At 35.3% G+C, this 72,089-nt stretch overlaps 3 protein-coding genes and 1 non-coding gene across 4 annotated transcripts; all 4 read left to right on the forward strand.

Moving 5' to 3' along the window:
• The first annotated feature begins 16,479 nt into the window (after window positions 1-16,479).
• On the forward strand, window positions 16,480-17,961 carry LOC114279544 (uncharacterized). Its single transcript, XM_082918817.1, has one exon. The coding sequence runs from the start codon at window positions 16,480-16,482 to the stop codon at window positions 17,959-17,961; it is 1,482 nt and encodes a 493-aa protein (XP_082774943.1).
• A 75-nt stretch (window positions 17,962-18,036) lies between these two features.
• On the forward strand, window positions 18,037-28,210 carry LOC145822211 (uncharacterized). The gene is made up of 2 exons (XM_082918818.1): window positions 18,037-18,195; window positions 27,971-28,210. Exons 1-2 carry the CDS (start codon window positions 18,037-18,039, stop codon window positions 28,208-28,210), a joined length of 399 nt encoding a protein of 132 aa, XP_082774944.1.
• A 2,705-nt stretch (window positions 28,211-30,915) lies between these two features.
• Window positions 30,916-34,602, forward strand: LOC114305645 (uncharacterized). Its single transcript, XM_082917769.1, has 3 exons — window positions 30,916-31,342; window positions 32,837-33,175; window positions 34,047-34,602. Exons 1-3 carry the CDS (start codon window positions 31,040-31,042, stop codon window positions 34,551-34,553), a joined length of 1,149 nt encoding a protein of 382 aa, XP_082773895.1. The 5' UTR covers window positions 30,916-31,039; the 3' UTR covers window positions 34,554-34,602.
• A 29,886-nt stretch (window positions 34,603-64,488) lies between these two features.
• On the forward strand, window positions 64,489-64,572 carry LOC114305665 (small nucleolar RNA R16). Its single transcript, XR_003644439.1, has one exon. It is a non-coding gene; the product is annotated as a small nucleolar RNA R16 (small nucleolar RNA).
• Window positions 64,573-72,089: the final 7,517 nt, after the last annotated feature.

Here is a 72,089-nt window from a genome sequence, read left to right on the forward strand (position 1 = left end):
TAGAACCTAAGAGACAGTTGTGGGAACATATTTTATGAATGACAGCACGTGGCCAATGTGATGCCAAAGTGTCAGCCGAGATGCCACGTGGCCTGGTCATGCACTGAGATGATCTTGGCTAGGCTGAGGTTATCTGCGGAGATATCCGAATCCCAGATGAGTGAATAAGCGATAAGAGTCCTAGAACAAGGGAGGATCTCAGTCTGGAAAAAGATAAAGCTCTTAGGCAGTTTATCTCTATTTAGCTGAGAGTCCAGGATGAGTATTAAGCCTTAGTCCACTGAAGTGAGACTTCTACAAGGATCAAGTCAGTGTTGACTATAAAAGCAGAGTACCCCCATGGGTCTGAGATATGTGTGATATACGGTGAGCAGTAAGTGCTTTAGTGTGAGTTTAAGCACAATTTGCTATTTTTGAGAGATATTTGATTACTGACTTGATTGTCGGAGTGTCCTCGGGTGGACAAACCACCGCTAGATTCTTATCTTTCTTTGACAAGTTGTACGGGCTCAATCTATTCTACCAATACTCTCCAGTTGAGTTCCCCGTTTGGTTATATGGTCAAAAGTCAATAACCACACCTACATAGAAATTAATGGCTAAAATATTATTAAAAAAAAATCAATTTAACTTAACAAAAATAGATAAATAATTTAAATTTAAAATACATTAAAATATTAGAGTTTAAATTGATAAAATTAAATACGATTTATTTTATTATAAGAGTCAAATCTTAAATTTTTTCTGAAATTTCTCCAAATTTTTTATACTGAACCATTCGTAAGTGACAATTTTGATATTAAAAATTATTATTATTATTATTATTTTGCTTTTATATCATTATCCCAAGTATAGCTACATAACAGAAGACAGCTAGTTTGGATCCGGAGCTCTGGAGAGTAGGAATGGCAACGGGGCGGGGCGGGGCCGGGGATCACACTCCCCGTCCCCGATCCCCGATGGTAGGAATTTCCCCGTCCCCGGCCCCGATCCCCGACGGGGAGCCTATTACCACCCCCGCCCCCGTCCCCCAACGGAGATCGGGTTTCCCCGACCCCGATAATTCCCCGGCTAAAATTTAAAAAAAAAAAAAAAAAACAACTTCATAAGCACACACACTCATCAACATGTTGACAACAACAAGAACTTCATCAACAGATCTGCATAAAAAATAAAAATAAAAAATCTGCCTTTTTTTTATTTATTTTTGGATGAAAGGCAGATCTGATCTGAGCTATGTAAAAAATAAAAATAAAAAATAAAATACATAACAAATCATTTTCTTCATCTTGATCTTCATCAGATCCGAGCTCTGATGGATGAGGCGGTAGAAGGGAAGCCACGGAATGGAGGGCGATCTGATGGAGGCAGAGAGTTGGTGTGAGGCAGATCGGAGGGAAGGAGAGAGATCGGCATGAGATCGGAGGAAGGGAGAGAGATCGGGGCGTGGAGCAGTGAGGTTGGAAGGAGGGAGGTCGGCGTGGGAGGGAGGGAGGGAGATCGGCGTCGGACGGAGGTCGTCGTGGGAGGGAGGGAGATCAGCGCGGGACGGGGAAGCTGTGGCCAACACCATCGGTGAGATCGGAGGGAACACCATTGATCTTCAATCTACACAGGAGAGAGAGAGAGATGGAGAGAGTCTGAGAGTGTGATTTGAGTGAGAGAGCACCTAAACAAGTAATATAATACATATATATATATATATATCTATATAATATAGGAAGAAGGTTTTTGAATTTATCCAAGAGATAATTGTCCTACTAGGACATTTTAACGGTCATGATTCATTTCTATTTGAAGATGGACGGTAGAGATGAAACTCTCTCTCTCTCATTCATCCTCAACTTCCCGCCCAAGAACCACGCTTTAAACTCACCCACGTATGTCTCACCGACCCCCTATCCACACACCCACTTTCTGTAGAAGAGAGACCCACTCTCTTCAAATTCTCTCTATAAACGCGCTCTCTCTCTCTCTCTCTCTCTCAGCCTTACTTCCCATCCACGCTCATCGAATTTCTCTTTTCGACAACTCTCTCGCGACCCAGCCATGTGTTGCTCATCACTTCCTCCAATCATCACCAACGCACAACGCCACTTTCTCCGGTCATCTCCACCGCTGCTGCTCATCGCCATTGCCACCGCTCATCATCGCCGTCGCCATGGATGGATTGACATACTGTTGTTGCTTATTTGATCTAAAAGAGGAGAGAGACCAATGTTTCTGGAGAGACGAGAGACGAGAGAGAGTAGGGCAGATGTATCTCATAGGGCACCCCTGTTGCTCATCACCGCTGCCACCGCTCATCAGCGTCGTTGCCATGGATGGATCGACATACCGCTGCTGCTTATCTAATCTAAGAGAGGATGAGAAGAGAGAAAGAGAGAGAGAGGGTTGGGCAGATGATGTGTATAGGTTTTTTTTTTTTTTTTTTTTTTTGGTGTTTTGTTTGTGCAAATGTATCAGAGATGAGTGTTTGTTTTTCCAATATATTTAAAGACATGCGTAGTATCCAATAAAAAAGAAAGTGAGACTGAGAGACCAAGGTTGGTTATTTGATCTCTTAGATAGAGACCAACGTTTCTGGAGAGAGGAGAAATGAGACACAGAGAGTAAGGATAGATAGAGAGAATTAGTGGTGGAAGATGGAGGGGAGAGAGAATGAGTTTCAGTTTTTTTTTTTTCTTTTTTTTTGTGTGTTTTGTTTGTACTGGAGTACTGGCAGCGAAGGAGACTTTGGTATACATTGATCTGTGAGAGAGAGAGAGAGAGAGAGAGAGAGAGATGTGGAAACATGATTTTTTTATTTTTGGCTGTATATGGTTTTTCTTGACAGGGCTTTATGAGGGTAAAGAGAGCAATGCAAGCATGCAATAGAATCGGAGACTTTCAAAGATAGACCAAAAAAAAAAAAAAAAAAGGAAAAATTAGTAATTATCACCTTTAAATTAAAATAATATTATCTGGAGTATTTCTTTTATATATTTTTTTTATTTTTTATCTAGAGTAATTATCACCTTCAATTTTATTTTTTGTTGGTGAAATAAAATATAGGACTTTTCTTTCTTTTTTTTTTTTGTTTTTTGGCAAACATTATAAATTTTGTATGTTTATATATCAAGGCTAAGGAGAGTTATATAAATAAAATTATTAAAAATTCTTTAAGAAAAATAATATTTTTTTAGGGTTTTTATTAAAAAAATACACACTTTACTTTCTTTTCAATATGATATATAGAAATTAAGATTATATTTTAATCTCAATATTATTTATACCATACTGGTACCTTTCTTTTTGTGAGTTCTGTTTCGAAGAGAAAGTTTTGCAAAATCCCTTCCTATTCTAATCTCAAACTTGAACAACAATGATGAAATTTGAGAGACGGACAGAGAGGCATGGGAGGGGAAATCTCTTCCCAAGAAAAACAAATAAAAAGGAAAAGGAAAGAGAAGATTGATGAGATAAGGGAAAAAGTAAGAGGCAACTCTACGTGAATTTGCTTCTTAAGAGGCTGTTGGTATTTGGTTAAAATTTAAAAATCAATTTTTTAATTTATTTTGAGTGATATTATCTTTTTATTTTTTTTATATGTTTTTTCAATAAAGTCAAACAAAGTTAAAAGTCAATATTTAATCAATTTCTCAAAACCACTCAAAGTATATTGTAATATCACTCTAAAATTATAAATATTAAAATCATATAATATGTTTTCATTACAAATATATATTTTGTTGGGTGGTAACTCTCTCATAATAACAATAAATAACTCTCTCATAATAATAATATTAGGTAATTAAGAATAATTTAAAAGGAATGAAATAACTCTCTCATAATAACAATAAATAACTCTCTCATATATATTTTGTTTGGTGGTAACTCTCTCATAATAACATTAAATAACTCTCTCAATTGAGTTTAAAAGGAATGAAATTTAATAATTTAATCAATTGAATTTAATAACAATTGAATTTAAGAATGGAATATAATTTAATTAATTGAGATTAAACTACATAATATTTTAGATAGATTTAAGATAATCATTCTCACTTACATAATTATAAACGATGAAACAGTTAAGTAAATTTTAGATTGACTTAAGATAGTCATCCCCACTTACATAATTATAAATGATGAAGAAATCTAAATTAAATTAAAAATTGAAGAAATAAATTCTGCCCTCCTTTCCTTGGGATAGCAAAGTGTGTTTTGAAGAGAGAGAGAGAGAGAGAGTTTTGAAATTTAAAATTTGAAAAAGTGAGGTGGGTGGAGAAAGGACGGTGGGTGGGCTGGTAGGTTGCAGAGATTTAGGTTTATTTATTTATTTATTTTTAATTTTATGTGTGCGTGGCTCTTAGGTGCAAAATGTGTTTTTGTTAATTGACATCTCACTCTCTTGCCGGCAAAATGTATTATTCAAGATTGGTTTAGCATAAATTATAAAAGTTAAAAAATTATTTAAAAAGTCAAAAAATTTATACTAATTGAAAAAAGTTTGTTGGAAAAGCCTAGACAATAAAATTATTATTTTACTCTTTGAATTCAACAATTCAAAAATCAAGTTAAAAAGTCAAAAGGGCAGAATGGTCATTTTTCTTTTACTACAATATTTTATTACACATCTTTTCGTAAAAAATTAAAAAATTATCCTAAGCATACATATTTTTTTCTCTACTTTTTTAGAGAAAAAGTCAAAAAGTGTACTTATATAGCACACCTTAAACAACCACTTACACAATTTTATTTTAAAATTGTAAATATTATTTTTAAAATTTTAAGTGTAAATTTTATAGCATTACTCTAAATTTTATAATTCTTAAGTGTATTCAGATTGAATAGATCTGCAAAATAAAAAATGCTTATTAAAATATTTAAAAATTTACTAAAAAATAATAAAATACAAATTTAAAATTTAAAAAATTCTTTTCGAAAACTCTAAAACTAAATAAGTTTTGAATTTCAAATTTATAAAAATTATTTTTAAAATATACAACCAAATTCTAATTATAAAACTCATTTGACCTCAATTTTATTTTATTTTTATAACAAATTAGATAAATTATATTTCTATATAATCAAAATAATATTTCTTTATATTTTTTTAATATTTGTATCAAAAAATATTAAAGACTCCATAAATTTTAACATTATACATATAAATTGCAATTATATTTTAATCTCAACAATATTTATACCGTGCCTTTAGGCACGGGCATATACTAGTTATAATATATATAGTAACCCTAAACAAATAATATAATATATATATATATATATTACAATTACTCAGCGGGACAGACGGGGATTAGTCGGGCCGGGGCCGGGGCCGGGTCCGGGGTTGGGGAATTGATCCCCGTCCCCGGCCCGAATCTATTCGGGGATTAAGTTTTAAATACCATCCCCGTCCCCGTGGGGATATTTTTCAGAAAAAACCCACTTAAATCGGGGTCGGGATCGGAGATCCCCGTCGGGCCGGTTTCAAATTGCCATCCCTACTGGAGAGTTTGTAAAGGACGCAGTTGAGCTGATCCAAAGTAGCGCTCTATAAAAATTGTCCCCACACACACAGAGGTCAAAGAATCCAAAGTAGCGCTCTATAAAAATTGTCCCCACACACACAGAGGTCAAAGACAGTATTTGATTGGAAGAATAGAGCGCTCAGCCAACCCATCTTTGGGGAAGCAAACAAATGTGCGAATTTGCTAATCAACCTATGAGCGGAGCTAGAGGAGGAAGACGTTTTAATGACTAAGGACTCACCTGAAGCTGTCATATCCATCTTTACCGATAGATATCTGACATTGGTTTGTTGGTGTTTTAAATGATAAATGTTGGGATTATGAAAAAAATTTTATGAAAATTATCATAAAAAATTTGTGATTCTTATATTATCTTAATTAGTGTGAAGTGCTTTATTGTAAGTGTAATTTAAAGGTCACAAATTTTTCATGATGATTTTCATGAAAGACTTTTCATGATACCTAGTATTGGTAGTTTTAAATTAGGGAAAAAATTTATTAGAATACATTCATGAGTAGTGTTACTCAAATTCAAAAATTAAATTTATTTTTTAAGTTCAATGATCAATCCATATCTCATGTGCTATTTATGACCTTTTTGTTATTTAATTATCAATCAATCATCTCACTTATATATATTATTGAGTTTAAAAAATATGTTTAAAAAGTGAATTTATATATTATTTTTGGGCAAATTACATATACACCCCTCGAGGTTTGGCTAAATTACAGAAACCCCCCTGAGGTTTCGAAAATTACATCCCGCCCCCTGAGGTTTGTATTTTCATAACAATTTGCCCCCTGAGGTTTATATTTCATAACAAATTACCCCCTAATTTCTTATGCAAATATAGCATTCAGGGGGGAATTCGTAATTTCTCAAACCTCAGGGAGGCATCTGTAATTTAGCCAAACCTCGAGGGGTGTATATGTAATTTGCCCATTATTTTTCTATACTTATTTATTTTTGGTAAGTAATCGAAAGATAAAAAAAAAAATACTATAGTTGATTTCTCATTAAAGTAATCATATAAACAATATCATGTGGTATTTCTAAACTATCTAATAATTTTCTTTTCTAATAGTTATTAGCATAATACCCGTGCTATACAGGGGTTAAACTATCTAATAATTTTCTTTTCTAATAGTTACTAGCATAATACCCGTGCTATTCACGGGTTAAAATTAATAATTAAAAATTACTTTTCAAATTAAATTATAACAAAAACTTTGCTTATAATATAAAAGAAAATTTATTTAACAGTAATTAGTTCCCATATAATAATTATATTTACGATAAAATATAAATATATTTTGTCTTAATGAATTTCGGAATTTTAATTTTCCAATTTACCAATTATATCATATCTATTATGTAAAATTAATTACCTTGTTTATTTTGTAGAATTCAATCAATCAAAGTAGAAGGATAAATAAATAAATAGAAGAAAAAAAAAATAGAGTAACAATGACCCCAATCTTTAACTCACTCCTTAAATAAGACTTCGATGACTTTGATCCTTCTAGGCCGCTAGGTATAATCTCTAAAACAATCTAATTAAATATCAGTTAATTATATTTATTAATTTTTTAGAGGCTAGACCAATTGAACATTTTGCAAACCCTAAAGCCATTTTCTTAATTCGAGCATATTTAATTTTTTATTTTTTATATTTTGTAATTGTTTTATATTAAAAAAATTTAGAACTAATATACTAAACAAATAAATTAAACTGAATATGTATATAAAACAACTTAATTTTAGCTCATAGACCTAAGTTTTTCATTGTGTATTTAATTAAAAATGTGTTAGACCATTTTAATGACTAGTACCTAAACCTCCATGTTTATGCAGTGGGTAGCTTAAGTCAGAATAACTACTTGCCCTATAGTTATTGGTTCAAATAAAATGTAATGTATATACTATATATGAATTAAGAAAGTTTTATCTCAAATTATAGGTGAAGCTCAATCTGTCTTCATAGGTGGTAGGAACATTTTGGATGGGGTGTTGATATCAAATGAGATAATTGATTGGTGGAAGAAAAAAAGAAGAAGGGGATAATTCTTAAACTGGATTTCGAAAAGGGTTATGACACTGTTAATTGGGGCTGTCTTTTGGATTTAATGTCGAAGTTCGGCTTCCAAGATAAGTGGACTAGATGGATGAAGGAGTGCCTATCCTCAGCAAGGGTTTCAATTCTTGTCAATTGTTCTCCTACGGTAGAGTTTAGTCCAGAGAAGGGTCTTAGACAAGGGGACCCCTAGTCACCTTTCCTCTTCAACATTATGGCGGAAGGCCTGAATATGCTCTTCCAAAGAGCCAGATCTTTGGGTTTCATAAAAGGAGCTGCAATTGGACATAGGGAAATCAATGTTACTCACCTTCAATTTGCGGATGATACAATAGTTTTTTGCGAAGCAGATGAGCATGAGATTCAAACTATAAAAAGGATTTTGAGGTGCTTTGAAGTGATATCGGGGTTGAAGATTAACTTTCATAAAAGTCATGTGTGCGGGGTTGGGGTCAATGAGGATGTTGGGGAACTTTTTGCGAAACAACTGAATTGTTTGTGCCAAAAACTACCTTTTATGTATCTTGGGTTGCCATTGGGCGCAAGTCCAAGGAGGAGAAGTACTTGGTTGCCTGTAATTAACAAATTCAAGGCTAAATTAGCTTCTTGGAAAAGGAAGCTTCTATCCTTTGGAGGCAGATTAACACTTGTTAAAGCAGTGTTGTCATCTCTACCCATCTTTTATCTTTCAGTTTTTAAAATGCCTAAGAGTGTCGTAAGACTACTTGACAGGATCCAGGCCAGATTCTTGTCGGGTGGCTCAGAGGTAAAAAAGAAGTTGCATTTGGTCAAATGAGAGGAGGTTTCAAAGAGCAAAGACACTGGGGGTTTGGGCATTAGGAAGTTATGGATGGTAAATGAATGTTTGTTAGCTAAATGGTGGTGGAGATATGGTTCTGAAGATAGGTCATTGTGGAAGTCTATCTTAATTAGCAAATATGGCAGCGCTAGTGGAAAATGGCTTCCATTCACTGAGGATGGTCAACAGAGATCGAAAATTTGGGGTGATATTCTCCATATGGCTGTTAGTAACACTCAACTCTACAGTTTCTATGTGGCAAACTGTGAAATTCAAGTGGGGAATGGAACTAGAATCAGATTTTGGGAAAACCATTGGATTGGTGAAAAATGTTTCAAGGAGGAACATTTAAGGCTATTTGAGCTGTCGTTGGAGAAAGAGGTCCCTCTGTCTCATCTAGTTGAAAGGAAAAGAATCACATCAAGATGGGACCTGAAGTTTAGGAGGAGATTGAGGGTTTGGGAGGAACTTGAAGTTGTAAGACTCATGGATAAGTTAAATAGCAATACCCCATGTTTGACTGAGAAAGCTGATGCTTTGGTTTGGAAGGCTTCATCAAATGGTATGTTTAGCACTGCTGCTGCTTACAATAAACTTACATCTGGGCAGGTTTTACCAGCCACTAAGTTTATTTGGAAGAACGTGTCGCCACCAAAGGTTAAATTTTTTTGCTGGTTTGTTTGGAAAGGTAAAATCAAATCAAGAGCATATCTTCAAAGCTTAGGGCTGCTGGATCAAAATACCAGGTCTGATTGTGTTTTTTGTAATGAGGAATTAGAATCTTTGAACCATGATATGCTATTGTGTCCTGTTGTTTGGCAAGTATGGTCAAATCTGCTAAAGTGGTGGGGGATGCAATGGGTTTCTCCTCAAAATGTTATAGGTTTGCTAGATTGGTGGAGAGTGTTTAAATGGAGGAAGGTTGAAGGCATAATCTGGAAGGTCATCTCAATGACCACTCTATGGTCTATTTGGAAGATGAGGAATGAGTGTGTTTTTAATGGGAAACAACCTTTGATAGTGGAGCTGTTGGAACTAATTAAGACAAGAGTCATCTTATGGTTTAAGGCTGATTCAAGCGATTGTTTCTACTCAGTGCAGGAGCTGGTGTCAAATTTGCAGCATGTTAGGAAGATTCTATGCTAGAAGGTTGGCTTGAGTGCCAGGTGGTGACCTGGTGTACTGGGTCTGCTGTCTTGATCACTTGTGGATTGGTTGGCAGTGGTGGAGTTGTGTTGTAAGTCCTTTGTTAGCATCGGAGTCTTGTGTGCTTGGCTTGGGTGTCCTATTACTGATATGCTATGCTTGGTTGATGGTCTGTTTTTAGCTAGAGTTTTGCTACTCTGCTCTGTGCTTTGCTGCTCTGTCCCTTAGTAGAATGATCAGTTATCTGTGGTGTATCATTGGGGCCATTTATAGAAACAATCCTATATATATAGCATGCTACCTCCACTGGCTACTTAGCTGTGTTATCTGTCCTTGAGTCATATATATACAACATGCAATCTCCACTAGTTACTTAGCAAACTAGAGAGGTGTATCATTGGGGCTGTGTACTACTAATGCTGTTGCTGTAAGCTAATTTGGTGTTATGCTAATTTGGTATTCCTGCTGCTGTATAATAATTTGAGGCTGTATGCTAGAGAGGTGTTCCTGCTGCTGTAAGCTGATTTGAGGCTACCTCTAGATATAGTGCTATGCTAATTTGGTGTGCCTGCTACTATATGATAATTTGATGTTTGCTGATTAGGAGTGCAGGTTGAGGCTATATACTACTAATGCTTAAGGCTGTATGCAACTGATAGTGTTGCTGTTGTTGTTGCTAGAGGAAGAACAGCCGAAGTTTTCTGTCATGGTCTAATCTGCAAGGATCTAGTGAGTAGCAGCTGCAGGGAGTTCAAGTAACATCACAAACTAGGTGGGAGGTCTGCATCTGGGTTGGAAGAACTCACTTTGGGCTGCACAGCAAATGTTGCTGATATATGCTACTGTCCTAAGGCATACAATAGCTGTTGTATGACTCTAGTGTTGCTAGGAGTTTGCAGCTATTCTTGGTTATAAATTGCTTGTTAGAGTGCATAGCTACATTGGAGTTCTGGTGTGGATATTCTGTTGTTGGTTGCATAATGTCTGGTTGATGCTTTTGGAGAGTATCTGTTTGCTTGTTCCCTCTCTGTAGGCTGTGTGGTTGGGTGGTGTTTAGAATGCTACTGATGATGTCTGCTGCTGGCGTAAGGGTCCATTTTATGTTGCTCTTCTGATAGAGTGCATAGGGGAATCTCTGGGTGCTAGCAGACGTGGCTACCTTGGAGTAGGAGTTGGAGGAGGTGTTGGCAGATTAGGAAGGCTGTGTGGTTGGGTGGTTTTATTTCTGCTTTCGTTTTTTTTCGTTGTTTTGGATTGGTTTCTCGACAATTTGTGGGCTTTATGCTAGCAGATGATTGTACTTCCTTCTTGGTACCAACCTAGTTAGGATTGGGGAGTGTTAGCTATGATACTTTTTGCACTTCCCTCCTTTATTGATATATTTTGTCGCTTGTTATGCTCATCTCATCAATGAAATTTCCCTTTTTAGCTGATCAAAACAAAAAAACAAAATATATATATATATATATATATGAATTTATAAAAAAAATTCTCATTTGTTAATAGATTTATGCATAATCCACATTTCAAATAAGAATTTTATAAAATTTTAAGAGTCAATCACAAACTTTAAAAAAGAAAGGATAAATTACACTGACACCCCCTGATATTTTTGTTTAATACAAATCCCCCTCACATTTGAAAAATTACACTTACCCCCTGTCAGATAAAAATGACATATTTGCCCCTTAACCTTTATACATATGAAATAATAAAATAATGTTGATATTTTGTTCATTCCGTTTCAAGGGAAATAACAATCATCTTTTTTGGTTTAACTCACACAAAAAATTGAGTTTTTTTTTTAATTTTTTGTGTTTTTTTATTTTTACTAAATTTTTTTAATATTTAAAGCAATTTTTTTTATTTCTTATATACATCTAATCTAGACAAAATTAAGAAGTATAATATTTTGCGATTTTTTTTTTAAATTCACCAAATACAAAAAATATAAAAATTCAGTAATAGATTAATAAATGTGAATGACGGTATTTGGTAATACTATAATAAGGCCAAGTTTGGCATGTGCCCAAAAAGTCAAAAAGTTGAAAAGTTACTTAAAAAGTTAAAAAATTATCACTATTCACCAAAAGTCAAAAAGTACGGCTGCACAACTCTCAATCCTAATTTTTCCATACACACTAATTTATACAATTTTTTAATACACATTTTTTCATAAAAAGTCAAAAAGTTAACCCAAACAACCATATTTTTTTCCTCAAATTTTTAGTCCAAAAAGTCAAAAAATGCACTTGTTTAGGACATCCCAAACAACTCCTAAATGTTGGTGATAAACAAGAAAGAAAAATGATAGTAGAAATAAAAATGAAAAATTATATTCATATATAAAAATTTATACAAAAAATACCATAAAAATGTTGTGATAGTGATATTATTGTAAATATAAATCGTATTTATAGTGTGTTTTGTTTTAAAGTGAAAGGTCACCATTAAACTATATCATTGTTTTTAAAAATTTTATATAAAATTTATGTTTGTATATCATCCGTCAATAAGAATATGCTCAGGTAAAATTTAATGATAGAAAGTTGTAGAATGTAATCAAGATGATAGGAACAAGAAATTGTAGGAAAAATGACAAAATGGTCATTTAGAAAATTTTAGGGCAATCTAAGGGGCAATTTGTAATGAGATTACAAACTTCAAGGAGAAAAATATAATTTTTCAAACGTGGGGGAGGAATCTGTATTAAACAAAAATATCAGAGGTGTCAATGTAATTTACCAAAAAAAAATGGACATGATACAATATGTATGAAATGACCTTATTAATAAACTATTTTTATTAATAAATTCTATACTTAATCATATAGTTCTTCTATCATTTGAAAATTTAATATTTATGAATAAATTTAATATTTTTAACTACTCTTAACATTTTTCACATTTAATATTTATGAATTTATGTAATTTAAAATTTGTATACTTTATTAAAACTTTTAGCATTACAAAATCAATAATTAAGTTTTATCAAATATGCTTTAAATCTAATCATCAACCTATTTTTTAAGCAAAATTCTCTCATTCAGAATTTTGGCAAATATTTATTTAAAAAAACTATTCACATGATAATGCACCATATTCATGGTCATTATTTTCAAATACTCTTAACCTAAATGCACCTTGTATTTATTAAACTTTGTTTAATATTTGGCAAGACCCATATAATGGTTATAAATTGAAAGTAAAATTTTAAAATATTAACTTAAAATAAGTTATAAATTTATTTTGTGCAATATACCTTTTGATGATCTATATAACGTTTTTATTGTGTAAATATTCATAATGCCTCAAAAATTATTACTAAGATGAAAGATATGAGACTTTTATGTTCATATGTATTCAAGGGTTTCTAAAATTTTATATTTTTTTTTAGATGTTACAAATTGTAGTTTAAAAAACCTCTATTTTTTAGCCAAATAAACTATAAAAATATCAAATAAATTATAATTTAAAATTACAACCAAATAAACTTAGTCACACAATAAAATAAAACATAGTATAATATAAAAATATAATAAGTATAACATTATTCAAAAAAAAATGCACCAACTATAAAATCTAAAAATTAAAAGTAAACCATAAAGAAATTTTGAAATATGAAATCACGAAAATTACAAAACATAAATGCATAAGTAATATTATAACCATATGGATCCTCTAGAAGAAGAAGCTTACAATAATAAAATTTTGTTACTGGCTATATTGTGAATAAATATGCATATTTTCTCAATAACCTCTGTCGTCCATATTTATACACTTGATAAGGATCCTCCAGAAGAAGAAGCTTACAATAATAAAAATTTGTTATTGGCTATATTGTGAATAAATATGCACATTTTCTCAATAACCTCTGTCGTCCATATTTTATACACTTGATAAATATAGGTTTTAAACCATTGAACTGTGACCGAAGTGATTGGAGATTTATTTTATAAAAATACACTTAGATTAAATAAGCATGCGATAAATTTTTAGAAATTAACATAATTGTTAGTTGCATAATAGAAATAAGGATGCGAGAGACTAAAGATTATAAATTGATCTTTATAAAATAAAATAAAAAGACATAAACTTACAGTGAAAAAATTTATCAATTGAATTTTTCACAATTACTCCCATCACCAACAGTTACAACACTTGATGAGTACCGACTCTAATTTGACTTGAATCCAATGAGTGCAAGAGAGAACATTTATAGGAGATGTGAATTGCTTCTCATGATTTGTGATACACAATTTTAAAATTGATTTAGTGTTCTTTCCTTTTAAAAGTCATAAATTATGAGAAAATTAGATTTTTTTTTTTTTTTTAATGGTTTGATGGCATACTTTTGAATTTTGAAATGAGTTAGTATACTTTCCTTTTAAATTTCATAAATCATTAGATAGTTTTATTTTTATTGTTGAAAAACTGTTACCCATGAGAAATTTTTTTTAAATTTCTATTAATAAATAAAAATTAATCAAGAAATTTAGTATGTGGAATTGAAAATAAACAAAAATAAAAATAATTTTGATTTTTTTTAAATGTAATTTTGAAAGCTTACTATATTGATTTTTGAAAGGTACATTATTATAAATTTTGAAAAAGATTTCTATATTAGTTGTAGCATAAATAACGTGACCATTTGAAAGATTTTTTTTATAAATTTTAGATTCTATTGAATTGTTTATCATATTTAATGACACATAATTTTAATCTTGAAATGGGAAAACGTATATATATATATAAATCATAAATTATGGAATAATTAAAGTTTTTTATGATTATAATTAGATTTTAGTAAATTGCTTCCATATTAGTGGCACACAAATTTAAATTTTGAAAAAATGAGCATACTTTCCTTTTAGAAGTTGTAATTTATGGAATAATTAGAGTTTAGTTGTTATAGTTAAATTAGAGCTAACCAATAGATTTTAAAAAAAAAATAAAAAATAAATAGAATTTAGTGAATTGCTTCCAGATATTGGGTAGCTGTTAAACAAAAAAGATAACTCTTCCCGAGGTCCCTGTCGATGTCTCTGGACCCCCTAACGTTGCTGTCAGCCGCCACATCCTGATTCAAGAATTTTAACTCGATTCCCTTTCGAAGTGCGTGTTGAATGCGCTCTCTGTCGGGCTTCCCCCGACTTTTAGGATTGACTAACCAATGCACAAGTGTCGTTTATATGGAACCTTTCCCCTCTTCGGCCTTCAAAGTTCTCATTTGAATATTTGCTACAACCACCAAGATTCGCAACAACGGCCGCTCCGCCCAAGCTTGTGCCCAAGGTTTTGCAGCACACGCTACACCTTCCTATTCATCGGGGCCTGACACTTGCCCCGACGGCCAGGTATAGGTCGCACACTTAAGTACCATCTATTTTCGGGGCTAGTTGATTCGGCAGGTGAGTTGTTACGCACTCCTTAGCAGATTTTGACTTCCATGACCACTGTCATGTTGTCTTAATCGACCAACACCCTTTATGAATTCTAGGTTACCGCGCAATTAGGCACTGTAACTTGACTTCCGGTTCATCCCACATTGCCAGTTCTACTTACCAAAAATGGCCCATTTGGAGCTCTCGATTCCATGGTAGACCAGCCGCACTGTCCTAGCTATTTAAAGTTTGAGAATAAATCGAGGGCGTTGCGCCCCAATGCCTCTAATCATTAGCTTTACCTGATAGAACTCGTTCACAAATTTAAATTTTGAAATAGTTGAGCATACTTTCCTTTTAAAAGTCATAATTTATGAAATAGCTGGAATTTTATTGTTATGATTAAATGAGAGTTTAACCAATATAATGTTTTTTATTATTGAAAAATCATAAAATCATAAAATTTAGTTTGAGGGTTTAGAACTTGCACAAGTCATATCATTAGAAATCCTTTTTGCTTATATAATATATAGATTATGTATTTCATATTGGGAGAAAATGTATTTCAAAAAAAAATTACAAATCAATGGTAAACTTAGTCAGTTTTAATAATTAAAATTATAATTTTTTTCATAAATTTATAAATATTTTATGAAAATATCACTGATTTATAGGGACGGACTAACGAAGGGACTATCAGGGGCCACGGCCCCCCGCTTAAAAAAAAAGAAATTTACTAACATATATATCTTTTCAATAAAGTGTTAATAATATAGTAAAATGGCCCCTGCTTTGTTTTGTGGGCTGGGCTCAATCTATTCGTTCGATGGCTAAGGCCATGTGCCTTCTTTAAGTATTATAAAACAAAAAAAAAGGGCTGAATAGAAACAAAAAAAGAAAAAAAAAAGAAGAAAGAAAGAAAACCTAATTGCTATGACTTGCTCTACGCCGTCTCAATTTATTGAAAGCAAGCATAGGATTTTTTTTTTTGAGTTAAATCAACTTGGGATACATACCAAAAAAAAAAGTCTTGCTTTTGCTATTAATCTTCTCATTATTACAGGTATGTGATTCATATTCTCTTTTATTATTATTTTCAATTTGTAATACTTTTATTATCTTTTTTTTTTTAATGTCCTGTTGATACAATTGCAATTTTTTTAATTTTACATATTAAGAAAAAAAAATCATGAATTGGGATGTATGATTTCAATTACTAGGGTTTTTTTAATCAAATTTGGGCAAATTTAATTTTATTCAGATTAAGTGTTATAAATTCAAAATTAAAATGAATTGAGACTTGTATAAAATTTATGTGTTGAATTTGAATTCTGAATTTTTAAATTTATATGAAATTTGTTTTAATTACATTTGTTATTCTAGGCACAAAAATTTTCTATGTCCTGTGATATATATATATATATATATATATATATTTTACATTAGCAATTGGTTCTAATTTCTAATAGAATATTAACCATGTATGTAATAAATTCTATTTTGATTTGTAGATTATTATGGGAAAGCCATGTACAATTGATAGATTTTTTAAAAGAAAAAATGCAAGTTCCTCAGACAATACATCATTGCCAACTTCCAATGTTGATATCCCTGAAAATCCTCCCACAAAATCTCAAAAAAATTGATGCTAAAGAAATTGATATTAGTTCATTGGAGCGAGATCTTGGATTACGTATGCAGATTTGGGATTATCATGTTAATCAACGTGATGAAATTCAACGAGGTTATATTAAGGCTATACTTTCACAGTATCCGAAATCTGGATCAACAACTCATCTTCGTAGCTTTCAACCGTCATGGTTCAAACTATTTCCGTCATGGTTGCAATATTCACCTACAAAAGATGCAGCTTTTTGTTTACCATGCTTTCTTTTTTATAAACTATGTGGATCTGGATATTATGGACAGCAAGCATTCACTGTTGATGGATTTCAAAATTGGAAGAAAGTTAGGGATGGAGCAAAATGTGCTTTTTTAAATCATATAGGAAAATATCCTAATTCTTTTCACAATGTTGCCGAGAGATCATGTGAAGACTTGATGAATCAATTTCAACATATACAAAAGGTATTGGACAATTTCACTTCTGAACAAATTGTAGATAATCGACTAAGATTGAAGGTCTCAATTGATACAATCCGATTGCTTGCATTTCAAGGTTTTGTTTTTGGAGGTCGTGATGAAAGGCCAAATTCAATCAATCGTGGAAATTTTCTTCAAATAGTGAAATTATTGGGATCATATAATGATAATGTTGCTAAAGTATTGGATAAAGCTCCGAAAAATGCCTCTTACACATCACCAAAGATTCAAAAAGAAATTTTACATATTTTCTCAACCAAAGTGAAGAATGCAATTCGTGAAGAAATTGGTGATGCAAAGTATTGCATAATTGTTGATGAAGCTCGTGATGAGTCAAAGAATGAGAAAATGGCTATAGTTTTGAGATTCATTGACAAAGATGGTTTTGTGAGAGAGCATTTTTTTGGGCTTATTCATGTCTCTAACACTGCTGCATCAACCCTAAAAGATGGAATATATTCTGTATTGTCTCATCACAATTTAGATATTCAGAATATTCGAGAACAAGGACACGATGGTGCAAGCAAAATGCGAGATGGGTGGAAAGGATTACAAGCATTAGTTTTGAATGATTGTCCATATGCTTATTATATTCATTGTTTTGCACATCGTTTGCAGTTGGCTTTAATGGCAGCATCGAAAGATGTTATCTCAATTCATAATTTTTTTCCTAAATTGACTTTTGTTGTCAATATTGTTGGTGCCTCATGCAAGCGCAATGATGAATTGAAAGTTGCGCAAGCTGCTGAAATTGAACATATTATTGACATTGATAAGCTCGAGACCAGAATGGGACTTAACCAGATTGGCACTTTACAACGAGCTGGAGATACTCGTTGGAGTTCTCACTTCAAGTTAGTTTCAAGCTTAATAAAAATATTCAATCCAACATGTGAAGTTCTTCTTAACATCATTAATGAAGAAACGACTTCTACCTAACGAGGAGATGCAGACTCAACTTATGAAACATTGACTTCATTTGAATTTGTCTTTATTTTGCATCTCATGAAAGAAATGTTGGAGATCACTGATTTACTTTGTCAAGATTTGCAATGCCGATCTCAAGACATCTTAAATGCTATGAATCTAGTTTCATCTACCAAGGCACTTCTGCAAAAGTTTAGAGATGACAAATGGGATGCTTTACTAGCCAATGTGCAATCATTTTGCGAGGTACGTAACATAGATGTCCCGAATATGAATGCTCCTTATATTAGAAGAAGAGGTCGAGCTCATGATCATCAAGATGACTTTACATTTGAGCATTATTATCGAGTAGATATTTTTTATGCTACAATAGATTCTCAACTACAAGAATTAAATGAACGGTTCAGTGAACATGCAGTAGAGTTGCTAATTCTTAGCTCAGCTTTAGATCCTCGAGATGTGTAGGAACCCACATTTTATGTCTTCGTCATGTTCATGAGCATCTGTATGATTATAGCTTGTTAAGTTTGCATGTGTATGTTTGTGACTTGTTCCGCTTAAGCGAGTGTGATCCATGCCTTGTTTCGAAGCCTTGTGATTTGTCTAAGTGTAGTGTGCTTGTCTTGTTCCTTCCTTGATGTGACACTTAGGTCACGCCTTGCCTGAGTTATGCTAGCCGATGTTATTCCAAGCCTAGGTTACGTTACGCCTAGATCATTCCAAGCCGAGGTCATCCTCAGTCTAGAAGTATCTTGGAACCCCTTGTTGACCTCCGTCCTCGCCTTGACACATTAGCCGAGATGTTACCTTGCACCCAAGTGATCTCGTCCTGGAGTGGTATGACCTAGACCGAGGTGTGGCGCATCTAGGCCAAGATGTGGCACAGCTTAGTCAAGTGTTGTCCTTCCTAGCCGGGGTCATTGTCACCTTAGTTGCCGAAGTCCTTTTGTTAGCCGATGTCACCCCTTGCCGGAGTGCCATTCCGTGTAGCTTGTTAAATACGCCTTGTTATTAGCCGATGTCATTGCCTCGTCAGAGAGCCCATACCGCTTTACTTGTTGAACACCCTTCCACCATGCTTTGTCTGGTCTGTCAGCCACCTTTTCAGGAAAAAACCCAACCAATCGCCGCCACGTGTCTCAGTAGAGGGTTAACCCCAGAACCGGGTAAAGAAAACTATCATTCGGTATCATAACCTTGCCTTGTAGAGAGAGAAACTCTAGGAGGAAGAAGGAGTTTTAGAGTGAGGAAGTAGATCTTCAAGCTTGATTCCTAGAGATCGAACCGTTAGATCCGTGTTCTAAGGTTAGATTCTTGATCTGCTCATGATGTTCTTTATGTTCATGTTATTGCATTGCATGATCGGATATGAGTTGTAAGCCATGCATTGTTTTGAAGTTCGGATTTAGAAAGAGAAAATGACATTCATGTGTTCTTCAAGAAAGTCTTGTTTTGATCCGAAAGCTTGCATAAAGAATCGTGTTTTTGTGTTTATTTCCGCAAGAACTTCAAGTACGGGTACCCAGGTCCATGTTTTCAAACTCATAGCATGAAAATCCCAGATTTGTGATGACAGATTGTGATTGAACATTCATATTTTTTCGTGTTTTCACACTCATGTTCTTCATGTTCATCAGCAGAGGGAAACCCAGAGTTTCCCGACCTCTTTTCCTTGCATGTGGCCCTCGGGAACACACCTCGGCAAGGAGGTGTGGAACCTCGGCCTAGACCTGGTTAGTGCCCAGCATGCTTTTCCGAGATCATTTGCATACATAAGAGACTTGTTTGAAAGTGCATTCAATAGGCTTTGCCCTGTGTTTGTAGGACTTGGGCTTGTCTCGACCCCGACGTGTGAAGAACTAGGTGAGTGGTATTTTTAATAAAGCTATGTTACACTTGCTTTCATAAATCTCGTCTTGCCTTGTTTTGAAAAGTACTTGATCTAGCATGAATGACTAGCCCTACTTGTATATTAAGCACTATCTTGTTTTGATGACATTTCTTGAAAGTCCTTAGTTGCAGGGGACTATAATGCAACTGCACTCTTGTCTTGAAAGTCCTTAGTTGCAGGGGACTATAATGCAACTGCACTCTTGTCTTGAAAGTCCTTAGTTGCAGGGGACTATAATGCAACTGCACTCTTGTCTTGAAAGTCCTTAGCTGCAGGGGACTATAATGCAACTGCACTCTTGTATTGGAATGTCATCACCCCCTTGTATTAAGTAGATGTAATAACATCCAAGGAACTTGAAAGGCCGGCAATGAACTTGATTTCCCCCTTGATTGTAAAGTATGCTATGTATTGTTTTGAAAGAAATCTTGGATATCAATCATGCAAAACCTTTATTTCTAATATCATTCACTGAGTATCCAAGCTCACCCTCTCTATATATATGTAGGTGATGAGCAAGAAGGCAATGAGGCCTAGACGTGTAGCCGATGTGTTTTTGGGTGCATTGCCGACGTGTTTTGGATTAGCATTTTGTACCATCTTGAAGATTATGCTTCTTAGCCTATATTTCATGTGTACTTGTATATGTCGGCTTGAGAAGCCTTTTGGTCAAGATATATTTTGTATCTCATTCCCTTATTGTATCTAAGTTGTAAGACTTCGTAAAAATGTATGTCGTTTCATTGGACTTAAGCACGGCTCTCATGGACTATTTAGATTCTGCATATATATATGTTGCTTACGCACTTGTAAGCCCCATATTTTATACTGTGATTGTGTGCGATTCTTGTAAGTCGGCCTTCGGTAATCTCAGATTACTGGCCATCACGGCACCAAACTACTAGGGGCGGTTTGGGGGCGTGACAGAATGGTATCAGAGCCTAGGATCCTTATAGTACGTTAATCACCCACCTTGAGTCCTAAAGAGCCTAGGATTTTCCTTAGAATGATGTTAAGATTGCATCATATTATTTGCTACTTGACTACGTGTGCATCATTTCGGCATAGACATTTGTTACTTGTATACGTATTATCTGTTCAGTTATTTTTAAAGTCTCATCTTGCATCCTCCTAGCATCATGAGGAGAGGTAGACCTCCAGTTGGCCGAGATCGTTCAGAAGATAGATTTGAGAGATTGGAAAGGTTAGTCGAAGGCTTGGTTCGTGAGCAGAGACAACCTAGGCCACAGGATACTGGTACAACTTCCACGCAGGCTGAGCAGACGAATGGCCGTTATACAGCTCCACCCCCTCCAGTGCCACAAGTGCCTCTACAGCAGGCTTTGTATGGGAACGACACGATAACCCTAATCAGAGAGTTCAAGAAAATGAAACCGCCAAGATTTCAAGGAGGTATAGAACCAATGAAAGCCGAGGCATGGGTTTTAGAGATGGAGAAGTTGTTTGAGATCTTCCCCAGTACAGATGCCCAGAAGGTATCTCTGGCAGCATTCACATTAGACGACGATGCTCGTAGGTGGTGGATGATGGTCCGAGAAAGCAATCCGGGTTTGACTTGGGCAAAATTTTTGGAGTTGTTCTACAACAAGCATTTCCCCCTTAGCGTCCGAGACCGAAAGACCACGGAGTTTCAGAATCTGATGCAAGGGAACAAGACAGTCGCAGAATACGATCGTGCCTTTACTGAACTGGCGAGATATGCGCCTCATATGGTTGACGACGAATACCAAAAGGCGAGGAAGTTCGAAAGTGGGTTGCGTGGACCGATACAAGATCGGGTCAATATGCTCAATATGCCGACATACGCCGGAGTACTGGACAAGGCCATCCTGGCTGAAGCTAATTTGAACCGATACCAGAGTTCGGGTGAGGGTCAGAGGAAGAGACAAAATTATGATATTCGCCGAGTTCCGTTCAATGCCAAGAAGAGAATGAGCACAAACAGTTCCAGCAACTCAAATCAGGAAGGTAACGCCAAGCCGGTGTGCGCAAGTTGTGGAAAGCTACATTTCGGGGTTTGTCGTTGGCCAACAGGAGCTTGCTATGAGTGCGGCGAGATAGGTCATCGTGTGAAGGACTGTCCGAAGGCAGGGACTGACGACGGAAAGAGGAATGGAAGCACCTCGGGCCCTGCACAGAACAACCACGTCGGGAGAATACAGGCAAGACAAGGCAGAGTTTTTGCATTGGTACCCGGAGACGCCCAGAATGCTGAGGTGGTAGTGTCAGGTACCCTTTCAATTTGTTCTCAAGATGCATACGTATTGATTGATTCGGGTTCTACGCATTCATTTGTGTCCACTATATTCGCCGAGAAGTTGAGTAGAGAATTAGAACCCCTTGATTACGTATTATCTGTGTCTACTCCATCTGGGAGAAATATGATTGTTACATCCATTTATAGGGCGTGTATTGTTATGATTGAGAGTGTAGAGTTGTTAGTTGATTTGATGCCATTAAGCATGACCCATTTCGATGTCATATTGGGAATGGATTGGTTAGTAGCGAACCATGCATCCATTAATTGTGTTACTAAGAGCGTCACATTGAAGACCCCAAGTCAAGCTGAGGTCATTTTCCAAGGTAAAGAAGTAGTACCCCCACCTTACTTAATCTCATCCATGAGGGCCTACAAGTTGATCCAAAAAGGATGTCAGGGTTATTTATACAGTATACTAAGTAATTTGAATGGAAGTGTTGAGTTAGCTGACATACCCGTTGTTGAGGAATTCCCCGATGTCTTTCCGAATGAGTTGCCTGGCCACCTTGTCGATAGGGAAATAGTGTTTACTGTGGACATCCTGTCAGGAACACAACCCATCTCCAAAACACCCTACAGAATGGCCCCAGCCGAACTTAGAGAACTGAAATCGCAATTACAAGAATTGTTGGACAAAGGATTTGTTAGGCCGAGCACTTCACCGTGGGGAGCACCCGTTCTATTTGTTAAGAAAAAGGATGGCACACTTCGTCTTTGCATTGACTACAGAGAACTTAATAAGGTGACCATTAAGAACAAGTACCCATTGCCTAGAATCGATGATTTGCTTGATCAACTACGAGGAGCACGAGTCTTTTCCAAGATTGACCTTAGGTCAGGCTACCACCAGTTGAAGGTTAAAGCCGAGGACATCGAGAAAACTGCTTTTCGGACAAGATATGGCCACTACGAATTTTTGGTAATGCCCTTCAGAGTAACCAATGCCCCAGCAGCATTCATGGACTTAATGAACAGAGTCTTTAAGCCGTACCTAGATGAGTTTGTCATTATTTTTATCGACGACATATTGATCTATTCTGGGAGTACGAGCGAGCACGAGAATCATCTGAGACTTGCCCTGCAGACCTTGAGAGATAAGAAGTTGTACGCCAAGTTAAGTAAATGCGAGTTTTGGCTTTCCAGCATTTCATTTCTAGGGCATGTGATTAATGAAGACGGTATATCAGTTGACCCCAGTAAGATTGAAGCCGTTGTGAATTGGCCGACGCCGACCAACGTGTCCGAGGTTCGTAGTTTTCTGGGTTTGGCAGGTTATTACAGAAAGTTTGTGAAGGATTTCTCGAGGATTGCAGTGCCATTGACACAACTAACTAAGAAGGGAGCATCTTATGAATGGACCAATGAAAGAGAATCAGCCTTCCAGGAGCTGAAGACGAGGTTAGTTACAGCACCAGTTCTGGTACTACCATCGGCTAATGAGGAATTTCAGATTTACAGTGATGCTTCACATAAGGGTTTGGGTTGCGTGTTAATGCAAGAAGGTAAAGTCATAGCGTACGCGTCTCGTCAGTTGAAGCCCAATGAAAAGAATTATCCTACCCATGATCTGGAGCTAGTTGCCGTGGTTTTTGCTTTGAAGATATGGCGTCATTACTTGTATGGAACATCTTGCCAAGTTTTCACCGACCACAAGAGTCTGAAGTACTTGTTCACCCAGAAAGAGTTAAATATGAGGCAGAGAAGATGGCTCGAGCTGTTGAAGGACTATGACATGCAGATTCAGTATCACCCAGGTAAGGCAAATTCCGTAGCCGACGCATTAAGCAGGAAGCTAGTTGGAAGTTTGGCGTGTCTGGCAACGATCTCAGCGGAACCGACCATCGTTGAGGAAGTGAAGACCAGGCAGATGGAAGATAAGTTCCTAAAAAGGGTAATTGATGAATTCGTCTCCAAGCCGAGGCCAGGATACACAGTGGAAAATCAGGTGCTTAAGTTTGAAGGAAGATTGTGTGTAGCCGACGTACCAGAGTTGAAAAGGAAGATTTTGCAAGAGGCCCATAGTTCCAAGTTTGCCATTCATCCAGGGAGCACCAAGATGTATCAGGACGTAAAGCGGGCCTTCTGGTGGCCAAACATGAAAAGAGAGATAGCCGAGTTTGTATTTCAGTGTCTGTGTTGTCAGCAAGTGAAGGCAGAACACCAGAGACCGGCAGGACTTCTTCAACCCTTGTCAATTCCTGAGTGGAAATGGGAGCACATCTCCATGGATTTCGTAGTGGGTTTGCCGAGGACGCAAAGAGGTATGGATTCCATTTGGGTTATAGTCGACAGGTTTACTAAGTCAGCTCACTTCTTGCCTGTCAAGACTACATTCAATGCCGACCGACTTGCCGAATTGTACATGAATGAGATCGTTAGGCTTCATGGTGTGCCGATGTCCATTGTGTCAGACCAAGATCCGAAGTTCGTTTCTAGATTTTGGCAGAGTCTACAAGGAGCCTTGGGGACTGAGTTGAGATTTAGCACAACCTTTCACCCCCAGACCGACGGGCAGACAGAAAGAACGATCCAGACACTCGAAGACATGCTCAGACTGTGCGTGTTGGATTTCCAGGGAAGTTGGGAATCGCATTTGCCATTAGTAGAGTTCGCGTACAACAACAGTTATCAAGCCAGCATAGGCATGGCGCCGTATGAAGCTTTGTATGGAAGGGAGTGCAGATCGCCGATATGTTGGACTGAAGTAGAAGACAAGGCTCTAATTGGCCCCGAGTTGGTTCAGATGACAACTGAAAAGATCAAACTCATTCAGCAGAGGATTAAAACCGCACAGAGTCGACAGAAGTGTTATGCCGACCAAAGAAGGAGGGAGTTAGAATTTGAAATTGGGGATCATGTGTTTTTGAAGGTCTCGCCGATGACAGGAGTTTCGAGATTTGGGAAGAAGGGTAAACTTGCACCCCGATATATTGGGCCGTTTGAAATTCTTGAGAAAGTTAACACCGTCGCTTATAGACTCGCTTTGCCGCCAGATTTGAGCCAAGTCCACAGCGTGTTCCATGTTTCAATGCTGAGAAAATATATCCGAGACCCACTGCATGTAATAGATTACTCCGGGGTTGTAGTTAATGAAGACCTGGGCTACGAAGAGAAGCCGATGAGAATTATCGACAGACAAGTGAGACAGTTGAGAAACAAGTCGATATCAATGGTGAAAATTGAATGGGAGAAGCATTATGGCGAGGAGGCCACATGGGAAAAGGAAGAGGAGATGAAAATCCGTTACCCGGAGTTATTCGTAGGACAAGGTAACTTAAGTTTGGGGACCAAACTTCTTTAAGGAAGGTAGACTGTAGGAACCCACATTTTATGTCTTCGTCATGTTCATGAGCATCTGTATGATTATGGCTTGTTAAGTTTGCATGTGTATGTTTGTGACTTGTTCCGCTTAAGCGAGTGTGATCCATGCCTTGTTTCGAAGCCTTGTGATTTGTCTAAGTGTAGTGTGCTTGTCTTGTTCCTTCCTTGATGTGAAACTTAGGTCACGCCTTGCCTGAGTTATGCTAGCCGATGTTATTCCAAGCCTAGGTTACGTTACGCCTAGATCATTCCAAGCCGAGGTCATCCTCAGTCTAGAAGTATCTTGGAACCCCTTGTTGACCTCCGTCCTCGCCTTGACACATTAGCCGAGATGTTACCTTGCACCCAAGTGATCTCGTCCTGGAGTGGTATGACCTAGACCGAGGTGTGGCGCATCTAGGCCAAGATGTGGCACAGCTTAGTCAAGTGTTGTCCTTCCTAGCCGGGGTCATTGTCACCTTAGTTGCCGAAGTCCTTTTGTTAGCCGATGTCACCCCTTGCCGGAGTGCCATTCCGTGTAGCTTGTTAAATACGCCTTGTTATTAGCCGATGTCATTGCCTCGTCAGAGAGCCCATACCGTTTTACTTGTTGAACACCCTTCCACCATGCTTTGTCTGGTCTGTCAGCCACCTTTTCAGGAAAAAACCCAACCAATCGCCGCCACGTGTCTCAGTAGAGGGTTAACCCCAGAACCGGGTAAAGAAAACTATCATTCGGTATCATAACCTTGCCTTGTAGAGAGAGAAACTCTAGGAGGAAGAAGGAGTTTTAGAGTGAGGAAGTAGATCTTCAAGCTTGATTCCTAGAGATCGAACCGTTAGATCCGTGTTCTAAGGTTAGATTCTTGATCTGCTCATGATGTTCTTTATGTTCATGTTATTGCATTGCATGATCGGATATGAGTTGTAAGCCATGCATTGTTTTGAAGTTCGGATTTAGAAAGAGAAAATGACATTCATGTGTTCTTCAAGAAAGTCTTGTTTTGATCCGAAAGCTTGCATAAAGAATCGTGTTTTTGTGTTTATTTCCGCAAGAACTTCAAGTACGGGTACCCAGGTCCATGTTTTCAAACTCATAGCATGAAAATCCCAGATTTGTGATGACAGATTGTGATTGAACATTCATATTTTTTCGTGTTTTCACACTCATGTTCTTCATGTTCATCAGCAGAGGGAAACCCAGAGTTTCCCGACCTCTTTTCCTTGCATGTGGCCCTCGGGAACACACCTCGGCAAGGAGGTGTGGAACCTCGGCCTAGACCTGGTTAGTGCCCAGCATGCTTTTCCGAGATCATTTGCATACATAAGAGACTTGTTTGAAAGTGCATTCAATAGGCTTTGCCCTGTGTTTGTAGGACTTGGGCTTGTCTCGACCCCGACGTGTGAAGAACTAGGTGAGTGGTATTTTTAATAAAGCTATGTTACACTTGCTTTCATAAATCTCGTCTTGCCTTGTTTTGAAAAGTACTTGATCTAGCATGAATGACTAGCCCTACTTGTATATTAAGCACTATCTTGTTTTGATGACATTTCTTGAAAGTCCTTAGTTGCAGGGGACTATAATGCAACTGCACTCTTGTCTTGAAAGTCCTTAGTTGCAGGGGACTATAATGCAACTGCACTCTTGTCTTGAAAGTCCTTAGTTGCAGGGGACTATAATGCAACTGCACTCTTGTCTTGAAAGTCCTTAGCTGCAGGGGACTATAATGCAACTGCACTCTTGTATTGGAATGTCATCACCCCCTTGTATTAAGTAGATGTAATAACATCCAAGGAACTTGAAAGGCCGGCAATGAACTTGATTTCCCCCTTGATTGTAAAGTATGCTATGTATTGTTTTGAAAGAAATCTTGGATATCAATCATGCAAAACCTTTATTTCTAATATCATTCACTGAGTATCCAAGCTCACCCTCTCTATATATATGTAGGTGATGAGCAAGAAGGCAATGAGGCCTAGACGTGTAGCCGATGTGTTTTTGGGTGCATTGCCGACGTGTTTTGGATTAGCATTTTGTACCATCTTGAAGATTATGCTTCTTAGCCTATATTTCATGTGTACTTGTATATGTCGGCTTGAGAAGCCTTTTGGTCAAGATGTATTTTGTATCTCATTCCCTTATTGTATCTAAGTTGTAAGACTTCGTAAAAATGTATGTCGTTTCATTGGACTTAAGCACGGCTCTCATGGACTATTTAGATTCTGCATATATATATATGTTGCTTACGCACTTGTAAGCCCCATATTTTATACTCTAATTGTGTGTGATTCTTGTAAGTCGGCCTTCGGTAATCTCGGATTACTGGCCATCACGGCACCAAACTACTAGGGGCTGTTTGGGGGCGTGACAAGATGTGTCTGAAACTTTCAGAATCGACGATATTTGTCGATTACTAGAAAAGTTTTATCTACAAGACTTCAAAGATCAAGAGAAAATACTGTTGAGAATGCAACTTCACCATTACGAGCATAATGTAGTTCAGCATGCAGATTACAAAAAATTGTCTACTATTTCTGAATTGTGTCAGTGGTTGGTAAGGACAAACAAATCTACGATCTATCAACTTGTTTATAGAGTGATTACACTTGCTCTTACTCTTCCAGTTTCTACTGCAACTACGAAGCGATCATTTTCAGCCATGAAAATTGTCAAAAGTAGACTTCGCAACAAAATGGAAGATGAATTTCTTACAGACTCTTCGCTTGTGTACATTGAAAAGGAAATTGCTGAAAATTTTACTACAGAATCAATCATTGAAGACTTTTAAGATATGAAAGAACGTCGAGTTCCATTCTGATAGATGATTGAGTTGATTTGTATAAATAATTTTTTAATAAATGACTTTGCTTTTATTCATATATTAAATTTACTAAATATATGGTTTTATTTTTTATGTACTAATTTAATATTAAATTTTAGTTTACTTTTTGAATTCAAAAAAATAGTAATTTATATCAATTTATATCAATTCATATAAAAAAATTATTTATGTCTTGACTCCCTGCAAATGAATTCTTGATTCTGTCCCTGCCGATTTACAATTTTCCCTTCATATTGTACCCACCAATAACAAGACAATTCACAAAACACTATTAGACACGTAATTTATGATCGGATATAGACTTGCTATAAACAACGGCTTATTTTGTCAAGTATTTTTTTTTTTTAAATGTGTAAAAAAAAATAAAGAGTTAATGTGATCAAAAAAAATCAAAAAGTCAAAAAATTGACTTTTAATCCAGTTGATAGTTTTTTTTTATATTTAAATTAAGGTATTATTTGGCATAAACTAAATAAATATACTTATTTGGGTTATATCACCTTTCTACTTTTCTATACATCTTTCGTAAAAAATTAAAAAATATTCCAAACACCCCCCTAAATCAACGGTTAAAGGGTTAATTTTTTATACACAATAACTTGTAAAATAATGAATCAAATTACTTAAAAGTCAAGGATAATAACGTTAGATTCTCAACTAACAAAGACGTTTTGTGGCATTTCATGTAGTCCATTTACGTGCAAGACATAAAATTTCCAACAATGATTCATCCCACTAAAAATATCACTATTAATAGCACTAATACATTAAAAAAGTAAAAAAAAAATTAAAAAAATACAACTCAAAGATCAAAACATCACATCATTAATGACAGGACCCACTGCCACCTAATTAGTGGGAGCACTAATCAGTGCTCCCAAGCATTTTTCTAAAATTTCAGCTTGTTTGGTTTGTGCAAGACACGTGGTTTGTGCAAGACACGTCAACTTAGGGTTGGTATGGGTAGTGAATTGGTTTTTTAATTATTTTAGGGTTCGTTTGGGAACAGGTTAATTTAGTAATTTTTTGACTATTTAACTAAAATATGAGTTAAAAAAAATTAATATGTTTGGGATAACTTTTTGACTTTTTATAAAAATATGTACAAAAAGTGAAGAGAAAAGAGAATTTTTGATTTTTTGGTATGTGTTTTTGGTTTTTTAGTTAATTTAGTAACTTTTTGACTTTTTAACTAAAAAACAGAATTCCCAAACGAGGCCTTAGTTTGGGGTTAAAAAATTTTATTTGGGATAAATTTTATGACTTCTTTCATTTTTATAAGAAAAAAAATAAAATGATTATAAATTGAATGAAATATTTTATATTATTAAACTAAAAAAATTATTTTATTTTTTTATAACTATTTTAACCAAAAAGTTTCAAACTCACTCCTCCCAAAGAGCACTTAGTCACTACCCTCTACAAAATTATTACCAGTCCATTTTTAACCTATGCCCAATCACATCATGCCACCTTAAATTTTGGTTTTAAAATTCCAATAAGCTTGTTTGGTTTGTGCAAGACACGTCAACTTAGGCCGTTTGAGAATAAATTATTTTAATAATTTTTTAATTTTTTAATTAAAATATGAGATAAAAAATTAATATGTTTGGAATAATTTTTTGATTTTTTTTTTAAAAAATGTGTAAAAAGTAAAGAGAAAAAAAAAATCTTTAACTTTTGATATAAGTTATAAGCTTTTTAATTTTTTTTAGTAACATTTTGACTTTTTTTGACTAAAACACTTGCAAACCAAATGAGGACTAAGGCCAAGTTTGGGAAATTTCAAATAATTCATCTTTTTATCTTTTTTTCATCATCACCTCTCTATTTTTCTGCACATCTTTTCATAAAAAGACAAAAAATACACTTATTTAGGTCATCTCAAACAACCAATCGCGGCTCTTTACAAAATTATTACCGGTCCATTTTTAACCTATATCCAATCACGTCATGCCACCTTAAATTCTAGTTTTAAAATGTTAACTCGTTTGTTTTGAGTTTTCTGAATTTATTTTTTAGAAAATTAAAAAGAAAAATTCATGCTCTTTTGTTTTCATTGAATTTTTTAATATTTTGAGCAATTTTTTAAATTTTTAAATACATCTAATATTAATACGCTTAAAAAATATTATATTTATGAAAAAAATATTTAAAAAATTTACTAAATACCAAAAATACAAAAAATATAAAAAAAAAACAATACATTTTTATGTATTTTTTAATTTTTTTAAAATATATTTTTACAAATATTTTACTTTTTAGATATATCTAACTAAAGTGCATTTAAAAAAATATTAAAAAATTACTTAAAATTTTAAAAATATTCACTAAAAATAAAATTAAAAAATACAAAAAAACTTAATTTTCAAAAAAATTAAACCAAAGTGAATACTATCCTTCCTTTCATCAGCCAAATTATTTTCATAACCTCAGCAATGCCACATGTCATACTATGATTAGTTACTGTATCTCTCACCATTGAAGGACCAAATCACATATTGGGGAGTAGAGTGTCCTAAAATAAACGAACTATATCCCGCTAAAATCGTGAAGGCACGACACCTACGACCAAGGACCACCTTAGGCAAAACAAAAGTCTCCCCCTGTCTCTCTAGTCTCCAATTTGCCCCAACCAAAAAAACAGAAAAACACCCTCTTTCTCTCTCTCAAGTCCCATGCCAGCTTTGGAGGAAAGGGGAAGGTGTCCCTTTTTTTCCTGCAGCGTTCCTTCTTCTTTCTCTCTCTCTCAAAAGTGCCCTTATTTTGAAGGACATGGTCCAGTCCATGAGGAAATTGTGTCCAAATTTTGATAAAGAAGATGGGCTCGACACGGTCCTGGAGGTGCCCATACCGGAGGAGATGTTCACGAACATGGGCAATAATGCCGCCCTACGGTGGCAGAACATGCGGTCGTGGATGAGGGCTCAGCGTTCCGATAAGTCGGCTAACAATCAGGTGGCGGGAGGGTCTAGTGATCAGTTTATGCTGTTGCTTAAACTCATTGGCTCTCCTCTTATACCTTTCCAGGTCCAGACCGACCATGCCATGACTTTGCCCATTAAAGATGGCTCTATAGTAAGAACATATCATTTTTATCTACTCAGAAAATATAATAATATATGCATGCATTGAACTGAATCAATGAAATCTTAAAATCTCATAAATGATGTAAATTTAATAACATCACCACATTAATTTTGACATTTTTTAATACAAAAATACTATTTATCATCAGATTTATTTCATGTATTTATTTTAGTTTTTATGTGCATTTATATAATTTATGTAATAAAGATTATGTGTAGAACTCTCTCTGAAAATAAAAATAAAAAATAGTAAAAATTACCATATCACATGAGAAACTATATGATAGGTGAAAATTTTAATAAAATAATCTAGTGATATATAACATCCTCTTTTCTTTAATACTTACTGCATGGGTAAGAACATTTGACATTACAGTTACAATCATCACAATGTTACCAAAATCTTTTTAGGGATTTGTCGACAATAACTAATAGAAACGTGTCGAAATTTCAATTTCTCTATCTCTACGATAATGTTACACTTATCATATTTATATTTTATATTATGCTTACTATTTTATTTATTAATGCAATATTGTGTAATAAGTTTCATTACTAATAATGTTTCACACATTTGATATCTGTGAATAAAAATTAGTCATAAAACACTCATTAGATGTGTCTCCCATAATGAGCAATGTATGACGACATTGAGTCACCATCGTGAATGTTCTGTAACTGATTTCTCCATACATAAAATTACTCAGTTAGCAAACTCTTGCCTCCTAGCTATAGGTGACTCTCATTAATTGAAACCAATGCATTAATATTAAAATTTAGCAAACTCTTGCCTCCTAGCTACAGGTGACTCTCATTAATTGAAACCAATGCGTTAATATTAAAATTCCGTTTGTTTTGATGTAAAATAATTTACATTTCTTCTATTTTTAAGCGCTTAACTATAATTCTAAAAATATTTGTTTTGAAACAGTAATATGTTTTGCAATTTACCAATTGTTCCACCCTTCCCGCCCACTTTATCTACATCATATGAACACATACTATTTTCCCGTGGGAAAAAGCTTCCTACCCCCAGTTGGGGGTGACACCCAGTGAGGTGTCACCCGGGGGTTGGAAGGAAAAAACAGTTTTTTTTTTTTTTTTTTTTATTTTCGACCAGTGGGGGCGCGCCACGTCACTGGGGGCGCCACCCCCACTGGGTGTAGGGAGCATTGTTGTTTCCCGTGGGCCCATGACAATCTCTCTGTCCCCTCTCTCTCAATTAGTTTAGGTTACAGCCAAATCATCAAATTTGGAAGTCGAAAAATAACTTACGCAATTGGAATCCGTAAGTTACTTTTCAGCCACTTGATAAATATATTTTACAGAAAAAATATTTTCCCAACTTATTATGTAACAAAATATAAAAAAATGAGAAAAATATTTTTCATAAGAATATTTTAAGGTAAAACAAACCGAGTCTAATTTTTAAAAATATATATAAATGCCTGTGTTTGAATTCTTCTATTTCTGTGAACACCAGGAAGCATCAACAGCAAAATATATAGTACAACAGTATCTAGCAGCAACAGGGGGACAATCAGTTCTTAACGCAGTGAATAGCATGTATGCAGTGGGACAGGTGAAGATGGTGTCATCGGACATTCACCAAAGCGGTGACACCGTGAATGCGAAGCGCAACTGTGAAGTGGGTGGGTTTGTGCTGTGGCAGAAGAATCCGGACTTGTGGTTCCTGGAACTGGTGGTTTCCGGTTGCAAGGTGAGTGCAGGCAGTGACGGTAAGGTGGCGTGGAGTCAGTCCTCCTCTTATCCTTCTCAGGCTTCTAAAGGCCCTCCTAGACCCCTTCGCCGCTTCTTTCAGGTAAGTCTCCATATTTTTTGCCAAGTCCCAAATCTCCCAATTTCAAAAAAAAAAAAAAAAAATCATAATCACTGAACTGAACCATTAAAAATCTTGAAATTTAGTTATCTCAAGACGTTGATCTAATGAATGTAAATGTTTTGAAATGTCAAAACCTAAGACCCCAGTCCATAGAAAGTCATGCCAATGGCCTATGAGAATTTTTTTTGGAACATCAACCATTTGGCATCGGATCTTAGAGCCATTTGCTTATATCTGGAGATCATCATGTCCCAATATTTTTATTTGATCTAAAGATTATTAGAAATAGGGATGATAATTTGTCCCACTCCCACTCTGATCTTATATTCCCTGCAAAGATTAAAAAACATGGGAGAGAATGAGATTTGCTTTACTCACCCTGTTCCCAACCATACTGACCATACAATATCAGATAGTAATACTATTCAAAAAGTAACACAAATAATCCCTAACCATATTGAAAAGTAATATTATTCAAACCAACGTTCACTTAAAACTGACTGATATATCAAACATTAACTAATTGGTGCTGAACTGAGATAAAAAAATAAAAAATAAAAAAGTGTTTGACGTGTCACCTGATATATGTTATGTACAATTGTAATGTCTTATAAATAAATGAATTATTGTGAGAGAAGTATTAACTAATAGAATATATCAGCATGATGAGACTCAGCTCTGCTAAAAAAATGAGGATACAGCAAAAATGAGGATATATCAGTATGATGTATACATTTTTGTTTTTATTTTTTTGAGTCTTAATTATGTCTATGGAGACCAACTTTTACGGCAAATACCCATGCTTCATTCCTCCTAACATAAATTACTGTCAATTTGGTGATGTGAATAGGGCCTGGACCCCAGATCAACAGCCAACTTGTTCATAAACGCAGTATGCATAGGTGAAAAGTCCATCAACAATGAAGACTGCTTCATACTAAAACTAGAGACCAGTGCAGATATCCTCCAAGCACATAGTACCCCCAACACTGAAATTGTCCACCACACCATCTGGGGCTACTTCAGCCAGCGAACTGGGCTCCTAATCCAATTCCAAGACTCCAAACTAGTGAGAATGAAAGCTTCCAAGAGAGACGAGAGCGTGTTTTGGGAGACAAGTATGGAATCATTGATCGAAGATTATAGATATATCGAAGGCATCAACATAGCACACAGTGGAAAAACTACAGCAACAATTTATAGATACGGACGTGCATTGAACCATAGGGCAAAGATTGAGGAGACGTGGAAGATTGAGGAAATTGACTTCAATATATGTGGTTTGTCCATGGATTGTTTTTTACCTCCTGCTGATGTGAAGAAGGAACACGAAATTGAAGAAAATGTCATGAGCTAGTTGTATTTGGTTTTTGCAAACAAACATACAAAAAATTTTATTGGGCCAAGCTTCTCTCCTGTTCGAGATCGTGCAGGCTCACCATGGGTGCTGTTTCAAAGATCTGAACTGTTCAATGCGTAGAACTCATCAAATACTTCATTCTTGCAAAAAATCACATTAATCGGATAACGACAGCCACTTGATCAAATCATATTTCTATCAACGGTAAATAAGATTTTCAAAATAAATTGTTGACGGAAATTTGATCTGATTAATTATCTATCGATATCCAATCAACTTAAATTTTTGCAAGCATAAAATACTCGATAAGTTCTATGTATTGAACGATTCGAATTATTGAAATAGAACCTGTGGTAGACCACATGGGCCCAAACAACACGATTTAGTCCACATAGTGAACCGGAGAGAACTGATCCTTTTTATTATAAGTGAAAGTTGATCTGTATATATAGGTGCAGAAATTGAAATTTTTTTTTTTTTTTTTTTTTTTTTGTCCTTTGAAGTTCATTCATTCTTAAGAAATTTGAAGGAGCAATTTTCTTCAATACTTCCTTTAAATTTACCTTCTACACACAAAAAATAAAATAAAAAAATAAAAACCCTGTTCTGGCCGTTACTAATTGAACAAGCAAATGATCACATTGAAATTCCTTACTCTTGATAATTCTCCCCTTTTTATTTGATTGTAGTTTTTTTTTTTTTTTTTTTTGGTGAATAATATTTGATTGTGGTTGTTTCTTAGGAATGCCTTGAAATTTTCTATACTCCTTTTTCATTTCATATCTAACTAGCCTATCACCCGTTATGCACGAAATAATTATAAATATTTATATTTGTTTTAAATTTTTTTTAATATATAAATTATGTTTTTTAAGATTTTTTATAAAAATAATTTAACAATCTTATCACTAACCATAGTATATGGGAGAAATTGAAAATAATACTGCAGTAATTATACACGGATTGTATGTATAATTATTTGTATAAGGGGATTTTAAATGCTGATCAGGGGATTTTGACCACATCAATAAATGTAGGCATGTGGAAAGACATTTGGATTGAAAAAAATTAATAAATACTGATCGGAGAATTTTGACCAAATCAATAAATGTTGAGTTTTTTTTTTAAATAAAAAATTTAGAAAATTCAGAAATTAATAAATGCTGATAAGGAGATTTTAACCAAATTAATAAATGCTGAGTTTTTTTTTAAAAAAAAAAAATTTAAAAATTCAAATTGAGATATTGAAACTTTCACAGGCCTTGGGAGTTAAAAATCCCTTTTTACTTAATATATAGTACTAGCATATCACCCGTGTTATGCACGGATTGTGTTTACAATTATCTATATATGTGAATTGTGATTTTTTTTTTAAATGTCTTTTTTTTCCCCTTTTTATATTATATTAAAGTTTAATATTTTGATAATAATCATATGTGTTGGACTTTTCAATGAATTAAATGTCTTCTTTTATTATTATATTATATTAAAGTTTAATATTTTGATATTTTTTTATACTTGTTCTTAATGCATTAAAGTGTTATTATGAGAGTAAGACTTGGGAGTTGGAAGAAGTTAATAAAAACTAAGATCTTTTTTTTTAAATCAAAAAATTTAGATTAAGTGATTGGAACTCCCATAAAATTTGAATTTAAAAACCTCCATTTACTTAATATATAGTATAAATACATCATATATCATCACATCAAGGAACGAGATTGCTTTTCCAAAGCAATAAAAGAGAAATGCTCAGCAATTTGTCCACGGAAGACAAATTAAGCAAGAAATTGAAATATAATAAACTATTTTTTAGGTTGAGTTAAGAAAATGAGAAGCGGAACAATAAACATTTGCAAAAAACAAATTATATATTTTTTATTCATTTACTCATAAAAATTATTATTTATGACTTAGTTTTTCTTTTATTTTTTTGAACTTTACTTGTTTTCTCTTCAAAAATCCAAATATTACAACTTAGTTATTTTACTGTTGTTGATTTTACTTAAAATTGACTACAAAAATTGAATTATAAAATCGAATATAACCCTTGGACTAACACATTTAATGAATCTCACTTCATATGTATGGAGAGAGTCATATTTAGTTCTATATTCGAATTCTGTGTGTTTATTATTTTTTGGAACACTTACCGATAGGTTTCATATACAAAGTTCAAAACTTATTCCAAGAACAAAACATTCGCAACAATTAATCCTACATATTTTAAATTGTTATAAAAAAAATCCTACTTTTTTTTATAAAAAAATAAAATTAAAGACTACTGCTACATCCCATCCCTGCCGGACTTCCGTCAAGCGGTTACCAGAGACTGGCCACAATTTTCAACATCATCGGGAATCACTGAAGTATCGTCGAAAATTTGTTAGAGTATCGTTGGCATGTTATAAACGTCACTGGAAGTCGCCGAAATGTCTAGAACTATTGGAATAATCTTCTGTGTAAAATAAATAATGTGAAACAAATCAAACAAAAATAAATAAATTACTTAACGAATTTATTTTACCAAAATGAATAAGTACATAAATAGATCAAGTCGAGTGTGTGACACTCTGTCCTTAAGACAGATTCGCCTCGCTTCGATGCTTACAAATAAAAGGCGTCTATCTCCGAGGATACAATGATCTTTACACAGATTGTAGTAGCACTCCAAACAATCTGTACGGCGACATAGTACTTGTGTTTCATATGTTCTCAAAATTTTCTCTAAAAAACTAATATGAAGAACAATGCAAAAAGAGAGAGCAAAAACAGGAAGAGAATATGATTTCTGGATATTAGAAATACTGGAAAAGGTCTGCTTTTATAAGCAGATTAGTGACCATTCAGATTTGTCCGAACAGGTATGAAATTTAAATAAACAGATCTGTTTTTGAAATGAACAGGTATGGTTCAAACTGAACAAGTATGGTTTGAAATTGAACCTATTCGGTACACTGTTTGAATCTATCCGCTGGACTGTTTGAACCTGGACCAGAAGGGCACTGTTTTGGATAGAAAATTGAATTCAAATTTGGCGCAAAATTTGAATTAATTTGGTTCAGAAAAATTAATTTTTCGGCAAAAATTTTTGGAAAAAAATCAAATAAATTAATATTAGAATGACCCGACCCACAACCCACACCCACACCTACGCCAGGCACGGCCGGCAGGCGGCGACGCGCGCGTGAGGTGGTTTGAGCCAAAGGTCACTTTGTCTATAACTTCTCATTTCTACAAACTTGGGATGTCTCTTAGGGCCCAACCCAAGTGTTGCCATCTAAAGCTTATATACATACACAAGCTCTCTTAAAGTTTTAATGTGGGATAAGCCTAACAAGGAAACTCACATTTTATTCTTTAATTGTCCATTCCACGAATCCGAAAACGACATCAACTTCCCATTCACTCATAAATGGTTTTGACAAACCATCTTCACCGTGTAACTTGCCATGTGACAAGGAATACGTCACCTCTTTACACCCACCTCAAAATGCAACAACATAATCTAATTACAGAGAGTACAGAAATTAGAAATATTTGGCAAAGAATAGGTAGCTTTTGGCTTTGAATCTTTCCTTGTAAGACACTATCGGATTTACTAGCTAACCAGTGAACATGATGTCTTGAACTGTTCAGCCGTTTGTGTAAACCAAGACAATAGAACTCACACAGTATATCACCAGACACAGTTTAGTTCTCACTATTGTGTTCATTTTAGCCCTGAACAACTTGGTCTTTCATGAGTGCTCTAGAGAATTGTAGCCCTTCACAAATCTCATAGAACCGGCCCAGTTCACACTCATATAGGTGATTCTTATGAAGAATATCATGTCATACTCCACTAGGTATTCCTAGATATAAGAATTATTAAAAGTATTATTTAACCTAAAACGCTGCAGACATCACTATTTCATCATAGAAATGGGTAAGAATTTAACTCCCTAGTGATTCTTATGAGTCATACACAACTCGGTTGTTCCTTTGAACCTAGATCTTGGAATCTCCAGTCAACTAGGTTGGGTTGCCATTGTGGTAACTCTTATTTAATAGGTTTAAGTCTCATTCCCCTCGATGAATTCTTAACTAACTCTCTTGTTGACCCTTTGGTTAGTGAATCCGCTATGTTGTCTTTAGACTTCACATATTCAATAGAAATAATTCCATTAGAGAGTAGTTATCTCACAGAGTTATGTCGATGACGAATGTGTCGCGACTTACCGTTATACATATGCCTTTGTGCTCTACCTATTGCTGATTGACTATCACAATGTATGCATATAGCAGGCACCGATTTTGGCCACATTGGAATATCTTCAAAGAAGTAGCGAAGTCATTCTGCTTCTTCCTCAGCTTTATCTAAAGCTATGAATTCTGATTCCATAATAGACCTAGAAATGCAAGTTTGTTTGGAAGATTTCCAAGATCCAGCCGCCCCACTAAGAGTAAAGACATTCCCACTAGTGGATTTTGAGTCTCTAGTATCCGATATCCAGTTTGCATCACAGTATCCTTCAAGTACTGCTGAATATCTAGTATAATTTAGCCCAATGTTACGAGTAAATCGGAAATATCTTAGAACCTTTATAATAGCTTTCCAGTGTTCTACTCCTGGATTACTCGTATATTTACTGAATTTACTTACTACATAAACTATATATAGGCGAGTGCAGTTCATCAAGTACATTAAGCTTCTAATTATTTGGGCATACTCTAATTGTGAAATACTTTCATATACATTCTTAGAAAGAAATAAATTAACATTCACAAGTGTTCTAACAAGATGATCATCATCTTTGCTAAATTTGTCAAGTATTTTCTTAATGTAATGTGATTGTGACAAAGTATATCCTTCTGATGTTTTGATAATTTTCATACCAAGTATTACATTAGCAATCTCCATGTCTTTAATATTTATTCAACATTTTCTTGGTAGTTTTGATCATGTTATTATTACTACCTATGATGAGCATATCATCCACATAAAGATATACTATAACATAACCTTTGTTTGTGTTTTTAATATAAATACATTTGTCACATTCATTAATCTTAAATCCATTTGACATCATTGCCTTGTCAAATTTCTCATGCCATTGCTTTGGTGCTTGTTTTAAACCATATAATGATTTAATTAATTTACACACTTTCTTTTCTTTTCTTGGAATAAAAAATCCTTCTGGTTGTTCTATGTAAATTTCTTCATCTAACTCACCATTTAAGAAAGTGGTTTTCACATCTATTTAATGAATTTCTAGATTATACAAAGATGCAATGGCAATTAGCATTCTAATGGATGTTATTCTTGTAACTGGTGAGTATATGTCAAAGTAATCAAGACCTTCTTTTTGTCTATATCTTTTAACCATAAGTCTTGCCTTGTATTTGTCAATTGATCCATCCGCTTTCATTTTTCTTTTAAAAATCCACTTGTACCTAAGAGGTTTACAACCTAGTGGCAAATCCACTAATTCCTAAGTGTGATTTTGCAAGAAGGATTCAACTTCGCTGTTTATAGCTTCTTTCCATAAAGGAATCTCAGGACTGGACATAGCTTCTTTAAAAGTTAAGAACTCATTTTCTAACAAAAATGTTAGAAAATCTAGACCAAAAGATTTTTAGGTTCTAACACGTTTACTACTACGCCTAGGTGTCTCTTCCTCATTTTGATCTATTTCTTGTTCTTATTCTCAATCATGACTAGTAATAGCATCATAAGATCTTATATTGGTACTAGTCTCTTGTCCAGTTTTATTCAGAAATACATGTTCAAAGAATGATGCATTTCGAGATTCAATAATAGTATTTACATGCATTTCGGAATGTTCTGGCTTATGAATCAAAAATCGATATGCACTACTATTCTTGGCATAACCAATGAAAATGCAATCAAAGGTTTTAGGACCTATCTTAGTCTTTTTAGGACTAAGAATAGCCATTTTAGCCAAACACCCCCACACTTTTAAGTATTTTTAGGATGGTACTCTTCCATGCCACATTTCATAAGGTGTTTCATTTACTTTCTTTTGGAGTACTTTATTAAGAATATAATTAGTAGAAAGTATTGTTTCCCCCTACAAGTTATGAGGTAATCCAAAATTTATTAATATGGCATTCATCATTTCTTTTAAAGTCTTATTTTTCCTTTCAGCAATTCTATTTTGCTAAGGTGAGTAAGGAGCAGTAGTTTGATGAATTATTCCATATTCTTTACAAAACTCACCAAAAGATAATTCATATTCACCACCTCTATCACTTCTTAGTTTTTTAATTTTCTTACCAAGTAGATTTTCTACTTCATTCTTAAATTGAATGAAAGTTTCCAAAGTTTCATCATTGGTTCGAATTAAATAAACATAACTATATGTAGTATAGTCATCTATGAAAGTAATAAAATATTTTTTTCCACCTCTGGTTTGAATTGATTTAAAATTACAAATATCACTATAAATTAATTCAAGTGGCTTCGTACTTCGTTCAATTGAATGAAAAGGAGTTTTAGTTAATTTTGCGTCAATGCAAATTTCACATTTATTATTTAAATCAATGTCAAATTTAGGTAAACATTCCATGTTAATTAATCTACGCAAAGATCCATAATTAACATGTCCTAATCTACTATGCCATAAATTTGAAGACTCAAGCAAGTAAGAAGAAGATGTATTTTTATTAATAACAAAGGGTACAACAGTCATTACATTCATTTTGAAAAAGCCATCAGACATGTAACATTTTCCTACATACATCCCTTTCTGGTAAATACAAATTTGTCACTTTCAAAACTAGCCTAAACCCATTTTTACTCAACAGAGATCCGAAGATTAGATTATTACGAATGTCCGGTACATGCAGCATATTGTTGAGAGTGAGTTCCTTTCCAGATGTCATTTTCAGAATAATCTTTCCTTGTCCTTCAACTTTAGAAGTCGATGAGTTACCCATAAAAAGTTGTTCATCATTGTCCACCACAGAATAAGATTTGAACATCTTTTTGTCGGCACAAATGTGGCGAGTAGCACCAATGTCCACCCACTACTCTTTAGAATTTTCGACAAGATTTGCCTCAGAAACAACTGCAAAAAGATTTATGTCCTTAACACCATTTGAAATTTTGTCCACTTCGGTCATATTGGCTTGAGCAGGCTTCTTGTTTGATCTTCCTTTGCCTTTGTGCTTGCTACGGCAATCTTTGGCTCGATGTCCCTTTTTGTCACAAATGTAACATTTGCCATTAAACTTGTACTTCTTAGTTTTCCGTCCTTTAGAACCTTGTGCTGAACTTTCTCCAAAATACTTTCGTTTCTTTGCTTTTGAAGCATGTTCCACCACATTTGCCTTAGACTCCATTGGATGCTTACCAACTCGTTTCTCAAAATTGTGGTTGTCCTCCTCATCAATCCTCAAACATACAATTAATTCCTCTAAAGTCATTTCTTTGCGCTTGTGTTTGAGGTAGTTCTTGAATTCCTTCCAGCCTTGTGTTAATTTTTCAATTAAAGCAGCAACTTGGAAGGATTCATTGAGAGACATGCCTTCTGCATGGATGTCATGCAGAATAAGTTGGGGATCTTGAACTTGGCTGATCACAATCTTAGAATCAACCATCACAAAGACCAGAAATTTGCCTACTGCGAATTTCTTCGAGCCAACATCTTTTGCTTTGTACTTTTTCTCCAAAGACTCCCAAAGTTCATTTGCCGTCTTGATAGGACTGTAGACGTTGTATAATGTGTTGTCAAGTCCTTTAAAGATGTCGTTCTAGTAAAGGAAATCAGCATGTTTCCAAGTATCGACCGTAGCAACTACTTGCCGGTCGGTTTCATCCTCTTTCAGAGTAGAAACATCTTTATAGAGAAAATGTGCCAGGTTGAGAGTAGTAAGATAGAACAACATTTTCTGCTCCTAAGAACTTCTTTGACTTTTCACCGTGATTAACTAGCGCAGTCACAACAGGAGGAGGGGTTGGTGCAATTGCAGCCACCATACCAGTACTTGTTTGAGCATTAGTTTCAGTAGTCATGAATTCGAATTTATTTTATAAAACAAAATTAGAATTAGAATTAGAATTTGTATATTACATAGAAAATTAAACCATAAACATAGAATTTAAATTCTGTAAAAATAAAATAAACAAAAATTATAACTTTTATTTTCAATTAAATTGAAAATAAAATATTATTTAAACAAATTAATTCCACACAAGAAAAATATTTCTATAACACTTCAAAAATTAAAATACTAAAAATAGAATTTTGATTAATGAAAACTCAGAAATTATTTCTAAAAACCAAAATTAATTTCTGACCAACTTCACAAATAAATATTTTGAATTATTAATGACTACCCGTATATTACTACTAGTTGTCAAAGAAAATAAACAGTATATTACTCCTATTTGTTTTTCCAACCAAAATATTATTTTGTAAAACCACATAAAATAATTTTTGTAAGAAGAAGAAAAAAAGAAAAGGAAACAAACGAAATTTTTTGTTTAAATAGAATAATTCGAATCTATCTTAAGATTGTTGGAACAATCTTCTGTGTAAAATAAATAATATGAAACAAATCAAACAAATAAAAATAAATTACTTACCAAATTTATTTTACCGAAATGAATAAGTACATAAATAGATCAAATCGAGTGTATGACACTCTGTCCTTAAAACAAATTTGCCCCGCTTCGATGCTTACGAATAAAAGGCGTCTATCTCCAGGGATACAATGATCTTTACATAGATTATAGTAGCACTCCAAACAATCTGTACGGCAAACTAGAATCTGTGTTCTATACTCTCAGAATTTTCTCTAAAAAACTAACACGAAGAACAATGCAAAAAGAGAGAGAGAGAGAGAGAGAGAGAGAGAGAGCGCAAAAACGGGAAGAGAATATGATTTCTGGATGTTAGAAATGCTGGAAAAGGTCTGCTTTTACATACAGCTTGGTGACTATTCAGATCTGTCCGAACAGGTATGAAATTTGAATGAATAGATTTGTGTTTGAAATGAACAGGTATGGTTCAAACTGAACAAGTATGGTTTGAAATTGAACCTATTTGGTGCACTGTTTGAATTTATCCGCTGGACTGTTTGAACCTGGACTGGAATGGCACTATTTTGGACAAAAAATTGAATTCAAATTTGGCGCAAAATTTGAATTAATTTCGTTCAGAAAAATTAATTTTCCTGCAATAATTTTTTGAGAAAAAAATCAAAAAAATTAATATTAGAACCGACCTGACCGACACCCGCGGCCAACACGGCCAACCGACCTAACAAGCGACGGCGCGCGCATGTGATGGTTTGAACCAAAGGTCACTTTGTCCATAAATCCTCCTTTCTATAAACTTGGGGTGCCTGTAGACACCCCATTTTTGACCGCCCTTAAGACTTGGGCGCCTCAGATTGATCACTCGATGATGAAAGTTATGTTGTACAAACGTCCAATTTCTTCAGTAAAAAGAGCTTCAAATCCCATCCTTGCACCCCATTTTGGACCAAAACTATTCTAACCAAAACTATTTTAGACCTTAAAACCCTCTTTTTGAAAATGTTTTTTCCAAAAGTTTCTACGATGTTCCGAGGCTCGTATTTCGTTAAAAATTACACTTTTTGGTAAACAGAGTAAGCACAAAGTGAAAATAAATGGAAGAGAGATGAACTCTTTGAAAAATATTTAAAAACATCTTATTTATAGGTTTAGAGATGAAGAAAATTGGAGGAGGGGGAAGAAGTTGGGTATCAAACGTTGAGAGAGAACTGAGCAGCCTTAACTAAATCAAGCCTATCTCTTTGTACACTTAGACTTTAGTTATGAGACCACCACCACTGAAAAGTGCACTTTCGGGGTTTCAATTTAGACTCAAGAATCTCCTAAAGCCGAGTCTGGATGAGGGAGATGTGGCCGTTTGAAGTTAGGCATCCATCCGATTAAGATAGAAATGAGCAACCTTCACTAAAATAGGCATATCTCTTTGAAAACTTAGAATTTATATGTGAGGATGCCACTATTGGAAAGTAGACTTCTGGGGCTTCAATTTAGACTCAAGAATGACCTAAAAACGAGTCCGGATGAAGGAGATATGACCGTTTGAAATTGGGCCTGAAAGCAGATTTTTTTGTGGCCGGCAGGCCACTATTCGTGGACGGCAAGTGGATGGCTGGCCACCATTGGTGTCCGGCAATTCACATTCTGGCCTGTCGGCCAGTGGTGAAAAACCCAGATATTTTTAGCCAACTGTCCCCCAAAAGCTTCGGTCATTCCAGGCTTGATATTTTCGACTTGAGGGACTATTTTTCTATATATAAGGGGTCCTCCTTAATGGTTTAAGGTTAAAAAAAATTCCAAAAGTTTCAAAACTTGAAATGCTCTTTATCTCTATCTTGCAATCTATACACCATCTCTCTGCACTTCGTAAACCAATATTGGAGCCCACCTTATTGAGATTATTGAGTCCAAATTTCAGCCCTTAAGAGTGAGAACTTATTGGTTTTTGAACAAAAGTGTTATTTCTCTTCAAGAGGTATAATTTTGAGCATCTTTGCACTACTTCTTTTCGATCTTTTCTTGCTAATTTTGAACTATTTTTCAACTATTTTTATGGACTGAAGCTTGTGGTTTAAGGCTATTAAAGGTAGAGAGGTAAATTACCCTTCTTTGAACCTTGTTCTCTAAGCATTTACACTTGTTTTTATCATCTCTTCATCAAATTTTTTTGAGCTTTTTACCATTGATTTTCAGATTTTTTCAGAGGCGAAAAAAGTGGTTTTGAAGTCCCAAAAATGGAGGGTTAGCCACCCCTCATTTGGCTTGTTTATTAGCTTAAATTGCTCCACGTTTTAACTTATTGTTTTAGCTACTTTTGTCTTCATTCCAGCATATTTTTGTACTATTTTTGGATTGTCTAAACTCTGAAATTTTGGGCTAAAACTTGTGGTTTAAGGCCAATGAGGGTGGAGGGGTGGCTCACCATTCCTTCTATCTAGCTTCCAAGGCCTTTACCCTTGTGTTTCCTACCTTTGTTGTCACCTTTCTTTGAACTTTTAAATACTGAGTTTCAAAGTTATTTCAGTGGCTAAAATCATGGTTTGAAGTCCAAAATTAGAGGGGTTAGCCTCCCCTCCTTGTGTTTTGCTTACTAGCCTAACATGATCCTTATTTTAGCTTATTATTCTAGCTATTTTTGTCTTAATTCCAGCATGTTTTAGGACTTTTTTAGGACTATTTTTAAGTGTTTGTTGCATTTGAGCTTTGTTTTTGCATACTTGTAGTGTAATTGTCCTCAGGAATTTGGTGTTTTAGGCCTTAGACACCATCTTATTTGAGTTGATAATGCTTATTTATGGCTTTCTATACTTGTAATCACTCTTAATCACCTCTACAACCTCCCTTCTTTCTTGGCTTTTGTTTTTCTTTGAAAGTGATTTCAAACTACTTGTTTGTTTAAGTATGAGATTGAGATGTCATGCTTAATGGTTTAGTCCCTTTGGAGGTTCATTACCAACGGTATGATGTTACTTTCATACCTAAAGCAACTCTTGGTTTGAGCCCTTTTTCCATTAGAGGACTTAAATTCACCTTTGGACTCAATTGATTAAAGAATGGGTGGTAATCTAAAAGGAAGTAATAAAATTGAGACTAAAAAATGTGCAATATAATAATTGGTTAGGGTTCAATCGGACGTTAATTGAACCATTGAGTCTTGAGTCGTTTTATACTCATTAATGATGAAAACGGTTTAAGATTTATTGTCAACTACTTCCCTTGATCTTTCATGATAGGGAGGTGGTTTTGAGAGTCTTATTTTGTTGCATTTATTGAACTTGCACCCTTTGGTTCATAGGCCATCATGCAATGAAATTGCATCCATTGGTGGTTTGTGAACCAAGTTTACTACTCTTTTGAGCTATTTAAATGATAAGGAGGGGTAAATTGTGCAAACAAACCCTTAAGAATACACTATCTCTGCTCTATTTGCTCTCTGTTGCAGCAAGAAAGTCCAGTCACCAGTGGCCGGCGGGCCCTCTATCGGCCACCAGTGCAAAATTAAACAGTGTTCTCCTGAAGCAGAACAGAGTGAGTCTAGATGTGGAAATCAATGCAAATGATCTATTATGCAACAGAGACATTCAGCAGCAGAAACAATGCCTTTTTTGGATGGAACCTGCATTCATGCATGAGCCCTCCATCGGTCCTCGGGATCCGCGTTATAAGTATATTAGTGTTGTGCCTAAAATAACAGCTTTGTACTTAATTAGTTAGAATGGCTAATTAGTCCCGTGCTGTAATTATTTTAGTTAGCTAGATTAGTTAATTAATTCGGTTTGTAATAAATAGTTAAGTAGTTTGGCTAATTTAATTTGTTTTGTAATAATTAGCATGGCTTTAACTAGTTAGATAGTTAGTTCATTCAGACTCTCATTCATAAGAGCGTGATGTTGTAATAACGTGTATGTCTTCCAACCCCACGTCTTTCTCCCTTTTATTTACTAGCTTATGTTGGTTAGTTTAGAACATCATGTTTCTTTTAGCTTACTCCATGCTTGCATCCACTTGTATTACATGCACCGAGGCTCGGCGCATCATTCTAACAATGCATTGTCGTTTAAACTGCTTCTTTGAAAACGTACTTAGACCGTATACTATTTAATTGATTCATATGCTATACTAGTAGCTGAGCCTAGTAATGGCATGTCACATATGTTGCATTAGTCATCTTTCATAAGTTAGGATCATGCATTTTTCTAACTCTTTTATTTCTTTTGGCGCACCTCGGAGTCCTAGGTGAGCTCTTTTATGCTTTAGCATATTACATGAATGTGATTGTTGCCATGTTTAGCATGCTTGCCATGAGGCTAATTGCTTAATTGATAAACTGTTTGAATGCTTATGGATGAAGGCTAATTGCTCGAATTGGAATAATTTGAGTAATGTTCATATGCGATCACTTTTTCAAGTGGAACGTATTCGAAACAATTTTCAAAACAAAACATGAATCGAAATGTTCCAATTCTTGCAAATTAATCTATACTTGTGTGTGTGCGCATCACATAGTAATGCTAACCTAATAAACAGAACAAGAGCATATAATGTAAATAAAATTCATATCATGATTAGTGGAGGCCGATCTTTGATCGGGCGAGCGGGGGTGCTCAAATCATGACCTTCCCCTCTCATACCTAAGTTCCCGAGCCGAGGCAATCTTGGTGATGACGGACACGTGGCCTTTGGCACGAGTCATGGGTTTCCTAAATTTCTCAAAAATATTTAGGTGACGACTCTGTATCTGACAAAGCAGTCCATTTTTGGCAATTTGATTCAAAATCGATTTTCCAAGAGATTTGCCAGATTGGGACTCTTTAGTGTTTATCTATTTCACATTGTACTTATGAGATCAGATTCAGAACTACGGGAGTCCGATACTGTAGGGCTTATTCGTCTTTTCGAAAGGAGACCGAAAAAGTCGAACTACAGTTTCTGGCAACTCTGCTGCAGATTTAGAGAACTTGACTTGAAATTCATGATATGAAATTTTATCTACACTTATATTTTTCTTTGCATTGCATTTGCATTAGTACACCTAAGTCACGGTGTTTGCCATCTGTTATTCCTGGACAGTTTGCTGGAGGCTTTCCTAAAAGCTTGCCAAAAGGCTAACCGATCACGGGCTCTGCTATGATGGGAACGCAACCCTTGGATCTGGACTACTGCTGTACCGTTTAATCCTCCTTTCACTTCTCGGTGTTAGGTGTGAAAGGTATATTAGAGAGTCTTGCTGAGGTACCCTTCTGACTATTTGGCCTAGTTGCATATCGAAAAGCCATAGAGACTGTTCTAAACTAAGACAGGAAGCTCACTCGAATACAAGATTGCGTGAAACTGCTTTGTTTGAATAGTGAAACCTTGTTCCTAATGAAACTAGGACAGAGTAACCCAACCCCCTCATAGGGGTGTTTTGGCTCTATCTAACTGGTATGTGCTTTACAGTGAAACTGTACAGGAATGTGCATATTAGTTACAAAGTTGGTATCTATTTTAGGACAGAATACAACGAGGAGTACATTCATTCAGCTGTGATCATATCTATTCTAGTGAAATTGGACTGAGGTGCTGTCTGTTTTCTCTTTTGCATGGTAGGCCTCGAACCATAGCTTCAGAAGGCTCTAATATTCCCCAGGTACTCTGGACTCATGTCGACACTTTGCCAAGTCAGAAATTTACTTCAGGGGCAACCAGTGTTTGCTTCACTTTCGCCGATGGCGAGATGAATAAGGGCCAGACCGGGTTCACCAATTCCACTATTTCAATATTCACCAATTAGATTACCTTTGTTTAGCTCATCCCGAGCATCTACCCCTATCATGGCTTAGCCTCCGACAAATTTGGAGGAATTATTACTCCATTTGCAGGAAACAGTAGACTCCCTCAAGCATGACGCGACTCGTCAGGCCGAGGTTACTAGCCTACAGCAATAGCAACCGCAGCCAGCAATGGCCTCTGTATCACATGTACCCGCCGCGACTATCCCTATGTGCCTGGTACCACAGCTAATGTTGTCCCTACTCAAGATCCACAAAACGAGGCTGTTCTAATTTTCCCAGTCCAAGCAAAACCCATCTCAGCACAAACTTCCAAAGCCCCGGTGTATCAAATCGAGGCACCGTTCAAATTCGAGGTTGATCCAACCGCGCTCAAAGTCAACAAGCTGGAAAAACTGTTCAAAAAGGCACAACGGGTCACCTCTATTCCAAACATAGAGGATGGGTACACTGAATTGGCAGTTACCTCACCGGAGTGGTTCAAGATACTGCATATTGACCGCTTCGATGGCTCTGGAGATCTAATAGTGCATTTGTGTCTATTTTATGATATCCTACGACCAATGGGTTTGACCCCGAGTACAGAAGTTGTCAGCCGAACCACGTCTGGAATAGCTGTCACCTGGTATGCTAAATTGAAGGACTCTGTGAAACAGAGCTAATAGGAGTTGGCCGAATTCTTCGTTGCCCAATATTCCTACAACATGTAGATCGAGGTCACAACTCATGATCTTGAGGCAACGCATCAAGAACTAAAGAAGGACTTTTTAGAGTTTGTTATTCGATGGAGGGCAAAGGCAGCTATGATGGCAAGTAGGCCTCCAGAGAAAGAGCAAGTTCGTATAATAGTTAGAAATCTGCACGAAAGGCTATTGCAGAAAATGATAGTCCTCCCATTATCCAACTTTAAGGACCTCCATGAAATTGGGGTTCAAATTGAGGATGCCATCAGGCAAGGGATTATTGTGGAAGGTAATGAACCTATGAGGAGGGATGTTGTACGCAGATCCAATGGTAGCACAGCTGTGAAATGCTCAGAAGTAAACACTGTCACCATTCCCATCAATAGCCAAAAACCAACCACTTCAACTCGGCCCCAAGCCCAAAATCTCTATCCTTTTTACATGAGTCTCGCTCAAGCCTTGAAAATGCTACTAGAAAAATGGTACCTAGAGCTCCTAGAACCCCGACCCTTCCCAAATCCTCTTCCACCAAGACATGACGCCGCTAAATACTGTACATATCATCAATAGTACGGTCATGATACAAACTGTTACATCTGCCTCCGTCATAAGATTCAGGAGCTTATTGACGAAGAGATCATAGCTCCACCAAAAGGACCTCAGGTCACCACTAACCCATTATCGTCACACCTCAACCTAATCTATACACTACCATCTACCTACAACCCCAGCATATACATCACCTCAGCCCATTTACCCAAGCCTAAGGTGTTCATTCCAGATAGCACAAACTTGTGTATGATGGATGCACTTGAACCCCAATTATCTCAAACTCATGAGCCCACTACTTCTGAGCTAATGAGCATGATTGAAGATCTTCAGAGAACTGTGGCAGATTTAGCCTTTGGGATTTTGGCTCTATCATCGACCACATCACATGCCAGAAATTTTAAGCCAAAAGGCCCCCTAATCTTGGGGCAAGCTGCAATTGAAAATGGCCAACCATAAGCTATCTTAAGTCTGGGTGATGACATATCGACAACAACTGGGTTCTGCTCCGATATAGTAACCCAATCCCTTGGCAAAATAGAGGCAAGGGGCAAAAACAAGGCCGGGGCAAGTATTGATCCTCATGAATAGCTTCGATGGGCTATTAAGGAGTTGAAGGGCAAAAGGTTGAACAAACAGCAGTTGTTGCAAAGACTGTGGATGACACTTTTGTCGTTCAGGTTAGGGGCACTTTGAATCCAAGGCTAAACCATAAAAAGGGATGCCTGACTAGAAACACCCATTTCATCTCCAATCTTACACCCATAAGAGGTCATCAAACCCAGTCAACCCCTCTGTCAACCCTGGTAGGACTGGAAACTGTAACTTCAATCCCCTTTACATGACCTTGTCCAAAGCTCTCCAAATCCTCATAGGACAAGGCCATCTCAAACCCCTTAACCCTCGGCCTCTCCGTAATCCCTTTCCAGCCAAACAAAATGCCGCCAAGTACTGTACCTTTTTTCAACAAACCGGCCATGATACTGACGGTTTCTTTTGTCTTCGCCATAGAGTTCAAGATCTGATTGACAATAAGGTCATCATTCCACTAGGTCTTACAAAGTCTATGTGCACTGAATCAATGAACTTAGAGGATAATGTGACTATGTGATCAGGGATCAACCACCTGCTGATGGCGCTCATTTTACTCCAGATGTGGTAGATAACACGCACTTTTTAGCATTTTGAAAATGCTATTTATTTTACTTTCAGATTTGGGTATTGAGTCAGTCTTGTTGTGTTGTATTGAGTCAGTCTTGTTATGTTGTATTGAGTCAATCTTGTTGTATTGAGTCAGTCTTGTTGTGCTGGAGGTTGGTGATTTCAGGGGTGTTAACTCGAACATCACTTCCCTGTTTGTTTTTGTTTGTTTTTTCACTCTTTCTTTGCATCTGTTTTTACCTTTGAGCCAGCTGAGCCAAAAAATCTGAAGAAAACAACAGTAATTTCCACTTATTTCTCTATGCCTCTAAATCATTGCATTGACGAAAGTTTTTCAAAACTATTTTCAACACTGTGATGAAAACAAAGACGAATGAATTCCTTATGATTTGTAAAAATTTGATCAACTAAGAGGAAGAGAGGCCTGCTAAGCCCTTAATGAATGAAATCATGTCTATTAATGTGAGTACCGCGAAGGATCCTGGCTTGATCCAGATTGGTTCTACATTGTCTTCAGAAGAGCACGAGCGACTAGTCGTTTTATTAAAAGATTTCAAAAAATATTTTGCGTGGTCCTACAAAGACATGCCTGAAATTGATCTTGAGATCGTACAGCACAGGATCACTCTCGGCCTCAAGACTCGACCCCTTTGCTTTCAAACCTTGAACCTTTCAAAATGTTCAGTGATCAACCAAAATATGAGGCTTATATGGCCGGATTTGAAGAAGCCCTTGAACTAGGAGCAATAAGGTCAAATGTGATCGAAGGAAGCATGTATAGCTGGATGAGAAGCAGCCTTTGAACTGGGGGCAAAAAATGTCAAATACCCTCAAAGAGTTAAAACTGGGTCATTTCTCAACCCAATGGAGATCGACAAGAAAGCCAAATCCCAAAATTTGAAAGAATAAAATTTTTGCTGAAGGACAATCAAGTTTCTATCCACGACACTAGGGGCAAATTCAGACCCAATTGGATGGGCTCTTACATCATCAAGACTATTTAGTCAAGAACAGCAGCCATTCTCGTGGATCCAGATGACTTAGAGATCCTACGGCCAATCAATATGGACAAGTTAAACTTTTCTATCCTTGAGAGGCTTGCTGGGTCGAAAACCCTGAAGGGCGACCCAGGCAAAAGTTAGAGCAAGAAAAAGAAAAAAGAACAAAAGTGAAAAAATGGAAACAGAGAAAAAAGAAAAGAAAAAGAACAAAAATGAAAAACTAAAAAAAGAAAAAGAAGAAAATAAAAAATGAAAAGGAGAAAAGAAAAATGAAAAGAAAAAATAGAGCTCGCAAGGTTGAAAACCTGAAATGGCAGCCTTGGCAAAAGTTAGAGCGCAAAATGAGAGTGTTAATACTTGAGTGCACCTTAACCCCGGAACTACGTAAGGCCTAATTCTCATCTTTGGGGATAGATACGTAGGCAACTTCATCCTGAAGTTTGGCCCCAACCATTTTCAGCCTGCTTGTCTCATCCATATTGATTGGCTTATCCTTATTCAAACTTGGCTATCCTATCAATGTGCAAATTGGCTCAACTTCGTTCAAAATCGGTTGTCTTATTCCGTTAGAAAGATTCAGCTACAAGACAATTCAAGTTCAGATCTGAGGTTGCGCATTTTAAGAGTTAATTCCCCGTTGGTCGGGTAGTGGCTATTTGCAAACAGTTTTGAGGATTTTTAATGAAGTTGTCTAATTTTCTTAAAAATTATTCCAATTTTTTCAAAACTGGACCATTTCTTGGACCCAAAAAAAAATAATTCAATGCACACAACCTGACTTACATGATTTCAAAGCAGAAAGTTGAACAAGCATGTTAATCTAACTCTCATGTTGGTCAAAATTGTTTTAGCAGAAAGTAAAAAAATAAAAAAACAAAAAAATAGTCAAAATGATGAACTAGGGGCATAGTTGAGTTAGGTTTTCTATCTTTTTCCCGTTATCAATGCACTCGCCAGAAAGGGCACAACTGAAGCTAGCAGCAGGGGCCGACGGCTTTTTCATCCTCCAAGCAGCGAGGTATCGAACCAAGTGCGAAGCATGAACTAGAAATAGAGCAGGATATCTAACTCCCCTCATAGGGTCCACAACTTTCAACTTATCCATCAACCACACCTGGGAAGGGGTAAAAAAATAAGAGAGATTAAAGAATAGAGAGATGTGCAATGAGAGAAAAAGTGAGGAAAGTGCTTTTTAGAGAAAAAGAGATTGAGTGCTAAAGTGATACGAAAATCACAAATAAGAAATGGTGGGAAACAATACCTGGAGAAGCAGGCTTCCCATGAACTAAGAGGTCTCCCACCGGTGGTAAACATCCGAGTGTTGTCTTTGTTGTTTTTTGTTTGTCTCGATTCTTGTTTTAAGTCGTTTCAAGTGTGAATGTTTGTGTTTAGGTTGTTTTACTTTGTTTTCCTTTGTTAAGTCATTTTGACTATGGTCAGTCGTAAGCTCAATACCCAGTTAAGAACTCATTTCTCAGTTCCAATTGCAAAAATAAATTATTTTGTGCTCGAAGTGCTGTGTCATTCTCAACATAATGTGCAAAACATAATTTCTTTCTTTCAGAAATTGCAGGGTACAACCCCGATCAAAAAAGAGAGCAACCAAATAAGGAACTATCTGAAGCTACATAGGTTCCGAACGGCAAAAGCAAAAGAGAAAAGAGATAAAATTAGAGCATCTTAGTGTATTTCAACTTCAAAAAATTTCGAGATTGCATTCGGGATGCACCTTTTCCGGCCTTGTCTTTTCTCCGGAGTATGAGTGTATCTCGACCTCAAGTTCAAGCTCAAGCTCAAGCCTACTTCAAGCCAGAATGGCGATCAAAAGTACTCTCTCTGAGCACCATCCCCTGCCAGAGGCATCTTAGTTGTGTTTGCAATGAGTTCCTAGGAGACCAACTGCAACAGTGAAAACTAGAGTTCAAATGGCGATGCCTAAAACACAAAGGTTTTGAATTTCCGAGACTAAAGTCTGGTTTGAATACCTAGGGGTGTATCCCCTGCTTGAAATCTATATGGCAGCCTCATAGATTGAGACAGCATGTGTGCACCTCAATTCTGGATATTAAACCAACCTAATCTGTCACCCCGTTGGAGAATAGGAAAAGTTGTGAATATGATGAGGAAGAAAAACAGTATCCGTGGCTTCTACGTGCAGATGCTACCCCTTGTCAGCATTTAAGGGCCTTTAAACTGTGAGTTGAAGGTAAAAGTTTGAAGAACACATGGGGGAGATCCCCGTCAGAGTAGAGCGGTTCATCGCCACTCATCCCATGAGGTACTTTCTAAAGTGCCTTTTTGTTTGTTTATAGCATTTCATGTGCATCTATCGCACAATCTTATCATACTCTTTTCATCCATCGCATCGTCTCAGGACCTCTTCTCACGATTTCAGCGTAGTTAGAGTGTTTCCTTTTCCTCACACGATTTCAGCGTGTTTGGAATTTCTCTCAGTACGCGTGGAACACGCCCCTGAGTGGTTTTCTCGGGACCTCTTCTCACGTTTTCAGCGTGGCTAGAGTGTTCCCTTTTCCTCACATGATTTCAGCATGTTTAGAATTTATCTCAAGACGTGTGGAACATAACCCTGAGCAGTTCTCTTGGGACCTCTTCTCACAATTTCAATGTGGTTTGAGTGTTTTCTTCCTCACATGATTTCAGCGTGTTTGGAATTTATCTCAGGATGCGTGAAATGCGCCCCTGAGCGATTCTCTCAGGACCTCTTCTCAAGATTTTAGCGTGGTTAGAGTGTTCATTTCCTCACACGATTTCAGCGTGTTTGAAATTTATCTCAGGACGTGTTGAACGCAAGCCTGAGCAGTTTTCTTAAGACCTCTTCTCACGATTTCAGCGTGGTTAACTGTTCTTTTCCTTACACGATTTCAGCGTGTTTAGAATTTATCTCAGGACACATGGAACGCGACCCTGAGCAGTTTTCTCAGGACCTCTTCTCACGATTTTAGCGTGGTTGGAGTGTTCTTTTCCTCACACAATTTCAGCGTGTTTGGAATTTACCTAAGGACGCATGGAACGCGCCCCTAAGTGGTTTTCTTAGGACCTCTTCTCACGATTTCAGTGTGGTTGGAGTGTTCTTTTCTTCACACAATTTCAGCGTGTTTGGAATTTATCTCAGGACGCGTGGAACGCGCCTCTGAGTGGTTTTCTTAGGACCTCTTCTTACGATTTCAGCGTGGTTAGAGTGTTCTCTTCCTCACGCGATTTCAGCGTATTTGGGATTTGTTCGTTCTCCTCTCACGATTCTGGCATGGTTGGAGTATGTCACCCTTATTCATTTACTACATTGTCCATTACATCCATTACATCATGCATCATTTTCATGTTAAGCTTAGTTCGGCATGTGCTCATACCTTTCCCTCGTTGAAACATGGTTCTGTCTTATGTAAGTACCCATACTGCACTGAGGCCAGTATTGAGGGTGTCAACACCTTTTTTGTGTTAGACGTGGTCTGTTTTGTGCCCATACCTTTTCTAGGTAAAATGTAGTTCGGCCTACGCCTTATTCACTACATTCATTACATCTATTGCATTGTACTTTATCTTATTGCTTTCAGCATTTAGGATCATCATCTTTCCCGAGCAGATCATTCATCACTTATATCATACCACCCAATTACTTGTATTCTTTCTCTTTCTACGAAAAACATAGTTTTGCATGTGCTCACACCCCTTTCACATTGAAACATGGTTCTGTTATGTGTAAGCATCCATGCTACGCTGAGGCCAGTATTGAGAATGTAGGCACTTAGCCTGTGTTAGGCGTCATTTGGTTGTGCCCACTTCTTTCCTATATAAAACGTAGTTTGATTTTGCATCTCCATCCCTTTATGGTATTTGTGTGCTTTGCACTGCTCGTGGTTTGATTATATTATTGCATCACACTACATATCATTTGTATTATTGCATTACATTGTGTTTCATTTGCATCATGCCCCTGAACTACACTAGTTTAATTCCTTGCAACAGGATATGTAGGCAACCCTCGGGTTCAACCAACTGCATCTGCATTTTGTTTATTTGCCCAAGTCATACAGCCTTGTCAAAATGGGTCATATCTGGGCTTTGCTCACGTAATTTCATAACTTCGAGCTTTGTCAAAGAAAAGCAACTATAGACACCCCATTTTTTACCGCCCTTAAGACTTGGGCACTTCAAGTTGATCACTCGATGATGAAAGTTATGTTGTACAAACGTTTGATTTCTTCAGCAAGAAGAGCTTCAAATCCCAGCCTTACACCCTATTTTGGACCAAAACTATTTTAGACCTTAAAACCCTCTTTTTGAAAATATTTTTTCCAAAAGTTTCTACAATGTTCCGAGGCTCGTATTTCATTAAAAATTACACTTTTCAGTAAACCGAGTAAGGACAAAGTGAAAATAAATGGAAGAGAGGCGAACTCTTTGAAAAATCTTTTAAAATATCTTATTTATAGGTTTGGAGTTGAAGAAAATTGGAGGAGAAGGAAAAAAACTAGTTGGGGAAGAAGTTCGGTATCAAACATTTAGAAAGAACTGAGCAGCCTTAACTAAATCAGGCCTATCTCTTTGTACACTTAGACTTTATTTGTGAGGCTACCACCATTGGAAATTAGACTTTCGGGGCTTCAATTTAGACTCAAGAATCTCCTAAAGCCAAGTCCGGATAAGGGAGATATAGCCATTTGAAGTTAGGCATCCATCTGATTAAGATAGAAATGAGCAATTTTCACTAAAATAGAAATATCTCTTTGAACACTTAGAATTAGATGTGAGGTTGCCACCATTGGAAATTAGACTTCCGAGGCTTCAATTTAGAGTCAAGAATGACCTAAAAACGAGTCCGGATGAAGGAGATATGCCCGTTCGAAGTTGGGCCTGAAAGTAGATTTTTTGTGGCCGACAGGCCACTATTGGTGGACGACAAATGGATGGCCGGCCACCATTGGTGTCCGGAAATTCACATTCTGGCCTGCAAGCCACTGATGAAAAATCCAGATATTTTTGGCTAGCTGTCCCCCAAAAGCTCCAGTTGTTCTAGGCTTGATATTTTCGACCTGAGGAGCTGTTTTTCTATATATAGGGGGCCTTCCTTAATGGTTTAAGGTTACAAAAAATTCTAAAAGTTCCAAAACTTGAAATTCTCTCTCTATCTCTATCTTGCAACCTATACACCCTCTCTCTACACTTCCTAAACCAATATTGGAGCTCTCCTTGTTGAGATTATTGAGTCCAAATTTCAACCCTTGAGAGTGAGAACTTGTTGGTTTGTGAACAAAAGTGTTATTCCTCTTCAAGAGGTATAATTTTGAGCATCTTTGCGCTACTTTTTTTTAATCTTTTCTTGGTGATTTTGAACTGTTTTTCAACTGTTTTTATGGGCTGAAGCTTGTGGTTTAAAGCTATTAAAGGTGGAGGGGTTAATCACCCTTCTTTGAACCTTATTCTCTAAGCCTTTACACTTATGTTTCCCATCTCTTCATCAACTTTTTTTGAGCTCTTTACCACCAGGTTTCAGAGGTTTTCAGAGGCTAAAAAAGTGGTTTTGAAGTCCCAAAAATGGAGGGGTTAGCCACCTCTCATTTGGCTTGTTTACTAACTTAAATTGCTCAATGTTTTAGCTTATTGTTTTAGCTACTTTTGTCTTCATTCCAGTACATTTTTATACTATTTTTGGACTGTCTAAACTCTGAAATTTAGGCTAAAACTTATGGTTTAAGGCCAATAAGGGTGGAGGGGTGGCTCACCATTTCTTTCATCTAGTTTCCAAGGCCTTTATCTTTGTGTTTCCCACCTTGTTGTCACCTTTTTTTGAACTTTTAAATACTGAATTTTAGAATTATTTCAGTGGCTAAAATCATGGTTTGAAGTCCAAACCTAGAGGGATTAGCCTCCCCTCCTTGTATTTTGCTTACTAGCCTAACATGATCCTTGTTTTAGCTTATTATTCTAGCTATTTTTGTCTTAATTTCAGCATGTTTTAGGACTTGTTTAGGACTGTTTTAAGACTATTTTTAAGTGTTTGTTGCATTTAAGCTTTGTTTTGCATGCTTGTAGTGTAATTGTCCTCATGAGTTTGGTGTTTTAGGCCTTAGACACCATCTTATTTGAGTTGATAGTGCTTATTTATGACTTTCCATACTTGTGATCACTCTTAATCACCTCTGCAACCTCCCTCCTTTCTTGGCTTTTGTTTTGCTTTGAAAGTGGTTTCAAACTACTTGTTTGTTTAAGTATGAGATTGAGATGTCATGCTTAATGGTTTAATCCCTTTGGGGTTCATTACCAATGGCATGATATCCCTTTCATGCCTAAAGCAACTCTTGGTTTGAGCCTTATTTCCATTAAAGGACTTAAATTCACCTTTGGACTCAATTGATTAAAGAATAGGTGGTAATCTAAAAAGAAGTAATAAAATTGAGACTAAAAAATGTGCAAGATAATAATTGGTTAGGGTTCAATTGAACGTTAATTGAACCCTTGAGTCTTTAGTCGTTTTATACTCATTAGTGATGAAAACAATTCAAGATTCATTGTCAACTACTTCCCTTGATCTTTCATGATAGGAAGTGGTTTTGAGAGTCTTATTTTGTTGCATTTATTAAACTTGCACCCTTTAGTTCATAGGCCATCATCCATTGGTGGTTTATGAACCAAGTTTATTACTCCTTTGAGCTGTTCAAATGATAAGGAGAGGTAAACTGTACAAACAAACCCTTGAGAATACACTGTCTCTGCTCTATTTGCTCTCTGTTGCAGCAGGGCAGTCCAGTCACTAGTGGCCAGCAGGCCTTCTGCCGCCCACCAGTGCAAAATTAAGCAGTGTTCTCCTAAAGTAGAACAAAGTTAGTCTGGAGGTGGAAATCAGTGCAAATGATCTACTGTGCAACAGAGGCATTCAGCAACAGAAACAGTGCCTTTTTCGGGTGGAACCTGCATTCATGCATGAGCCCTTCATCGGTCCTCGGGATCTGTGTTATAAGTATATTAGTGTTGTGCTTAAAATAGCAGCTTTGTACTTAACTAGTTAGAATGGCTAATTAGCCTCATGTTGTAATTATTTTAATTAGCTAGATTAGTTAATTAATTCGGTTTGTAATAATTAGTTAAGTAGTTTAGCTAATTTAAATTGTTTTGTAATAATTAGTTTAGCTTTAATTAGTTAGCTAGTTAGTTCATTCGGACTCTCCTTCGTGAGAGCATGATGTTGTAATAACGTTTATATCTTCCAACCCCACGTCTTTCTCCTTTTTATTTAATAGCTTATGTTGGTTAGTTTAGAACATCATGTTTCTTTTAGCATACTTCATGCTTGCATCCACTTGTATTGCATACACCGAGGCTCGGCGCGTCATTCTAACAATGCATTGTCGTTTAAACTGCTTCTTTGAAAACGTGCTTAGACTGCATGCTATTTAATTGATTCATATGCTATACTAGTAGCCGAGCCTAGTAATTGCATATCGCATGTGTTGCATTAATCATCTTACGTAAGTTAGGATCATGTATTTTTCTAACTCTTTTGTTTCTTTTCGCTCACCTCGGAGTATTAGGTGAGCTCTTTTGTGCTTAAGCATATTGCATGAATGTGATTGTTGTCATGTTTAGCATACTTGCCATGAGGCTAATTGCTTAACTAATAAACTGTTTGAATACTTGTGGATGAAGGCTAATTGCTTGAATTGGAATAATTTGAGTAATGTTCATATGCAATCACTTTTTCAAGTGGTACATATTCAAAACAATTTTCAAAATAAAACATGAATCGAAATGTCCCAATTCTTGCAAATTAGTCTATACTTGTGTGTGTGCGCATCACATAGTAATGCTAGCCTAATAAACAGAACAAAAGTATATAATGTAAATAAAATTCATATAATGATTAGTAGAGACCGATCTTTGATCGGGCGAGCGGGGGTGCTCAAATCATGACCTTTCCCTCTCGAACCTAAGTTCTCGAGCCAAGACGATCTTGGTAATGACGGACATGTAGCCTTTGGAACGAGTCATGGGCTTCCTAAATTTTCCAAAAATATTTGGGTGGCGACTCTATATCTGGCAAAGCAGTCTATTTTTGGAAATTTGATTCAAAATTGATTTTCCAAGAGATTTGCCGAATTTGGACTCTTTGGTGTTTATCTATTTCACATTGCACTTCTGAGATCAGATTCAAAACCATGGGGTCCGATACTGTAGCGCTTATTCGTCTTTCTGAAAGGAGTGCAAAAAAGTCGAGCTACAGTGCCCCCTTGGGGGCCAACCTAAGTGTTGCCACCTAAAGCTTATATACATACACAAGCTCTCTTAAAGTTTCAATGTGGGACAAGCCTTACAAGGAAATCCACTTTTTATTCTTTAATTGTCCATTCTACGAACCTGAAAACGACATCAACTTCTAATTCACTCATAAATGGTTTTGACGAACCGTCTTCACCATGTGACTTGCTATGTGGTAAGGAACACGTCACCTCTTTGGACCCACCCCAGAAGACGTGTGGGACCCACATAAATCTAGGCCATTTGGGCTCAAAATTGACCCAAAATAAGCCTATAAAATCATAAATTCTAACAAGAACGTTGCTGAATGTCAAGAATATCAGGAACATACTCACTGGAATGTCCAAAATATTATCAAAAAAAAAGAAGAAGAAATAAAGAAATTATAGTGAAGAAACATAGCAAAATGTGCTAAATATTGATTAATTGAAAGAAGAAGAAAAAAAATGTAGCAATAAGAAACAACAACAATGGAAAAAAATATAAGTTATTTTTTAATTTCAGTAGAGTTTAAGCAAATAATCTCTTATATTGATCAAACTGAAAAGCATGCTTTAAAATTATAAAATTGTTACAGTTTCAAAGTATGATTCTATTAAGCATTTATTTTTGTTAATCAAACTGAAAAATATGTTATGAACTATAAAATTTTATAATAAAAGTATGTTATAAAATTACAAATTTTTTAGTTTTAAAGCATATTATGAAACTATACAAATTTCAATACCAAAAAAAATTGAAACTGAAAAGTTTTACATTCTTCACCGCCTATAACTAAAACTCAAAAAAAAATTATTTAAATTTTGAAAATTTTCTCTATTAAAATAGGAAAAGAGAAGTATGTAGCAGAGAAAAAATTAGAAAAACTGGGAGATCAAAGGAGAGAGACAGACATAAAGAGAATATTGTACTAGTAACTATTTTTTGTTTAGATTTAGCCAAATCTAATGTAGATCTGAGTAGATCTACTCATCTTCTTCGTTAAAAACTCATATCAAAGTAGATTTGAGTAGATCAAAGTAAGAAATCAGTGGTTTATGGTGAAACCCCAATCGATGGTGGTCGCTAATGACTATATATTATAAAGAGAAAGATAATAAAAAAAATGTGGTCACTGAATATCAGAAAGAGAAAAATAAAGAAAAGAAGAAAGACACAAGACCTTCAGGTCTAGGAGTGAGCAGCGGATATACCAATCCATCCAAACCGACCGAACCAAACCGATCCGCTGCATTTTGGACAGATGCGTAATGACAAACGAACAGTTGCGGATTGATTTTTTCCAATCCGCCTAGTTTTGGATGGATGGCGGATTTGAGGTTCATTTGGCGCAACCAAACCGCTAAATCGCGAGCATCCCTAATAATTTGTAAGATTTTGTGTTTTTTATTTTTTTTTAGATATTCTGTTTGTGTTTTCAATTGAAAAAGAGTTTAAATATTCTATTGAATATATATTCTTGAAAAAGAGTTTTCAACTTGAATATATTTTTTGGTTTATAAATCTAACTCTAAAAATAATAAATAAAAAAGATGATATATGCTGGTTAGTTTTTATTTTCAAAAACAGATATAGATGTAACAATATAGAGACATACAATCTCTACTACTGCTCTGTTCATGGTTTTGGTGGTTTGAATTATTTTTATATTTTAAAAACCACATATTGTAATACTTTATGTAGATGAGACACGCTTTAATTGTAATATATGGATGAGGCATGCAATGATTGTAATATTTTAAAGTTTCAAACTTTCTTTCTTGAGATGAGACATGTAATGATTGTAATACTTTTTTAAGTCATTAACTGTAATATTCTTTTCTCTTTTCTTTTCTTTTTTTTTTTGAGGAAGTGCACAAATTAAATTATGTTGAAAATTTATAAAATTTTAAACTGCCAAACTGATTCGCATCCATCTGTCGATCTGTCAATCCGTCAATCCGCTCAATCCATATCTGCCGAATTGGCAGACGAATGGTGAATTAGAGATTTCGTGACTGCAACCGACCCGCACCCACCTCTATTTAGGTCTATCCAAAAAGTTTTGAAATTAAATATAATACACTTTTTCTAAAAAGGACTTCCGAATTTGTGCAACTAAGATCCATGTGAATGTCGTTAAAAAAAAAAAAAAAGATCCATGCGAATGTAAATGGATAATTATGGAACCATTGGGTCAGGGCCCAAGCTCACCAAGCAAGCGAGATCCTGAGACAAATAGTCCAGCAAGGTTCAAGGGGGTGGTTGGGCTCCGGAGGCCAGTTGGACTTTTCAAATGTTGGGTCCAATTACCCCAACTATAAAAATATAAATAATTCTATTATATACCTTCATATGTTTAGGCATGGTTTAGAAAGAGGATTTGGGGTGTTTTTGGCTAAAATAGTCACAAAAAATAAAATAGATTTTTTAGTTTAATAAGACAAAATATCACATTTAACTCATAATTGTTACATTCTTTCTCTCACAAAAAATTTAAAAAAGTCAAAAGTCCTTCCCAAATCAAACTTTTTAACCCCAGACTAAAATAGTTAAAAAAAACCAAAAAGTCAACCCACTATCACACATTTAGAAAAAAAAATTGGTACCTCATTTTTGGTACCTCATACTAAAATAGTTACCTCATTTTTTCTTAGAAATTTTCTTTCACACAATTAGGATTTGCTATATATATTTCTTATTTTCTTTTATTTTTTTGGTATTATTAGGATTTGTTTATGATTTTTTTTATATTTAGTGATTGTTTGGTATATGCTAAAATAGTACATATATCATTTTAAACTCAATTCATATTTTACATTTTTTCATAGAAAAATCAAAAAATATATTAATCTAACACTTTTCAAACAACCCCTTAGTTATGACTTCTTCTTTTTTTAATTATAATTTAAAGGCCCCATTTGTTTAGAGAGTTAGAGCGAGATTGGAATTGGTAGTGAGGTAGCACCCACTAATATTGTGTTTTTTTGGAGAGATGGGGAGAGGATTGATAATGAGCTCCGGATTAAGATGGGCCTTCCCAATGGGATTCGAATGGGTCTCCAGGACTTGGTATTAGAAAAATAGTCCGGCGGACTAGAAATTTTTTATTTTTATTTATTTTTTACATATCGGGTATTTTTTTTTTAACATTAATGTTTAATTTTTTGTATTTTTTGTTAAGTAAAAATTATTATTTTATTTGTTTTATTTTTTTTTGGAAATTTTTATTTTTTTTTAATTTTTTACATGTTGGTATTTTTATTAAAACATTAATGTTTAATTTTTTTGTATTTTTTTATTATTTTATATTTATTTTATATAAAAATAATTTGGCAATCCCTACACTAACAACTATCATCAAAACAAACACAATTTTACTTAATTCTCTCACTATCAATCTCCTCACTATCAATCCCCTCTATTCTATCTCTGAAAACAAATAAGGCCAAAAAGTATAAATTATATTATTTTTTAAAAAAAATATAATATAATACCCAAAAAAGAAAAGAAAATGGGAAATATATATCGCAAACCCTAATTGTGTGGAAACCTCTATTTAAAGGACAATCCGCCGTTTTCTTCAATCTCGCAGCCTCTGAAAAGTGTAATCTCCTTTCTCCTATTCGATTTATAGATTTCAGTCTGTATGTTTGTATATGTGCATTAATTTACAAATATTATACGATTCGATTATATATATATATATATATACAGATCTTTCTATGGTGTTCCTGCATTTATTTACCTTCTCCTTGTGTTAATTGTTTGAATGTTCAAGGAGATATAACGAATGCAGAAAGCGACAAGGTTGGCTTACCAGCCCATTGCGCTTCTCTTCTGTTGCCTTGGCGTCAAATGGACCTACCGATACTAAAAAAAATCCCCCTATTTTCTATTTTGTTATTGCTTGTTTTTGTATTATGCATTCAATAGAATCATTATTTCATAATTTTGTTTTATATTTTTGAAGGAAATGGCAAATGATGAATGTTTTCTTATCCTACACACTGAATAATCGTGTTGATTACTATACTCCGCTTATTGTCTGATGCCAATTCTTTCTCTTGTTTTGGTTGAATTTTATGTTTTTATTTTCTTTTTTCTTTTTTTTTTTTGGGTGTGTTCTGCATAATCAATCGACTCTTATGATTTTGATGCTTTTATAGTTTTCTACACTTTTTGTTTGTTGTATTCATTCAGTGATGAGAAAAAGCAGACGGGCGGTCTGAATCTGATGCCGTGTTGATTGTCTGCATATTTCCATTTATTTATTTGGAATGTCTCTGAGATCAACATTTTGTGTGAATTTTGATGTTTTTGTCTTCGAAAATTATGAAAACGATTTTTAAATTCTCTGATCATTGTTTCTGTTTATTTGTTGGAAATTGAGTTCTTGATCTTGGTACTAATTTGCTTTGCTATGATGAAATAGCTAAAATTATGTCTGACACTAGTTCGCCTGTAAATACCGAGACCAAAGCAACAAAACCTTCAATCTGTCTCAATGGTGATCGATCTACAGTCGCCGAAACATTCGGAGAAAACGGAAAGGGAGCTATTGAGCTCTCGGAATCTTGCGGGATGGGCGAGACGGTAAGAGAGAGAGAGAGGGGTCTCTCGAAGATCGATCGATCGATTCTCTTTCCGACTCCGCCCATGCCATTGGATTCCGATTGCTCCTCCCTCTCCTCCTCTCTCCTTTCACAATCATACCCACCTCCAGATCATTTTGTTTCTGTTTGTTTGTTGGAAATTGCTTTGCTATGATGAAGTTGCTAAAATTATGTCTGGACATATGAATTGTCTATGATTTGTTATATGCTTCTCCTGAGCAGAATGGGTTTGATTACTATTGTGAAAATATTTGTTTGGATTTTTAATTTGGGACAATTACACTGCAGTGGAGTTTGTAAAAATAAATTATAAATTAATAAAAAAAGGTTTATAATTTTAATTATTAATATTTATAAAAAAAAATTACTTTTTATATTTTTTTTTTCCTGCTATCAGTGTTGATTTTAATTGACACTGTTGCATTGAGTCTTAATTGATGATTTTTAAACAAATCAATAACTAAGACCATCTTCAACGGTGAACTAAACCTGGCATCAAATTTAAAATTTGGTGAAAAAGTCATTTTTTTAAGCTCCAACAGTTTTACCAAATCGATATCAAATCTAGAATTCGATATCAAATTTAGAATTCAGTAAAAATTGTATCAAACTGAGTGCAGGCGAAGCATTTCACCAAATCACTGTTCCTGACCGTTGGAATGAGACGAACGGGTTGACCATCCGGTTGACCAACCGATTAACCAATTGGTCGCCCCGGAGAAAGTTCATACCGTTCACAAAAAGGTTCAAACCAGTCCAAAAAAAAAATTTTGCCTAGGTGGTCGATCACCCGGTCGACCACCAAAAGTTTAAAAAGTTCAAAAAAAAAAGGTTCAAATCGGTAAAAAAAAAATAAAAATAAAAATTTTTGCCATTACCGGTTGACCAGCCGGTCGACCGGCCGGTCAACCAACCGGTTGCCCAGCGCAAATTTGATAAACGGATTTGATGTTGAACGCGAAGTATCAAATTAAGGAAATGATTCATTTTTGACTCAGATTTGATGAAATATTTGGTACACCGTTGGAGATGCTCTAACTTCGCAAACAACGTTGTGTTGTTTTAGCAAGTCTTTAATCATAGTGATATTATAAGGTACATATGTTTGGTGGATGTATTATAGTCTTTTCCTAATCATTTGTTTTTTAGAAGAATGTTCTTTCTAAGAGAAAGATTATCCGATATATTTTATAATTAAAGAAAAAATTAATATAATTTTATATTTTTTAATTTTAATTAAAAAATAATAATAACTAGACATTGCGTATTATCAAAGATGTCTAGAGTCTTAATTAAAATAATAATATTATATGTATTAATTAATGTACTAATTGATTATGTGATATAATTTAAGAAGTTTTTGATATTTATAATTTGTATAATGAGTGGAGTCAATTATTTATATCTATATATTATATAATAAAAAATAAAATAAAAAAAAAGGATTTTCAATTCACAAAATATCTCAGTCTTAATTTTTTTAGTTTTTTAAGTTAAAAAAAAATCTTAATATTTATTGATTTCTCTTAACTCATAAATTTTTTTGATTTCTCTCATACTTATTGTTATACCTTTTTTAATTTCTTTTATATACTATAATTGGTGATGTGATTGGTAAATTATTTTTATAAAAAATCTAAAAAAAATAATTTGTATATTAAAAAAATATTTAAAATAAATATAAATTCTTATTAAATCTATTTATTTATATATTATATAAATTAAAAAGGATTTCTAATCACAAATCTTGTGAGAGTTTTAATATTGTAAACTAAATTTTTTAATTTTTTGATTTTAAATAATTAAAAAAATCATCTATAACTCTCATTCAAGCAAAAAAAAAAAAAATCTAATCTATATATATAACAAAAATAGAGTTTTTAGTAAGAAGCTTTCAAGGAGTTTTAAACCTTCATTTTAATTTTTTTAATTTTAAATAATTATTTTTATTTAATAATTTCACATAGGAAAAAAAATGAAAAAAATGAGTTTTATTCATATAAAGAGAATCTTACACTCTCTTCTCATTTAGTGAGTAGTTTGTGGGAGTTTTAATATCTCATATTAAATTTTTTGATTTTTTTAATTTTAAATAATTAATAAAATTTTCATTGACTAATTTTTATTTGAAAATCTCACATCGAAAAAAAAAAAAAAAAGGTGAATTGTTTAGGTTGGGTAAGTTGGAAGCTTTTATCATAGTTTAGGTTGATAGTTCACTAAACAGTACGGTGAAAATGTCTCTCTAATAGGAGACCAACTTATATAAGGGGAATTTTTTTTAAGGTCCCTAATAAGAGTAATTTACAGCATAAAGGACACCAAAAATAGGAATGATGTCTCAGGTCCCTCACTAACGACAGGCGCGTTTTTATTTTTTTTTTGGATCAAAATACCCTTCACAGATCAACATAGAATACTCAATTCGATTGCATTTCGACGACTCAATTCATTCCAAGCATCCAACCATTTTCATGAGTAAGAGAATATGAGAATTAGGGTTTCACTATCATCTTCACTGTCGCCATTACGGTTTCATTATCTTCTGCCAAACTCTTTTCAATTCGTTCCTCACAAATTTTTCTGACCCGTTTTCATTGTTCATCGTCATCTCAGTTCATCTTCATCTCATTGCATCTTCATCTCAAGCCATTTCAGTTCGAAATTAGGATTTTCATCATCACTCTGGTAAGTTTTCTCCAATCCAACTAGTTTTTCTCCGAAACACAGTTGACTAGCCTTCCATTAATTAGGATTTCAATTTCGTAATAAAAACCTACATGAATTTGAAAAATGTTATTTCTCTAAGTTTCGAACTTATTCTTAAAAATGTTTGTGTGATTTTGTCTGTAAATTTCTCTGTCATTTGAATTTCTCTGGTATTTCCTTGATCTATGTGTTTTCTTTGAATTTTCTCTGGCATGTTTCTTCCCCCATTTGTTTCTGGTTATTCCATATTTTTCTCTGATTTTTTGTAAATTTCTCTGGCATTTTCATATTATGGAATTCATATTTTTTTTGACTTGCCATGTTTAATTTTCTCTGTCATATATGTAATTTTCTCTGGCTTGCCATGTGTAATTTTCTCTGGTATGTTTATTTTGTTCCATTCTTAAATTTTCTATGGCCACATCACTTTTCTCTTTTGTGTGGTTCTGTCATGTTCCATTTTCTCTAGTTGTTTGTAAATTTCTCTGACATTTTCATATTATGGAATACACACGTGTTTAATTTTCTCTAGCTTACCATGTGTAATTTTCTCTGGTATGTTTATTTTGTTCCATTCTTGAATTTTCTCTGACCACATCACTTTTCTCATTTGTGTGTGCCTGTTATGTTCAATTTTCTCTGGTTGTCTATAAATTTCTCTGGCATTTTCATATTATGGAATGACATTTTCTCTAGTTTGCCTTGTTTAATTTTCTTTGGCATATATGTAATATTTTCTGGCTTACCATGTGTAATTTTCTCTGATATGTTTATTTTGTTCCACACTTGAATTTTCTATGGCCACATCATTTTTCTACTTTGTGTGTGTCTGTCATGTTCTATTTTCTTTGGTTGTCTGTAAATTTCTCTGGGATTTTTATATTATGGAATGCATATTTTCTCTAGCTTGCCTTGTTAATTTTCTCTGGTATATATGTAATTTCTCCTGGCTTGCCATGTGTAATTTTCTCTGGTATATGTTTAGTTTGTTCCATTATTGAATTTTCTCCGGCCACATCACTTTTCTCCTTTGTGTGTGTTTGTTATGTTCCATTTTCTCTTGTTGTCTGTAAATTTCTCTGGGATTTAATGTTGACATCTTTATATTTTCATTGTCTAAAAATGACGAAACGTAAAAGCAGCAAAACACCATAAACACCAAGTAAGAAACAGAAACTCTATAAATAAGATAATCTAATTTGAATATTTCTTAAAACTAACTATACCTATAATTTGTATGCAGTGTGGATTGTGTGTAACAACCCTCATACTGTTTACCGATTAATGACTGATTGATTACCAATAACCATTGATTACCATTAAATTGAATTGATTATGACTGATAATTGGACTGGTAAAAGTACTGAACTGACTGACTGAAATTGGAAACCGAATTGATTGAGTATATGCTAGTTAAATTGCATTCTATCTGTTTGACTGTATGAATATCTGTTCATGCTTATATGTTTAAACTGCTAATTGAAGGCCTTATCGGCGGCCGAATTAGAAATTGATTGATGTTTTATGATCCACATAATTAATGTGAATTTATGGTATACTTACCTGAAAACTGATTAGGTATGATTAAATTAGATTAAAACAAGCTAATTAAAGAGTTGGACTTAATTACCAAATTGCCACCTTTAGTGGCCCACTCAATATAACATATTTGAGTCTCATTTCATACACATTCATCAGCCATTTCCCTTACCATTGCCGACTAGAGAGAGAGGGTAAGAGGAAAAGAGTAATTCAACTTGTTTCATGGTGAATTGGCTAGAATTGCTTGAAGAATTGAAGGTTGATTACTAATTTGAGCTCCTAAACTTTGAATACAAGACTAAGGTAGGAAACTCATCTTCTTATTGTTGCCATTAAGCTAGTTCTTGCATGATTCATGCTTCATTGTAGAACTAAGTCATGTTTTGGTTCATTGTTGTTAAATGAAGCTCAATTCTTGCATGCATGTGTTCTTGGTTGAATTTGGAGTTGAGTTCATGACAAAATGTTACATGCATGTTCACAACTATGTTTAAGTCCATGTGTTCATCTTGTTTTTGAAGGTTTGAGTTCTTTGAAACAGCATTAAAGCTTTGAAAATGATTTAAGATCATGCATGTCATGTTTGAGGATTGTTCTTGGAAAATGATTTGAAATTGGTTTGAAATTGGGTTTGAATTAAACACCCTTGGGCTTTGATTTCTCAAATTGAGTTTTGAATCATGTTTAACTATGAGTTTACATGTGTTTTCTGGAAATTTAGCCCAAGAGGTCGAGTTTTGATGCTTTTGAACTTGGTTTTGGAGCTTGGAGGTGCAATCTGGGTTTTCCAGATTTCGCACTTCCGCTCGAGCGGGGGAAGTGCCGCTCGAGCGTGGAATCCGGGCATCCAGCATCTCTCTGCACTGTTTTACAGTCCGCTCGAGCGGAGGATTGGGCGCTCGAGCGGAGTCTTGTCTCAAGCTCGAGCGGGCGTCGAGCGGAGATTTCACCCATCCAGTACTTTTACAGTACGCTCGAACGGGGAAGGTTACGCTCGAGCGTGTACCTTTGTTACATGACCGCTCGAGCGGGGAAACCTGCGCTCGAGCAGGACTCTGTTTTTCTGAAAATGTTTTCTAAGTGTATTTTTGCATCCTCATCCCATCCTAGGCATTCTTAGGCCTAGTTTAAGACATTTAGATGAGGATATCGTTGTAGAACACACCAAGGCAAATTAGGGATTAAGTTATGATATTTCCCAACTGTGTAGCTTAGTGTGTGTTCAACCTGTGAACTGTGTAGGGTTGGCAACTGGGGAGACACGCTCTAGCATACTGTAGCCCAGAACTCTGTGAGTAACAATTGTGTAAAGATATGTTCAACTGATATCTTTTGAATACTGAACTGAACTGTTTACTGAACTGGTATTACTGAATGAATGTATGTCCTTTATTTCTGAACTGTACTGTGGCATCCTTAGTACTTACTGTTTACTGTTACTGTTACTGTTACAGAGATCTCTGTCGGTTCCCTCGTGGAGCCACTACTGTTTACTGACTGATGGCCATCATTACTGTTCGGTCTTTTAAGACCTACTGTTACTGTTATGCTAATGGATGTACCACATATGACTGTTTACTGTACTGAACAACTGAAATACTGATTGAATTGAACTGTTTTCATTACCGTAAGGACATTCATTCTAAACCTCTTTACGCATTATGTTATTCACTGGGCTTTAGCTCACTGTTTATATATATATATGTAGGTGCTCAGCCACCAGATCGGAGCTAGGAGCGTGGGTTAGACTCCAGTTTTGTCAAGCCAGCCTTTGTGCCTCACTGCGAGGTTCCGAGTTGCCATGCTATGGCTTGGGGGTGTTTTGTTTGTTTTCCCCCGCCTGTCTTCATACTGTCTAACTGTTTTGTATAGACTGAATGTTTACCGTACTGTTATCAAGGGATTAGGTCCCTGTACTGTGTGACTGTAAATTCTGTATAGACTGTACTGTTTGTGTATGTGTGAATGCATGAAAAATCTTTTTGGCATGCAGACTGTCGCAGCTCATTGGACATTGTTTAATTACTGTATTGGCTTCCGCCAGGCCCTGTACTCTGTTTTACTGTATTACTGTTAAGCAGGCCTTCGGTAATCTCGGATTACTGGCCGGTTACGGTGCTAAACCCATAGGGCCGGGTTTGGGTCGTGACATTGTGGCCTCTTCATTTGCTACATAATGAGACAATATAGCAACCATGAACCTATCAGCTCAACATTGTCAAAACAAGACGTAAGGTTCATGAGGACAGAAAATCATAGAGAGATTGCGATCGAAATTGGCCGGTCATGGACAGAACCAATTGAAATATCACCAAAAAGTATAATAGTGAAAGCATACTAGTGAAATGAAGACAATGTACACAATGTAATAAGGAATGACTCTTCAATTTTTTTTTTTTGTACATTGAAGAAATGATGTTTTTGACATATATGTATACATATTGTTTTAACTAATGTAAATTTCATAACTATCAATGGTTAAATATTTTTTTTATAATGGTGATTATCAACACAATCCACGCAAAGAAAATTGTCTAAAGAAATTTTTCTTGTATGAAGTTACCAGAATTTCACAGAAAAATTTAACTCGTATCGTGCTAAAAGGGTGCCTATATGATCATGTAATTTGTAATGCACTGTGTTAGTACGAAACAATCATCAAATTCAAAAAACACAATGCACATTGTAGTTTTCTCTGCTATTAGCAAA

The sequence above is a fragment of the Camellia sinensis genome, chromosome 3 (assembly GCF_055761805.1).
Source record: "Camellia sinensis isolate YWXY chromosome 3, ASM5576180v1, whole genome shotgun sequence".
NCBI classification, from domain to species: Eukaryota; Viridiplantae; Streptophyta; class Magnoliopsida; order Ericales; family Theaceae; genus Camellia; species Camellia sinensis.

What these genes read in the sequence shown, in the direction of transcription:
- LOC114279544 (XM_082918817.1), top strand. Translation starts at nt 16,480, where the DNA reads ATGCAAGTTCCTCAGACAATACATCATTGCCAACTTCCAATGTTGATA.
- LOC145822211 (XM_082918818.1), top strand. Translation starts at nt 18,037, where the DNA reads ATGTTGGAGATCACTGATTTACTTTGTCAAGATTTGCAATGCCGATCT. An exon ending in ATGTGCAATCATTTTGCGAG is followed by an intron (nt 18,196 to 27,970) that starts GTACGTAACATA and finishes GAATTGTGTCAG; the next exon opens with TGGTTGGTAAGGACAAACAA.
- LOC114305645 (XM_082917769.1), top strand. Translation starts at nt 31,040, where the DNA reads ATGGTCCAGTCCATGAGGAAATTGTGTCCAAATTTTGATAAAGAAGAT. An exon ending in CCATTAAAGATGGCTCTATA is followed by an intron (nt 31,343 to 32,836) that starts GTAAGAACATAT and finishes TGTGAACACCAG; the next exon opens with GAAGCATCAACAGCAAAATA. An exon ending in CCCTTCGCCGCTTCTTTCAG is followed by an intron (nt 33,176 to 34,046) that starts GTAAGTCTCCAT and finishes TGATGTGAATAG; the next exon opens with GGCCTGGACCCCAGATCAAC.